This window comes from Protopterus annectens, chromosome 9.part0 (genome assembly GCF_019279795.1).
Source record: "Protopterus annectens isolate FY-2018-M chromosome 9.part0, PAN1.0, whole genome shotgun sequence".
Lineage (NCBI taxonomy): Eukaryota > Metazoa > Chordata > Ceratodontiformes > Protopteridae > Protopterus > Protopterus annectens.
Window position 1 is genome coordinate 1,175,309,259 of NC_056743.1, and position 72,089 is coordinate 1,175,381,347.

The window sequence follows — 72,089 nt, forward strand, 5'->3', positions numbered from 1 at the left end:
TAAAAGTGGGAGACAGTAGTGTGTGTGTGGAAAATGATTACTCATTATACACCAGGCAGAAGAGGAGTACATTTATTCTACTAATCAGGGAATGTTGAGAAGCAAGGTTGAGATTCAAACTGCAGTACCCAGCTATTTTCAGAATATTCTTTCCTGAAGGAATAAAATTATTTTTTATACAGAACATGCTAAGGAGGAAATACAAAACGTTGTCCAACAAAATCTATCTGTGAAACAGAAGGAAATTCTGCTTCTTGTTCTTCTAGCAATAAAGACCACAGAGAGAGATTGTGCCAGTGAAACCTTTTCCAGTGTTTCAATTGAAAATGCTTGAGAGACAGAAATAAGCTCAAAGGTTGACCAGAAGAACCAAGAGTACATTGGAAATGCAGCAGAGACTGGATTTGGGAGATAGAGATAAACAGGAATAAAACCAGCAACTTGGAAATTGGCAAATAAATATGGGATTACAGAGCATTAATTATATTTGTGAAACATAACAGAACAAGAAAACCTGGAAATATTGCACTTTTTTGACTCTCTAAACTTGTAGGGGACTCTAAAGTATATGCCCTGCTTCATGGCATTAATGTTTGGAAGAACAGTTAGTAGATGGGAAGAGGAGGTGGAGAGTTAAGATTAAGTAAAACAAAATGTTTTTAACAGAAGTATTTTTATAATGCATGACATCTGCATGGTATAAAGTAATGTTTTCTTAGTTATTTTCAAGTGTAATGGGGATATTAAAGTAAACAGATACCCCTGTTTTTTCCCTTCTCTCTTTCTTCTTGTTCGGTTTTAAGAAATATAGACACTGGAGCTTAAAAAAGAAGAAAAGTTTGGTCAAAAAAGCAGGATACAAAAAAAAATGCTGCACTGTTTTCATTCGTATAGAGGAGTGATGGATTAAGGCCCTTGGCTTGATCTAGTAAATTTTAATAGAAAACAAATAAACAAAAGAGAACATTGACTATAATAAAGATTTCCTCTAGCAAGTAAACGTGTGTTTGTAGAAGCAACTGTTTAGCTGGTTTTCAAGTCTCCATTCAGATAATCTAATAAAGAGCAATAGAAATAGAATACTTCTACTTTCAGTGGCTTTCTTTCAATTGCTAGGAGATAATGCTTTCTGAAAGCATTCAAGTATTTCCCCAGTCTGGGGAAGCAATAAAGATAAGACAAAAGCAGACAGTATTTGGTAGAAGTACAGGCTGTACTATGGTTCTTAGCATGGATAGTATTCCTTTTAGGGTAACCCAAGTCTGTGAATGGGCTGTCAATTCAGTTTGGGACAGTTGCTCCTATTAAGAGGGTAAAACTTCAATATTTGAAGATGTATGTAGTTCTGTATATTAGTATTAAGTTAAGTTGTATTTTTTTTTTGAGGGCTTTCAATAAAACAAAAAGTTTTGTAAGATGTGACATAGGCTCAAATGGAAATAACAAGAAACAACTGTGTATAAAAGATCAACCTGCCAAACAGTATATGCATGTAACACAAAAGCTGGAACTAGATACTTAACAAAAAAAGCTGTTGCACATAAAATGTGTGAATAATAACTTTTTAACATAATGACTCTGTTGTTCTTCTTCTTTCGGCTTTTCCCAGTTAGGGGTCGCCACAGCAGAACTCAGGTCCGCTAATGATTGGCAGTAGACCCCTCCGCGGTTGAGTGGCGTTCGAAAGACATGCGTGAATGGGCATGCCTTCGTTGAAGGTTGAGTGTTGAGCTGGCAACTCGGCGCCATGAAAATCTACTGCCAATCATTAGCGGACCGGAGTTCTGCTGTGGCGACCACTAACCGGGAAAAGCCGAAGGAACAACATAACAGTGTTGCCTTGGTGAGATTTTGTAAAAACAGGGTCCACCTTGTGAAAGTACTCACTGAGGCTTGAGAATTAATTCAAGTCCCGCATTAGTACTCTCCTTTGCTTCCTGATTTTATAATCTCTCCATTCAGACCCCCGAATCATGGCAGTAGAACAAAAGGGTAACAAAAGAAAGTCATATGGAACAAAGGATCATTTGTTAAATAAAGTCATAATGGAGAATTGTGAGAAGATAAAGAATCTAAGTATGGCATTGATTACAAAAAAAGCATTTAACAGCTTCCCCCATTCACGGATAAAGGAGTGCTTACACATGTATAAGATACATCCTACATTGATCAGTGACATTAACCATGAAACAGTGGCACACCAGTTTGTAGCTAAGCCATGATAAATGAAAAATTATTATCCCAGGGATAAAAATTCACAGGGGGATATTCCAGGGTGACTGTCACCACTGCTCTTTTGTCTTTCCCTTAACCCATTAAACTGTCTACGTAACACATTAGGTCATGGTTAAAGTTTAGCTTCCAAACAACTAGGTGTAAAGACGTATTGTGGATTATTTAAAACTGTATAGTTACTCAGATGAAGAGCTGAAAGCACAACTGGAAATGGTCAAAACTTCATCAGATGATATAAGAATGTTATTTGGCCTTGATAAATGTGCAAAAGCAACATTTAAAGCAGGAAAGCTGCATCACCAAGAAACTATCAGTACAGGAATGTGATAAAAAGGAATTTGAAACAGGAGGAAGTGTATAAATAGTTGAGAGTTGATGAAGTATCACTGATAAAACATGAACAAATATGAACAAAAAGCAGTAAGGAATATATTAGAAGACAAATTAATACTGAAAACAGTCCTGACATCTAGGAACAAAGTCCAAGCAATAAACCAGTTTGCTTTTCCTGTTGTAACTTACAGTTTCGGGGTGACTAATTGCCCCTTAAAGTGTTGGATCAGTTGGACAGGAAAACAAGAAAAATGCTTCTTGCTTATCAAGTGATATATATATATATATATATCAGTATATATCACGATTATATAATCCTTGTTCTGAAGAAGGTATGGACCTTCTCAGAAATTATTACATGTATAGATCTGCAATCATAGGACGGCATAAACATCTCCTGACCTCACCAGATCAAATGTAGTACACGTTTTGAAACATGAAGAGTACAAATCTAAGATGACCTCCCTGCCTAGTTTAGTAGAAGCATCTTAGTGTCAAGCAGGAATGGAAACCAAACCAGAGGTAGACAAAAATGAGGCAGCAACTGAATGTGCCAAAAAAACAAAAGAAAGAATTTAAGGAGAGGTGAATTTAAACCAAAAGAAGAAAGGTTAATATTAGCATCCCAGGACAGTGAACTACAAACACGTTGCTTTACTAAGTCCATTGAACATGTGGAAGAAACAGACAAATGCAGATTCTGTAAAACAGAACTTAAAACAGTTGCACTTCTTGTTGTTGGGTGTGATATAGTAATGACAGAGGGCCTGTATACTGAAAGGCATAATAATAATGTAGCAAGACTGTTGCTTTGTGGATTTTGCAAACATAATATTGAAGTAGCTGAGAAGCATTAGAAACATGAGACAAAGCATTACAATGACGAAGTTTCTATCGCATGGGATCACCCATTAAACAGTTCAAAAAATAGGTACAAGAAAAACAGATATAGCAATCCATGAAAAGGAGACAAAAATAGCATTGATCATTGAAATTTCTACACCCATTGATTACAGTGTCTTATGTACTGAGAGAGACAAAGTCATAAATACCAGCATTCATAGGCAGAAACGAGAGTAATGTGGAAGAAGGATACCCAGACATTTCCAACAGTAGTAGGTGCAATGGGTCTCATAAAAAAGAATTTACAGTCATATTTAGATATGCTAGGGTCTATTTTAGTTCGCTGAAAGTTATTTTCAGTGAACACCTCTTTGTCAACACATATTCAGCAAAAATCACTTTTGCAGTTCACTGAATTTTCCAAGGACAATGAAGTAGTTGGCCAAATACACAACTTTGCCCTTTTCCCCTCTGTAGTGCAATCAAAGAGTTGGTATATACAGTTGGGGGTGTGTGGGCGCAAAGCCCACCCACTTGGGTGGGTTTGATTTAGTTAGTTGTGGGTTGTGTTGTGCTGTAGAGCAATTGTTTCATTGTCCTCAGTGAATTGCGAAAGTGATTTTCGCTGAATATTTGCTGGCGAAGAGGTGTTCACTGAAAGTAACTTTTGGCAAACTAATATAGACCTGATCAATAAGAGTCAGTTGTGGGCACACTGTGGGTGCTGCAAAGAGCATTTTTGTCTAACATCAAAGACTGAAACAATACTACTTTCATGAACTTTAGTCATACTTTGACTTAGTAATGGGGTCCATTCCCATCATGGTATTAGAAACCCAAAAGACATGGAGAATTTAAAAAGCATGAATAAACTAGCTGTCAACCTTTCCTTTTGGCATTAGATTATTTCAGACTCCCGCGTACTAATACTGGTTGTGGAGGGTTACATTTGACACTGGATACACATACCTCCCTTCAAGGGAATTCCTCCCTACAGTCCGGACCAAACATTTTTTTCCCCTCAGATTGTACAATACATGCTTACCCTTGGAGTGCTATTACCAGTGCCTTTAGACCAAAAGTGGAAGAGTTTTACTCCAGAATGTTTTGGGTTTCAAAGAATGAGCTTTTCTGGAGACCACTTGTGGCTCTTTCCTTTCTCAACTGTTTTCTAAACGTACCAAGATTCAAAATGTTGTCCCTTCAGAATCTGTTACAAGTAATTCCTCTTCTGAGTTTTATGGGAAAGTTAGATCTAAAATATGCTCATCTTCACATTTTCCTTTTATAGATGATTTATTGATCTTTGCAGAGTTTTTTGACATATGTCAGGAGTCCTCAACATGGTTTTCTTCCCACTAAATCAGTCTGAAATGAATATTCGAAAATCCTCCTTGACTCCATCCAACAGGTTTGTACTTTTAGACTGCCTTCCAGGTACATCTCTTCAAAGGAATTTCTAACAAAGTAAAAGGCAAATTTGTATCTGGAAACTTTCCCGTTCTTATCCAATCAATCTGAAACTTCAGCCAGAGAATATCAGATTTCTGTAGTTCATGGCTTCTATGATTCTCATGGTTCCTTTTGCCAGCCAGGCAGGGCCGGTGCTAGGATTTTGGGGGTCCCCAGCAAGTTTCAAGTTGGGGGCCCTACCCAGAAGAATATAAAGTGTGACCAAATTGCTGTCACACCCCCTTCCCTGACAAGCTCATCCAGCACCATTTAAAGATCACTATAGAAGTGATCATTAAAGGCCTTTAAGTGTTTGTCTGCTTAATTCCCATGATTGCCTTCTTTTCCCTTTACCATAGTTAAAATCCTTACTTCTTTCATACCCTTGTTCCAAGCTTCCCCTAAGTGTTCTACTCCATCTATGGCACCAAGCTTATCAGTCATTATGCTCTAAAGCCATCGCTGGAATGTACCCTGCTACATGAGTAGGGAAGTGCCAATGTGGTTCAGTAAATTTATTGTTTCATTTTATCATCAACATCAACCCTCGTTTTCACATTTTCTACATGGGGTAAGGGTGTCATGTTAACCTTTGCCATTTCTCTCGATTCAATGTCACACTCCTGCTCTCTTCGACACTCATGCCAGACTGTCATAGATCTTCAGTCACACAATCCATTCACCTCTTTGCTGGATGCCCTCATTTCTTCTTAACTTCTTCCTGTCTGTCCCAAATCTTTTTCACCACATTGTCTACTGTGGTGCCGGCACATGTGCAGAAAAGCAGAAATCTGTTCTCTCTGATATTTTCTGGAATTGGAGCTACTTTGGCTTCTGATCTGACGTTCGCATTTCTTAATCTGTCCCACAGTGTGCATCCTACCACCCATCTACTTAGGGTGCTAGAGCCCTGAGTAATTCCTTGAAATGTTGTACTTTCTCTCTAGTCAACTTCCAGGTCTTCAGCCTGGTCTCTGTTGACCTTAGAGCCTTCTCTGACCACTGCTTGCAGCTGATTGTGGCAACCAGTGCTTTATGCTGTGGGCTGACTGTTTCACTGGGGATGACTTTGCAATTACTGATTCTACCCCAGTGCCTTTTTCTTATTAGGAGACTTCTACCTGAGTTGCATGTTGGTCACTCTTGTATATGATCTTGTGACTGTTCCTCTTTCTGAACCATTTGTTGGCTACTATCAAGCCATTTTCCAGACAGAATTCCTCCGGAGTAGTAGTCTCTGGATGCCAAGCCAAATGGCTTTGCTTCACTGCCCCTCCATACATAGAATGTCCAGCCTCCTTCATACCATTATGTCATCTGCTTCTAAGCTTCATCCTGTCAGTGAACCTACACTGAGTGTAGCAATTCTTAGTTCATGTTTGGCAGGTTGATTGGTTTTATGTCCAGCTTTTTCTCAACAGCGGTATCCCAGGTAACCCAGGCTGGTTAACTGGACACAGGCCAGCCAGTGGCTTATTGACTCAGGGCTACTAGACTTTATGGCAGGCACACACTGGTCAACAGAGGCATGTACACCCCTCCCTCCATTAGCATGGGTCCCTGGTGCAGGTTGGACTAGTCCGGGTTCTCAGCCCATTTATCGCCAGCAAATACCCATGTCCATTTGGTGACATTAGTTAACATGACTGAATCACCTATAGCCATATTTTACACTGTCGGATGGCTAGCCCTGCCTCAGCATGCATCCTGTCATTCATGTTCTATCTTGAGGATACTGTGCAGCATATACTCTCATGAGAATCATGGAGTTTGTACCATTATGTGGGATATTACTCACCAGTGGCATTTAAAAAGAACTATGGATGCATTTTATCACAGGATTACTGTTAAAGCAGGACTAATAAACACTCAGCAAATGAAATGAGGATAACCACAGTACATTCGCTAGGTAGTTTTCCAGTAGAGTCAGTTATGCACAAAAGTTATTGCATGGCTGAAAGGGGGAATAACTGTAAAATACAAATATCACGATAGTTTCAGATACACATGTCTATATCTACTGTCTGTTCCTACAGCATTTCTTGTTATATAGTTTAACTTTCCATAATATTTTTATCTAGAAAATGATTATGACCTTTTTGAATTGAAAGTCTAACATATCCTTATAAGCTGTTTAGATATAAGGTGGGGAAATAAAGAAAGCATACATCAAAATGTTTATTAAAGAAACCAGAACTTTTAACTTCAAGGCTCTCTACATGAAACTTTTTTTCCCACAACCATGTTAACCCTCCCATACAGCCTTCAGCATACCAGGCTGCTGGCTAATGACAGGGATGGGAGCTTGTAGAGGGCGTTTGACTCCTGTCATCTCTCACAACTCCACACTGGCTAATGACAGGGATGGGGGCTTGTAGCAGGTGCTTGACTCCTGTCATCTCTCACAACTCCCCTGACAGAAGACTTTCAAGAGTTAGTGAATTTACATCACTGGGGGGATTTGGAACATGGTTAAAAATCTGCACAGATAACTTCTTTACATGAAGGTAATGGCAGAAAAAAAATAACACCGGCTATGCTAAGTAGGATCGAGTGTCACAGGAGACAGGAATAACTGTCAGCATGACAGAGATACATGGAACTCTAAGGCAAATAGCAATGATGGATACCCATTCAAACTCATTGCTAGATCAAAGTCCAGTGCCACCTCCCAGAAAGCTCCTCCGAAGATGAGGACCAAAAAGCTCATCTGAAGTTAGCTGTACTGCTCTTGCACCCAACTCAGTTGCACTGCTCCTCACGCCCCATAACAGCTTGCACCTAGGGCAATCATACCATTTGCACCACCTTAGCTACAGCACTGGTTTCAGTGACATGTCACCATTATGGCGCTTTCCCCATTATGTCTTCACTCTGTAGATTCACCCGATGAGCAAGAGAAAAACTGAATGACCCAGGCACATTAATTGTCACCTTCTTCTGTTGCAACCTATGAGAGGGGGTATGACTTGTTCACTGCACAGGGGTGAAGACTACCTGTTATGTGGATGCTGATATCCCATTACCTGTTAACCAAACACTGAGGCTGCTGTTTTGGACAATGCATTCAAAGTGTCTTGTCAAGATAGAGAACCTTGTATGCTTAACTGCAGATTCACTGGAGTGGCACCCCCTTAACTTTGGGCCACAGAGGGTCAGTCACCATCTGGAAATGTTGATCATCCAACACTGGTCTTGTATAGGTTACCATCTTAGCCACCCTGACATCCCCAGTGTTCAACACCCTAACTGGTGTGACTTCCTTTATATGTATCTTGCCCCACATTTTACATATGGTAAAACCTCCCCATCGCCATCCCCCATGTATTTGTCCAACAATTTTCAACCTATTCTTCTCTGTGCAGAACCACCCATCTGTTTCTACTCTTTTGCGTTTGTTTTTTTTTTCCAAAACATAGTCCTACATCTGCTTTTATTTTTTCAGCCTTTCCTTGCATACAATACCTCCCCATAGCTCTCTCTACCTCTTGTCATCATTTAAATTGAGTGGATCTCTCCCCAAAAAGGTACCCTACCGTCCTACCTTTTCCATATCACTGTATTTTTTGCTCTCCCTTGTGTGCTTCTGTTTTCTTGCTTTCCTCCTTTCATACTCTTTTATACACTCCTTTATTTTCACTGTAACAAGGACAGAAGTGGGCATGTGATTTCAGCCACCTCTTGAGTGATATTCACATACTGCAGTTTGCAAGAAGGTTGCTCTTTGCAGTGTTTTCTGGTGTGAAATACCATGTCTTGGAACAGTCACTGTATTGTGCATGACCTAGTCTTGCACCTTTGTGACACTTTAGTTAGCAAGGTCACTACAAATACATGGATTTACTCTGCATGTTGTCGTTACCCTGTTCTGCTCCACATCACTACAGCAATAAACCAAAGATGCTCCGTTCTATTGATCCTGGTTATCATACCACAACTGTGTAGGACTGAGTACACTAAAACACTAGGGTTCTGTGGTTCAATTCTTGGTTGGGGTGCCTTCTGTGCAGACTCTGCATGTACTCCTTGTGTTAGTGTGGGTTTCCTCCCACATTCCAGAGACATGCAGTAGGTGGATTGGACACTCTGAGCTGACACATGAGGGAGTGTGCCCCCCAAACCAACTGCTAATTAAATGTACCAATTCTGAGATCGCACTACAGCAAAGTAAACAGTGAATATACCATTACGCTCTGTACATGAGATTCATTTAAACAGTTCAAAGTTTCAAAACTTCGTGAAAGTATGAAATTTAGAAGTAGACCCATATATATATATATATATATATATATATATATATGTGTGTGTGTGTGTGTGTCTTATAGATTTCTTTTTGGGATCTACATCTGGCCTTTTAAGCCATGAAAAATCCAACCATATTTGACCTTTTATTTCTTCACAAAATAAATGGAGCAATAAATACCAGGTTAAAGGAACTAAATCTCAACAACAAATAAGCCACATTGGTGTTATAGATATATTTTATACATTTTACAGTGTATCCCCACCTCTTGAACAAACTTCCACACTGTCAAGCAGAGTATCACCGTTAGTACTTTTAAGATAAACTTTGGTAATTGGATAGCCAGCCTCAAAATGTCCCTTGGTCTGATTTGTACTGCCCTGCTTGAATTGGGCAGGGATCTTGATAATGGGTTATTGGCTAGGTTTGTAATGGTCTGCTGACTTATTCCCTAATACTTACCTATGAGCCCAATATACCACAAGCTAACATTTGGTATTGACCAATGGTTATTATTTATTGCTGTAAAACCACTACAACCTTCCTCATTACATCCTTTAAATCATTGCTGTTTTTTTCCCAGAGTTCCCTTTACAGACTACATACTGCTAAACTATAATAGAAATCTGACATACACTGCCTACTCCACATTTCTGAAGCCAAGCACAAACTGTACCACAAAACTTTAACAATGCAAGAGTCAAGATCTAAGGAAGTCTTCAGACCAAAATGTTGTAGTAAAAGGCAGAAAAGTCCCAGAACTGCCCCAGTTTAAAAAAAAAAAAAAAGATAACTTACTTCCTTGTCTGTTGCAGCCACTCAGGTCCCTTGCTTCATTGAAGTGGACCTGATTGAGGGCAGCTTACAGACAAGTTAAAATTAAAAAAAAAAAAAAGAAACGGAAAAAAGTTTGCGATCATACGGTGACATCATGTAGCTGTGCGGACATCTACAAGATGTGGAGGAATGAATGACGGAGAAGGAGAAACCCCGCGGCTGCTGCATGGAGGCCCTCTTTTAGGCAGATGATCGGAGGCTCCCCGCGGCCGCAGGTTCCACGGGTGCCTAACGCCAGCTATGCAGCCAGGTTGTGCATGACAAGATGTCAGTGTTAAAATAATGTAGACCTAACATTTTCATTCTCTTGGATTTTCAGATTCTGTTTTTGAACTTTATTAAGAAAGAACTTCATCGGAGGAGGCAAAAAGATGACCCATTTTTACTTTGGGAGCAGTTTCTATTGGTGTAAAGGTATGATGCCTGCTGGACAGTTCAGATAGACCAAACCATATGAATGTCAAAAGAGATGTTAGCTGTGATCCATGATATAGAATATCTTGGGACCATTATAGCTGATTACAGGAAATGTCACAGCGATGTAGTACATAAACAATTGAGAACACCAGGTCTTAACCCCTGTGGAAGCTGGCTATGATTGCTTAGGAGTTAGCTCTACAACACTGTATATAACCCTGCAAGCATCTTACATTCTGTTGGAACAAATTTTAGTGCCAGACAAGCTGAGCAGGACCAGGGCATAACCTCTTGAATGGAAATTGAATGAAGAGGGATTCCAGAACTAGATTCAATTGAGGGGAGCACCAAATAGATCGTTTTGCCTTCTTTTAAAATAGATAAATAAATTGTGTACCAGGTTTCCTTGTAAGCAGGCCTGGAAGACAGATGCGTTTTCATTCCTGTGGTAATGTTCCTGTGTACATTTCCACCCTTTCCACTGATACCCAGGGTCATTCTTAAAATTTAGTAGGACTCTCCAAAAATAGGGTGACCATCTGACCCAGCTATCATTGGTTCTTCCTTCTTGTGGAACAGGCCAGGGGCAATTATTGTTTGTTTCCTCACAGATTGGATGTACTCACACAGCACTTGGGTTGTTTATTACACCTCAATCTCAAACAAATTGAACTGAATACCTGGATAATTCAAGTTTAATACCTTTCATACCAATATCGGTTAAGAGGTTTTATTCTCCCTAGCTTACGAGCACGCTTAAACAAAGTAGCAAAGAGTTACAGTGTATGGAACTAGTCCACAATAATACTGCACACACTGACTCAAAAGGAAAAAGGTAATATCCTAACAAATTTAGTGCATATTTTACTCCCCCTACATATATAGCTATTCCACGGGTTCTACAACCCCAGCCACTCTCTTTAATTACTACAGAACAAGTTATCTCAACCTTTTCAAACACACTAAACTTTCCCAGCAAAAAGTAAAGATCTCAATTATTTCTGGATATGTTTGAACTAGCTGATGTTCATCGTGTTACCCTGCTGCAGTCATCACACTTGGGTTATCCTGTCATCAGGCGGTCCCGCAGTCGGCCTGAATTCCAAAGTCTTGGTCCGGCGTCAGTTGCTGTCGCTTCTTCCCTGACGTCAGTGCGCCAGGGGTATATATGAGGCATCCGACGCCATTTTCTTCAGTCTTTCTTGTCGCACGGTGCCTGAAGCAGAAGCAGTTCGCAAGTGCCGGTCGGCCGACACCTGAGATTTTCAAATCGAGTTTCAGTCCGAAGTCTTCAAAGCTAAGTACCCTGTTGGGGAACCTTTTCTTGCCTCAGTCCGATGTCAGAAAAAGTTAACAATTGCATTTCTTGTGGGAAGCAAATACCTCATAAGGACTTTCATTCTTTTTGTATACCTTGCCTAGACCCAGACCACGACGTCACTGGTTGTCGGTTTTGTGCTAGGTTCAATAAGCGAACTATAAAGCGACGCTTTGATTTCGCACAACACTACTTCGGTAGGAAATTTAATTACACTATGCCGTCGGAGTAACCGACTACCGGCGTGCATAAAAAACGCAAAGATAAAGACAGGCAGCCTAGATCCAAGCCAGACTCCGAGGCCTCGGCTGGGCCGGTCGCCGGTTCTCCGGTTTTCAGTAAGGTGTCTACACAGCCCTTGGCTACCGCTGAATTGGATCCCCAGACCGCTTCGTATTCTCCAGCAGAGAGTTCTAGGCCAACGCAGTCATTTTCTTTAGGCCCTACCGACGACATTGCAGAAGGAGAAGCCGGTGCTGTAGAAACACCTTCGGTTTCTGAAGGTGTCTTCAGACCGACTACTCTCACCATAAAATCTTATGCTAAGCTTAAGACTCCTCTAAAACCAACAAAGACTACACTTCAGTCTCCAGTTCAAGGCCCCATGCCTAAGAAACAGATGCTTAAAATGGCTGAAGATTTGATTTCTTTAATCAGGGGTTCCCAACCCCCGCCCGACAAAAGGCCTAGACAAGAGGAGGATTATGCCTCCTCTGATCAAGTGTCTGTTTCCTCAGGCTCCTCTGAGGAACAGGATTACTCCTTTCCCCCTTATGAAGATTCTGATGCTGAAGACTCCATTCCCTCAGCTTCTCTCCCTGAAGACTATTCCTTTGGGGAAACCTTACATACCATGAGGGAACATTTCCACTGGGAAGGTCAGGACTACTCCGACTCAAAGAAAAGGCTCCGAGAGTTTCTTTTACTTCCCCAGCACAGACCACTTGCTATCCCCCCAGTTTTAGACATTGTGGATGATGTTTTCTTAGAATCTAGTCTAAATCCAGATTCTCTGCCTCCTGCTCCAGCCAAACCAGATAGATACTATAGAGTGCCTGACTCACACAAATTCCTATACAAAAGCCCTGTTGCTGATCCAGAGACAATCTCCCAGGGTCCCAAAGGGGCTAAGGCTTCTATGGCTAGAAATCCTGTACCCTCTGAAAGGGACTCCAGAACACTAGATAGGTGGGAGAAGAAGGTTTATATCTCAGCTACTCTAGCTATGAGAGCACTAAATTGTCAATTTCACATGCTTAAATACCAGCAATTCCTAATGTCTCAAATAAAACAAAAGATGGGCACGCACTCTTAACAGTCTGAATTCAAGGAAATGCAGGATCTGTTGCATGCAGCTGAACAGGTGGGCAAACATACTTTACAATGTGGTTTTGATGCCTTGGAAGCTTCCTCTAGAGCAGCTGTTACTGGGTCTGTTATACCTAGGCATGCTTGGTTAAAGGAACAATCTCTGCCTGATCATGTTAAAGCAAAGTTACTAGATGCACCCTTACGGCAGGATGTTTTATTTGGGGTTAAAACAGAGGAGGTTTTAAAGAAAATGGAGGATAAGGCAAAATCTATGCAAATGGTCAAAGATTTCTTACAGGTACAGCCCCCCACGCTTCAGCAGAAATTGGCCAACAAAAAATTGGTCCTTTCCAGCTTCTGACAGACCACAGAGGGGTAAATACAGGCACCCAAGGGGCAGAGGACAAGCGCAAATCCCTTACAAACCTCACCAATGGGGCACTGCAACACAGAAGGGAGGAGAAGACAGGTCCCAAACTACTAAAAGGCAAACACAATGACTTAAACCTCAAACTGCCAAGCAAAACTCTCTTGGCAGCTCCCTTGGGAGGAAAATTAGCACTTTTTGCAGACAAATGGCGCATTGTCACAAAGGACAAATGGGTCCTAGACATTATCTCACAAGGATACAGATTCCATTTCCACACCTTGCCAAAGATAAAAGGAATGCCAAACCTGCCACAAAATCAATGGGCAGTGGCACAAAAACAAATTACAGCTCTCATAGACATGAGAGCCATTCAACTAGTACCTACACAGGAGCAAGGCCAAGGATTTTACTCAAGGCTCTTTCTAGTCCCCAGAAAGGACAATGCTTGAAGACCCATTCTGGACCTTTCAATTCAAAACACCTTCTTGCAAGTACCCAAATTCAAGATGCTAACACTACAGCAGCTTCTTCCCATGTTGGGCAAGAAAGCTTGGCTGGTAACGTTGGACCTCAAGGAGGCATACCTGCATGTCCCTATCAGACAAAATTGCAGAAGATACCTCCGTTTCATTGCAGGTTCAACCCATTACCAATGCTGCACTGCCCTTTGGCTTATCTACTGCGCCCAGGGTCTTCACAAAATGCCTGGCACCAGTAATTGCATACTGCAGACAAAGAGGAATTCAAATATACCCATACCTGGATGACTGCCTCATCCAAGCAGAAAGCAAGGACATTCTCTTACAACACCTGGCTTTTGTAAAACATCTTCTAAGTTGCCTAGGGTACACAGTAAACGAAAAGAAATCAAAACTAGTGCCCTCACAAAATATGACATTCCTGGGTGCCAGCTTGAATACAATGGCCCAGATGGCTTATCTGACGCCAGACAAACAACTACAATTAACTCAAAACTTCAGAACAATGGCAACAAAGACCCAACTCCCTGCAAGAAAAATTCTGCAGGCCTTGGGCTTCATGGCATCTTGCATACTACTAATACCATTTGCAAAACTGCATATGAGGACATTACAATGGTACCTAAAAAGCGTATGGACTCAACACAGCCACAGCTTGGAAACAATGATACCTCTCATTCCCTGCCTTCAACAGGAGTTTCTGTGGTGGTCACAGGCATGTCACCTCAACAAGGGTCAGTCTTTCACCTTATCCCCAGCCAGGCAAACTATGACAACAGATGCATCGGACTATGCCTGGGGGGCACACATGTTAGGACGGTGCGTTCAAGGCATATGGACTGCAGATCAAAGGAATCTGCACATCAATCAAAAAGAAATGCTAGCTGTACAAAATGCTCTGACAGCCTTCAAGGACCTCTTACATCCAGGACAGCTTATCATAAGGACAGACAACGCCATAGTAATGTGGTACATAAACAAACAAGGGGGTACACACTCCTACCCCCTATGCAGGCAAGCAATGACCTTGTGGAACACAGCACTGGCTTACCAAGTTCAATTACAAGCTCAATTCCTGCCAGGAAAAAAGAACACATTGGCAGATGACCTAAGCAGAAACATCATGGATCCCCACGAGTGGAAACTGGATCCACAAGTATTTGCAATGATAACTCAAAAATGGGGCTCTCAGACATAGACCTGTTTGCCAGCCCCCAAAACTGTCAGCTAACAAAATTTTGCACAAGGACTTTTCACCATCAAGCTTGGAAAGTGGACGCACTCTCATTCAGTTGGAAAATGCTGACAGTATATGCCTTCCCTCCATTACCCCTTCTCACAAAGGAGCTGCTGAAAGTCAGGATGGAGAGACCCCAAATGATGCTCATTGCCCCAGATTGGCCACGCCAGCACTGGTACTCACTAGTAAGGAATATGGCCCAGGGCCCACTATGGATTATACCACAAATTACTCATCTGCTCACACAGCAAGACAGTCAGATTCTACACAGCCAGCTTAAAACCTTAAACTTGGCTGCATGGCAAATCACCTAAGCAACCAGCCAGCTCCTCTTTCACAAGCTGTTATGGATGTTATTCTGGAGGCCAGGAGGCCCAGCACCAGGAAAGTTTACTCAGACAAATGGAAAAGGTTTTGCACCTGGAACCAAGCTAAAGGCCAAAATACCCTTCAGCCGGACATACCTCAGATTCTGCAATATTTAACTGAGATGTTACACAAAGGGCTTTCTTTTTCATCTATTAAAATCCACGCCTCAGCTATTTCAGCTCACTACAGCACGGATCCTCCCTTATTTTCACATCCACTCCTAAGGAAATTTCTCAGAGGGGCCAAAAACATTAGGCCTCCCAGGAGAGCACCAACACCTACTTGGGACCTCAATTTTGTTCTGGAAAAACTTATGCTAACTCCTTTTGAGCCAGCTTTCTCAGCTGACTTAAAGTTTATATCATGGAAGACTACCCTGCTTCTAGCAATTACCTTAGCGAGAAGAGTCTCAGAGCTTCAGGCACTAATGGCAATAGAGCCTTTCCTCATTTTTCATCAAGACAGGGTTTCTCTACGAACTAACCCCTCCTTTATGCCTAAGGTGGTATCCAGTGTGGCTCTAAATCAAACCATCCATTTACCCACCTTCTTTCCAAATCCACAGAACAAAGGAGAAAGACTCCTGCATTCCTTGGACATTCACAGGCAGCTACGTTACTACTTGGATAAAACTAAGGTTTTCAGAAAATCTGACCAGCTTTTTGTATCCTATGCTACAGCATCACAAGGAAAGGCTATCTCAAAACAGACCATTTCCAAATGGATAGGACATTGCATACGTTTTTGCTACACCCACCATGGAAAACCAGTTCCTGCTAGCATAAGACCCCACTCTACCAGGGCAGCAGCTACATCTACAGCCTTCCTCAGGGGGGTTCCAACCAAGGATATTCTGGAAGCTGCAACTTGGAGTTCAGTACACACCTTCACCAAACATTATCACTTACCACTTTACTCTAGGACTAGAGCTGGCTTCGCCACTGCAGTTTTGCAGGGCCTTCTAGCCTCCTTTAACCGTGTTTGACTCCACCTCCCATCCTTAGCTTTGGGATTCTACCCAAGTGTGATGACTGCAGCAAGGTAACACGATGTACATAGTACAGTTTTGTACCTACCATAAATGTAGATGTTCGAGTGTATATCCTGCTGCAGTCCAGGTTGCCCTCCCTCCATCCCCTCTGACCTAACTAAAACCTTTCAATACCTTAAAATCTGTTACAACCTTTGTGGTGTATTTGCTTATAGCTGGAGGGATATTTTGTTTGGGCTAAACCTTTTATTATTGGTACTATCTACTGACCACCTTTTGGGGGGGGGGGGCACCTGACATCTGGGGCAAGAAAAACTGAAGAAAATGGCGTTGGATGCCTCTTATATACCCCTGGAGCACTGACGTCAAGGAAGAAGCGACAGCAACCGACGCCGGACCAAGACTTTGGAATTCAGGCCGACTGCGGGACCGCCTGTCGACAGGATAACCCAAGTGTGATGACTGCAGCAGGGTATACACTTGAACATCTACATTTATGGTAGGTACAAAACTGTACTTTCTGACTACTTTGGATTAATCTTTTTGGTAGACTAAACTGGTTTATTGCTCTGACATCTCCCAGAGAATATCTGGGTTGCATGTGTTCATTATGGGTTAACCCTTTTGCTTTTCCATGCTAATAGGGTTATCTGTAAAAACAAAAAATTATGCCCTTAACTACTTTGAGTGTACCTTGCATCTAGCTGTCTGTCATGCTCATTTCTTTCAGAATTTGAATGACAGGGAGAATAGATTCTGTATTTTCTGGTTATGTTTTTGCTACTCAGTACCAAGTCCTTTAGGAAAACTTTACAGATGTAAAATTCCTAGTATGGAACTAGAAAATAACAGCCTGTGTCAATTCAGACAGTTCCAGCTGGTCATTCCTTACCATATCTTTTCTTGTTTTTCCCATTATGGTAAAACATTTCCAGGCAGAATTAAGACACATTCTAATAAAACCTTATTTTCTTTGATTGCTTATAAGAAAGAGGTGAACTCTACAAGCATTGTAGAGGCAACTACATGGTCCTCTCTGAATATTTTTACAAAGCATTACAAATTGGATTCCTTTTCTAAGTCCAGGACAGTTTTTGAGATGACCATTTTCCAGGGAGTCCTGGATCCACATACTTCCTCCACCCAGGTTGGAAAAGTCTTGGTAATCAACCCAGATATCTAAAGGCTGCTACTGCAGCAGTGGATGATGAACATAGTACATTTGTGCAAGCTGCTCTTACCATAACAGTGGATGTTCATATTTCTCACTGTTGCAGTAGCCACATCCACTCTGCATCTCCTTTTCTATGTTTATAGTTATTTGGTTGGGATATAAACGTTTTGTTTCTATTATATGTTGTTTTTTCAGGATCAGAAGAAAGTCCTGAAGAACGTCTGAAATAATCTTCACTCAGAATGATGATTTTTCCTCCACATATGAGCTGCCCAATCAGCACTCAGAGTGAAAGTGTGGGAGGGAGCCATAGGTTTGTGATGCTGGCCAGTTGTAGCCTGGGCAGCTTGCGCCCTAAATAGGCAAAAGCTACTACAGCAGTGAGGAATACAAACACCTGCTGAACTGGTAAGTGCATCTTGCACAACTGTTCTTTTCAGTAAAATTGTGAGATATAGTCACTTAGCAGTAGGTTATTGTTTATTATACCATGACCCCGCATTAATATTCCAAAACGTGCACGCTGATTGGTCAGCGTGCACGTTGTAAATCGACTTATACTAATGGAAAAAGGTCCAGTCACCCGGACTTTTTCCATTAGTATAAGTCTTTTTTAAAACACTGTCTCGCTATGTTAAACTCCTTTAACATAGCGAGACAGTGTGTAAAAAGCAACGGAGATCTTTCTTTCTCCGTTGCTTTTTTTTAAACCTGTCTCGCTATGTTAAATGGGTTTAACATAGCGAGACAGCTTTAAAATACGCAACGGAGATCTCCGTTGCTTATTTTAAAGCTGTCTCGCTATGTTTAACCCATTTAACATAGCGAAACAGTTTGTAAAAAGCAATGGAGATCTTGCTTTCTCCGTTGCTTTTTTCAAAACTGTCTCGCTATGTTAAATGGGTTTAACATAGCGAGACAGCTTTAAAATAAGCAACGGAGATTCTCCGTTGCTTTTTTTAAAGCTGTCTCACTATGTTAAACCCATTTAACATAGCGAAACAGTAAAAAGCAACGGAGATCTTGCTTTCTCCGTTGCTTTTGTCCACAGCTCTGATGTACTGCGTAGACATACGCATGCGCAGTACATCAGAACTGCCGCAGAATATCTGCTGCGGAAGGGCAGCAAGGAGGCATTATACAATACCATTATTTAAGAAAAGTAATTTTTTTTTCTTAAATAATGTCATTGTATAATAGCAATAACGCACTTCTGGTGGGTAATGCTGATTTACCACAGTTGGCTTTGTTTGGCCACTCGGGCTTCGCCCTCGTGACCAAACCACGCCAACCGTGGGTAAATCCAGCATTACTCACACCCAGGCGTGGGTTATTGCTATATTCTTGTCCTCAGAATGACTCTACAAGTTTCTCGTTTCATTGTATTAAATGTATGGTATTGGGAATTTTTCTTTTTGTTAGTCTTTTAGTATATTTAATGATTTAGAATTCTGGTATTTTTGATGATAGCATCCCTGCTCAGCCAGTTATTCAGACAGACAGACATAATGTTTTTTCCATAATATTTGCATCTTTACATACTGGCAAAGGTTGTAGTTACCTGCATGACAGTGTAGTGGTTTTCTCTAAGGAAGGCATCTTCTCCGGTTTGTCATACTCTTGTCATACTCTTGCTGAATGGAATAACAGGATCTAACCTAGGTGATTTAGTTGCATATGTGCAAAGTGTGAGATTTCACATGTATGATTATAGGCTTACTAGAAAGATTAGACTTGAAAGTTTACTTCTTTGAGAATGGCCGTGAGATCTAAGAATGTGAAACCACTGGTGGTTGGGTTGTGCTAAGGTGCAGTGACCACTGAAGCCCTGCTTCACAAAGCAGCTCACTGTAGATTACTGCTGCATTAAAAAAGTTGAGCCAGTGCTGAGCTCATTGGTCTGGAATAACCCATGTGGATTTATGTGGATGATGGTGAATCATTTAGCTGCTGCTCTGTTACTTAACATAAAATACTTTTTTTTTCTGATGTGGCTTAAATTACTTAATTTCCTTTTAGGAAGGTTTGGTCGTCTTATCATCAGAGAGGCATAGCACCATAAGAGCACTGGACGTTTAATAATTGCTGTTCTGCATGTTATATTTGTTGCTACAAACATGAATCTCCTTAATTTTGTTTTGCTGTAGATGTATCCATTTTTCTGAGGTTTGCCTTTAACTGCTAATATGGCTGTCTTCTGTTTACTGTCATAAAATGCCATAAATGCTTTTTTTTCACTTGAATGGGTGTTGAGCCAAAGTATCATGTTTATAATACCAGCCCTAGGGGTACTAGTTGTATCCACTGGAGATAGCATAAGTTGAGTGAATAGCCATTTTGAGCTCTCTTCATGATGTTGTAGTATCATCATCAGCTATAAGCATAGTAAAGAGTTTTGTTCATTGATATTACTGAGAATCCTGTTCAAAACAAATGACATCTTAAGGTCTTGATGCTGAATTTCCTGTTTAGTGATTTTTGATTACTGTTTTTGCTTCTAAGTAAACTAAACCTTCATAAGTTTAATATGGGAATGATCTCTATTTTTTATGGCCCATGTGATATGGACAGTCTTATAATCATAAGCTGTAACTGTGGTGTCAAGGTTGTTTCAGAACTTAGATCAAGGATGCCTCCAGATGCTAATGTACTTGGTGCTGTACCTGAAAAATAGGGTCTGTGGTGCCATTTCTACATTCTGCACACTTTTATTTTGGAATATGTACTGATGCATATTGTTTGCTAAGTATTTCTGAATTTAAAATGGTACTGACCCAACAGTACAGATGGGGAGCTTAATAAGCTGGTTAGCGAGCTTTCTGTTTGACAGAATATTTAGTGTGGGTACTTGTTTTCATCAGGCTTTCCTTTTCCATGTGAACTTTGCACTCTTTTCTGTCAGTTATCATCTGGACTTGTCTCATTTAAGATAGCACTTTCATTGCTACGTCTTTTACAAGATACTCAGTTGTGGAAACATCTTGTTTTATTAATGGTTTGTCTCATAATACCAATTATGCTTGACAGTGACACTGTTTCATGTTATAATAATCATGTGTCTTGTCTTGACAGTGGAAAGAGTGGTCCCATGATTCATCTAGAAGGTGAGATATCCTATGTGTGGGTCACTAGTTGTCGCTGTTGACTAAGGAGGTGAGCATAGGGGATACCAAAATAAACTACCAAGTCGCAGTTGCAACTGTCACACTTCATCCTGTTTGTTTTGTGCCATCAATAAGAATATAGTCTATATGCAAATTCTTGGCTACAGAGTATAGAGTTATTGTTCTTTTTAATATTAGTTTGTCAGTATAGGCCTTGGAACAGTTAAATGATGAGACTGCCCCCCAACCAATAGAAGCTTACACATTCTTTTAATGTGGGGAAGGGGATGAATCAACATCAAACATAAACACTGACAACCTGGAAATCAGAAGTTGAGTAGCAAGGAATGCCAGAGACACCTATGAATCCCTATTTTTATAAATATTGGGAAAATATCTTCTGCTTAATACATGACTGCATCCTTTGGAGATTGATAACTGTTAGCCTACAGCCCACTCATTCTTGCACAAGAAGTCATATTAGCCCATCTGTTTCCCCAGTGGTGAGATTTGGGTGGTAAGGGCACTTTAGTTTGCTGAACCTTCATTGCAGCCTACCCATAGGCTACCTGCCAACTTGCCATAGCTACCTTTGTCAGAAGAGAGTGTGTGCTTGCTCCTACACACCTCTTATTTCATGGCTCAACAGAAGAGTCCCTGCTTAATGCATTGTGAGCCCACATGGTTACTGCAGGTGGGTGATACACCCAGCCATTGCTAGATGTTAACAGTGTTGTGGGCCTAGCAGCCTCTGTTATTCCCCTAGAAAAGGTGAACTGGTGCTCGGCCACTCATACTTTTTCCCTGCTCCATCTCTCAAGACACCTGTGCTGCTAATTGGATACTGCTTTTGGGCTGTTGTCAAGGTTTCATCACTCTACACCATAGCACTAGAGTGAAGAATATAATTCTTTGTGTGTGTTTGTGTATGTATACTTGGTACCATGGCATGCATGTGATGGCAACTGCTCTAAATCAGCATTAATGGACCTCTAGCATGTAGAAAAATGTAAATATATATTCCTTTTAATTTGTAGTGGATATGTTGTTACGGCATTTGCTTGCAGAAGTATTTTTTCTCACAGTAGTAGTATATCCTACAATGGGGCATTTCCCACAAGCAGCAAAGCTTATACAACTGATGCCCTGCAAGCTTTATTATGAATGTTAATTGACCAGTCAGAACTTACAAAAAGTTTACAGTTGCTGACAGTTAACATATTGCAGTTAATATTTTGTGAATCTTAAAAATATAGTAATCCTGTAAATTGAATTTTAACATTTGGGACATCTGTATATACATATTCCACTAGTACTAGAAACATACAGTAATGACTTCCAGTTTTTGTCAGTTTGTTATTATGGTCTTCATGTATGTTTCCCATATATCCCCTAAAACCTACATCCTCCTTGATCAGATGGGTATTCATAGTAATGGCATGAAAACATTCTGGAATGTACTTGCATTCAGAATTTAGTTCACATGTCATGTGTCTGAGGGTGTAATACTTTGTATTTCTAATGTTAGCAGTGAAAAGTTTACACCACCTAATCTGCTAGCTGCACAAGAAGAACACAGATTAAGTATTTATTTTTTACCATTGTTCCCCTTCTGTGGTATACTTGTTTCTTTCCCCCTCCATACACCTACCATTGTGCACTCATAGCACCTATGCTGCCTTGAACCTGCAAGATGAGCTAATGCTTTAGTTTTCTCTTTATCAGCTTTCTCCCTTGCTGTTTGTGTACTAGGTTTGCTCTTGCACTCTGTAGCATTAAACATTGACTAAAATCTCATTCTCTCTTGTTTTCAATTCTGATGATTTTCATTTTTTTATTATGGAATATTGTGTGTGTATACTGTATACTGTGTTTGTGTGTGTGTGTGTGTGTGTGTGTGTGTGTGTGTGTATATATATATATATATATATATATTTATGTTGCTACATCAAAACTACGTTAAATCGAAACGTACTACAGCAAACTCACTTTCGCACAAAGAAAAACAAAACAAAACAACAAAAAACCTACGAAAATAAAACACTACTCACGTTTATGCAGGGGGGCAAGCCGCCCTGCAACCCCCCATTTGGGGAGCTGTGCCCCCACTTTTTAATATTCTCACTCTGAGATTGCACTACAGTGGGGAAAAGGGAATATTCCCTTACCCTGCTGTACCGTGATCTAAGCAACAGTTTGCTTAGTTGTACAATCAACAGTACATGTTGCCTTTTTTTTTTTTTTTTTTGTGAAAGTGAGTTTGCTGTAGTACATTTTGATTTAACATACTTTTGATGTACAGACTAGGACCCATATATATATATATATATATATATATATATATATATATATATACATACACATATAAACAGACACACACACGCATATATATATTTGTGTTTCTGCGTACATATAAAATTTATGTTATTGTTTGTATATTTTTACTGTTAGCCCCTATTTAGTCGGTACTTTATGTGATTTATTTATTTTTTATTTTACATTTGGTGACCGGGATAGTCCGACTGGATACATGTCCATTTTCAGCAGAGGGCCGGGGAGAAAAGCTCCAAAGGTATACATATACAATCATTACAATGTTATATCGAACAGGAGTAATCATAACATAATACAAATATAACACATTTTACAGTCTAGTTAAATTTATGGAAATATACCACTTATTCTAGTACATTTAAATTTGTACAGTCTAACAATCTTCTAAACTGGCTTAACAAAGATATTTGAGTAGCACTTACAGACATTGGATAGATACACCAGTATGCATAAAGATTTAGTCAGGCTTGGAGCAGGGACTTATCCATTGAGACTTGAAATACGCCTTGAGAGCTATTTTGAATTGAGATAGAGTGGTATCCATGGTAATGTTAGCAGGAAGGGAATTCCAAATTTTGCCAGCAGAGTTGGCGAACAGGGAGTCACCAGCTGAGTTGTTGGATTTGATGATTTGCACTAATAGTCTGTTAGATAGATGACTGGAGTGAACTGGAGTTGGAGTGGGGGTAGATGATGTTTTTCAAGGCAGGTATATTATCTGGTTGGTTAAGTGCTTTGTGAGCAACAATGAGCTGATTATACTGAATCTGCCTGGGTCGCTCTAGCCATCCGAGATAATTTCGATTTTTACAATGATGGGTTCTATAGGGTAGACCAATTGCAAATCTAGCTATATTATTATAGCAGCTTGAGAGTTTAGTAAGATCAGATTTATTTAGGTTGGCCAGTAAAGGGGAAGCATAGTAGAGTGTAGAGAGTAGATGGGAGCGGGAAATGGAGGTCCTAGCATATGGGGTAAGGAATGGCTTTATCCTATAAAGTGAGCCCAGTTTTCTGTTAATGGTTTTGATTGTTGTCTATAATAACTCCTAGTAGTTTTGTATGGGCATCTGGAGAGATAATGGTACCGTTATTAACCTTAATGGAGAGAGATAATGCCGTGGATCTTTGAGTGGGGGTGAAAAGTAGGAGCTTTGTTTTATTAGGGTTGATAATCAGACAGCGAGCAGCCAGCCAGTTCTCTACTAGGTTGAAAGTACTCTGAGTTATTGATAGCAGTTCTATTTGCGAGGTGGCAGTGCAGATCAACGTTGAGTCGTCTGCATATTGAATGCAGATGGCTTCAGGAATTACAGTGTGGAGGCCATTGATTAAAATGGGAAACAGAAGTGGCCCCAAAACAGACCCCTGTGGGACACCTAGAATGTTGGGTAGGAGGTTTGAGAGTTTGTTCTGCCATAAGACGGATTATTGTCTATTGTGCAGGTAGGATTCAAACCATCGAAGAGGGTGATTACCTAGGGACATTGTTGCCAGGGTGTTGATGAGAAGATGGTGGTTAATGTCAAAAGCCTTTGACAGGTCCAAGAAAAGGGCTGAAGATAGCTTGTTGTTGTTCCTGTTATAGTTTATTGCATCATAGAAGGTGAGGAGAGCTGTGGTGGTACTATGATATGGTCTGAAGCCATGCTGGGAGTTAGCCAGTAGGTTGTTTTGGGTTAGAAAGTTCAGGAGTTGTTTATGGATGCATTTTTCCATTATTTTTCCAGAGGTGATAAGATGGCTATGGGCCTATAATTGGATAACTCAGTAGAGTTACCACCTTTATGGCAGGGTATGACATGAGATATTTTCCAGATAGAGGGGACTGAGGCTTCTGATATGGACCGATTAATTAGAATGGAAACAGGGTACGCTATGGTATCAGAAGCTTTTAGCAAATATTCGGCTGGAAGAAGGTCTGCGGCTAGGGTAGTAGGTTTTAATTTTTGGAGTAGTGAACGAATGAAAGATGTAGAGACTGGTTGGAAGCTAAAGGAGGGCTGGGAGCGCTATCCAGTGGGTTAGAGAAGTTAAGGGGTATTTGGCTTGCAAGGACTTGGATGGTTTCAGTAAAGAAATTATTAAAAGTGTTAGCAATATCCTCTGGTAGTTTATCGGTATAGGCTGAGGGAGGTGGAGTGGTGGTTTGACCTAGGTGCAGTAATTTATTTATCCCTGCCTAGAATTTTTGGGGGTTATTTTGGTTCCCTTGTTGAAGATGGACATAGTAGTTTTATTTTATCTAATAGAATAGCTCATTTTGTCTCATTTCTTAGTTGTCTAAATTTGGTTTCATTTATGGGATCTTTTGTTAGCACCACGTCATGTTGTCCATGCCTTATTTCTGACTATGATTTTTGCTTTAGTTTCTTTAGATAGCCATGGGACAGCTTTTGTTTTTACCCTCGTGGAACGAGCGGGAGCATGAGCATCGAGGATGGTGAGGAATTTATTGTTAAAGTGAGAGACTGCTTCATCTAGGGGCAGGTGCTTTAGGGCAGTTCAGTTGCATCCCTTAAGTTCATCCTGACACTTGCTAGGATTGAAGTTTTTACTATTTCTTACTGTTCTGTAGATGGGCTGCTGGGAGTAATTAGATTTGTGTTTGCAGATAAAGGTAAGAAAGTAGTCGCTGAGGTCATCAGGGATGGCCCTCGAAGAATACATTTGGGGGTGGGTGGCTATTGATTATAGTATCCAATCTAGTATACTATCTTTTTGGTTATGTTTTCCTATCCTGGGTGAGGTGGATATAACCTGTGTGAATCCATACAGGTTTACATGGGTGGTAGGAGACTGAGGGGAACAAGTGTTCCAGTCGATGTTAAGGTCTCCTAGTACTATGGTTTCTTGTGGCTAGTTACTAGCTAACCATTGGAAGATGTCTTCTAGGGAACCGGTATTATTCCCTGGTGGAATATACACACAGACTATATTTATTTTTTGTTAATTTGGAGCTTGGTAGCAAATATTTCTGCCTTATTGACCTGAGGTGGTTGACTGGGGTTTAAGGTGACATTTAGTGTAGATTTGAAGAGTACAGCTACCCCTCCTCCCTTCCTGCTGGAGCGATCAAGTCCAAGTATATTATACCCATTATCTGAGTTTGATGGTTTCAGCCAAGTTTCAGTTAAGCATAGAATATCAGGGAAATGGACTTGTAGGAGAGCATGCAGATTGTGTACATTGTTATTTATGCTACGTATATTTAGTTGGCAGTTGGAGAAGTACAGAGAAGGTCAGAAGGAGTTGCATTGTGTCTTTGTGGACTTCGAGAAAGCATATGACAGGGTGCCTAGAGAGGAGTTGTGGTATTGTATGAGGAAGTCGGGAGTGTCAGAGAAGTATGTAAGAGTGATACAGGATATGTACGTGGGTAGTGTGACAGCGGTGAGGTCTGTGGTGGGATTGACAGATACATTTAAGGTGGAGGTGGGATTACATCAAGGCTCAGCTCTGAGCCCTTTCTTATTTGCAATGGTGATGGACAGGTTGACAGGCGAGATCAGACAGGAGTCCCCGTGGACTATGATGTTTGCAGATGACTTTGTGATCTGTAGTGAGAGTAGGGAACAGGTGGAGGAGACCCTGGAAAGGTGGAGATGTGTTCTAGAGAGAAGAGGAATGAAGGTCAGCAGAACTAAGTCAGAATATGCGTGTGTGAATGAGAGGGAGGATAGAGGAATGGTGAGGATGCAGGGGGTAGAGGTGGCGAAGGTGGATGAGTTTAAATACTTGGGATCAACAGTTCAGAGTAATGGTGAGTGTGGAAGAGAGGTGAAGAGGAGAGTACAGGCAGGATGGAGTAGGTGGAGAAGAGTGTCAGGAGTGTTTTGTGACAGACGAGTACCAGTAAGAGTGAAAGGGAAGGTCTACAAGAGGCTATTGAGAACAGCTATGTTATATGGGTTGGAGACAGTGGCATTGACAAAAAGGCAGGAGTCAGAGCTGGACGTGGCAGAGTTAAAGATGATAAGATTTGCACTGGGTGTGACAAGAGTGGACAGGATTAGGAACAAGTATATTACAGGGTCAGCCCAGGTTGGAAGGTTTGGAGACAAAGCTAGAGAGGCAAGATTACGTTGGTTTGGACATGTGCTGAGAAGGGATGCAGAGTATATTGGGAAAAAGGATGAAACTGCCAGGTAACAGGAAAAGAGGAAGGCCTAAGATAAGGTTTATGGATGTGGTGAGAGAGAACATGCAGGTGGTTGGTGTGACAGAGCAAGATGCAGAGGACAGGAAGAAATGGAAACAGATGATCCGCTGTGGCGACCCCTAACGGGAGCAGCCGAAAGAAGAAGATATTTAGTTGGCAGATCAGGAGGGAGTTGGGGGGGTCTTATTATTTGATAGGTGATATAACTGGGTTAGTTGTAGTGGAAGTTCCAGTATTTAAGGTGGCAGGACCAGGGTTTGGATGAACGTCTCCATACATTGCTAGGTTATTGCATATAATTGCTATAACTTTCAAGATTTTGTTTATAGATTTTTGATAACATTTAGATTTTGAGCTGATGTACCTGGGTCTAATAGGCAGTGTTTTATGGTTAAGGATTTGGTAATAGTTGTAACTAGTGGGTAGCCTGTCTTATTAGATACATCAGGCCTAGTTTGAGATTTTGGGTGGTGAAATCCTAGGTACGACTGATTTTCATAAATGGAGAGGAAATATGGAAATAGCACATACATCTCAACCTTTTATATCAAGAAATCTGGACAAAGCCATCAATAATTGGGGGACAAAGGCCCAAAAATAGGGACATGTTTTAAATATTGCTCTTACAAACTTAGAAAATTGATAGAATAGCAGGTTTTGCATTGGAATTAATTTTCTGAATGATATGAAGTCTGGAACCCAAATGTCTGTCATTATTTTCTGACTTTAACCCTCAATGATTTGACAGCGACTTGCCAGGAAACCACAGTTTTATGCAAAATGGACCAAAAATATGAGGCAAAAATCTGGACGTTCTGCGAAAATTTGTACAGTTGACAGGTATGAAATAGCATGAGGGATAGCAGAGAGAGTAGTGACCTTGTTTTGTATGGTGTCATGGTTGGAGGCTATATTGGTGTTATAGGACTAGGACCCTCAGGATCTTGATGCTGGATATTTGCTACTGGGGGAGGGGTGGTTGTTGGAGTAGTGTACACAGTGCAGTACTGATTGGTCTGGATAGGAAAAGGTACAGTACTAAATGGTCTGGATAGGAAAAGGAGGGGTGGAAATGGGATGAGTTAGGCTGAGTAGGGGATTATTGATTGGTTCAGCTGGAGCGGGAGTGGAATAGTGGCTGTAAAGCTAGACACTGTGGGGGCAGGTGAAAATTGGGGGCAGGGAGGGGTTCGGATCAAGCCCGAGCGGAGCAGGCCTTAACCTCACACAAGAAACCTGCAAGTAAGTAATTAATTCTGCTTAGGTTTAGCAGGATAGGTTCAGAATGAATAAAAGTACTGTATAAATTGTAAGTTAGGGGGGTTTCTTTTAACCTTGTTTTACTTACAAATTTTTTATTTAATTTTGGGTAAATCTCTGTAATTTTCTTCCAATTTTGTAGATAAAATATGGGGAGAGTATAGTTTTAGGGGTTGGTACTATAGATGAGGCTAGGGAATAGTGCTATAGACCCGACCCAGGTCAGTAAATGTAAAATGCACAGATAGTTTCAGATGAATAATAACCTTAGCAGGGCTTTTAGCCGGTGGGCAGCTTAGAGCAGGTTTTCTGAGTAATTCAGTAGGTCAGCGTCCTTCTGTTGTAAGCCTTGTAGGACTGCTTGTTTAGGGGGATGGTTCCTGGTGGGAAAGATAATTTAAATTTAATTAGCACAGGTTTAGGGCTCAAACAGTAACACTATGTGCAAAGAAACAAAGCATTTACATCCACAATACAACTGTTTTCCTTGTATTATTCTGTTTAGATATAAAATATCGGCTTTCCTGATGTACCTACGGTAATTACATAACAGATGCAGGTACTAGAGTCCTTATGCATATTTAAGGAGGAGAGCCTATAGTCTGTTAATTTTAATGTGTGTTTTTACTGTTATAAGTTAATTAAGTCCCTCCGAGCAACAAGACTCACAATCAGTATGCTGTAGCTTCTAAAATGCACAGACCACAGCTTTTGGCCGTCCGTAGCATTTGAAACATACTCAGCAGGTTCTCTATGTAATAACATAACACTTAGTGATTTTACTAGTTTAAAAGTCACTACAACATTATAATATAGCTTCTAAATCACAGACCAATGTGTTTGGCCGTCCGTAGCTTAAGGAATGTAATCCACAAGTTCAGTAAGGTTTAAACATTCAAAGTTCATTTTAACAGTGACTGTACTCTCACATCCCAGAAGTTGATGTCCTTTTGGTATAAATAACCATTTTGTTTAGCAAGGCTCCTTCTCATCACTTACATTAAGCCCTTCAAACATTTGCAAACACATGAGGTTGACACTGCCAGCCACTTGATCTGATGAAGCCCGGCATCTTAATAAAAGCATAGAGCCTTCGCCATTTTTACCAGTCCACATAATTTTTTTTTTCCTTTCCACATTCAGTTGCCAGAATCAGATCACATGACCTATGCGATTTCTTACTTATCTTCCACATCTACTCTGTACATCAAGTTGACTCTGATACCCCCTCACCCCACCATTACCTGACTGACAACTATGTCATACGCTTTGGGGTGGTATATTTTGTTCATACTACTGGAATGTAACTTGAGTTTATAATTGTTCAGTAAAGAAATGTAGTTAAGAAACTCTGTTACTCTTAACTTTGACCTAAAGAAATCTACATTCCTTGAAAATAGTTTCATTTTAGTTCATCCAAACTGTTTTTATTTTTGTTTGACTAAGCAAAAGAAATCAATGACAATTTCAGCTAAATGTCTTACATGGTTCCAGCAAAAAAAAGTATTATATATTTATACTTCCTTAATGCAGAGAAGATTGTAGAACAGGCCAGTATTTTCCAAAGAGGTACAGCTTTGTGCATTCAAGCCAAAGGGACTAAAAAAATATATTAGGGGGCACCCGGATTTGAACCAGGGACCTCTTGATCTGCAGTCAAATGCTCTACCACTGAGCTATACCCCCTTATATATTTTTAAGTCCATTACTGTAGCTGAAGTTACACTTGTAATAAGGCTTATCTGCAGTTGAGAGCTGGGCAGAAATACTGAAAGCACTGGATAAGGTTGGGCCATCACGGCTAATGTATTTCTGTATTATTGCCTGAAATCTGGGAACAGTAGCTATGGGACTCTAGGTAGTGGTTGCCATCTTTAAGACAGAGGACCAAAGGTATTGTGATGATTGTAGGGACCCACAGTCCTTGGCAGATCATATTAAAAAGCCTTTGCTAATATGCTGTGTATGAGAGTTTTTGCCAGTTAAACCTCATACTGATGAAAAACAATATGGACTAGGCTATGGGACAAACTACCATATCTTTAGCCTTTTCAGTGTTGTGTAAGGGATTTTGGATGTGTATTCTGATCTGTATTTGTTTTATGAACTTGGGGAGGCTTGATAAAAGTATGCCTTGTTTTGTTCTGTTGGTAGTCCTGCAAGAGTGTGGATCTTAGGGGCCACCGTTTGCTATGCACTTCTCCTTTATGACTTCTTTGATAGTTATCACATTTTTTGCATTAGGTTAAATTTGTTCAGGATAGATGCTGGGGCTTTACTGGGCTTGCATCTCATTTGCACTCCTTTTGATGGCTTTCATGAACATGATATTAAGGCACAGCCTATGTTAGGAGCATTTCTAGTTCAAGGACCTAGAGCCGACATGGCTGTTGTTTGCAGCTGTTCCTTTATCATCTGATATGGTGTTCAACATGCACTGAGTTTCTGCTTAATGTTAATCAGCTAAGCTCAACACCTGCAAATGTGAGACCATTGTACTCCAACCTCCATGAGGTTTAACTGGCAAAAACTCTCATAACTCTCACTTCAGAAATTGGGTGCACAACATCTGCATTTACTAGAGAAATTTAAGTGTTGCTGTTAATTAGTGATGGCAAGAAGAGTGCAAGACTTAAGAGATGGGCTGAGTCAGTGAACAAACTCTTTTGAGTACTAAACCAATTTGATCAGTGAAGAAGAAATTATATTCTTTGGCAAAGTTATTTCTACATGGCAGTTTATAAAATCGTCATCCTCCCCAAGGTATGTAAATGAGGCTCCTCCTGTGTTCATTGGGCTTAACTTCTGAGTCATGATGAAGAGTTCAGTAATGTAAGAGAGTAAGTACACTGCGTGGAACCTCTATTACTTTTAGCAACTAACTGAGGTAGTTCAGATATCTTAGGGCATGCCCCCTGGGATGTTCCTTTCAGATTTTATTTTAGGTATGACTTGGTTGTCCTGGACAGATTTGGGGCATGCTGGTTGGATTTATTCTTTCAGCTGGCCTGGGGATACTTAGTGATTCCCTGGAGCCTGTGGCAATGGAAAAGAAAGTTTGTTGTAGCTTGCATATTCTTCTTCCTGGATCTCCTATGTTTTTTCAGAACCCAAAATCTGTAAATGTTTTTATTTGGCTAATATTGCACAAAATAACAGTACTTGAGTACACAAATGATTGAGCATATTTACTCGAATATTAATACGCATCCAAACAGCTAGGTATTAATTCCCGGTAATACAGTGCTTCAGAATTATCTTAAGAAGAAAACTCAGCACGATTGTGGGGGGGGGAGTAAGTATACTAAAGAAGGAAAACTGCATTGAGCTACCATGCTGTGAAAAAGGTTCCACCGAGATTTGAACTCGGATCGCTGGATTCAAAGTCCAGAGTGCTAACCATTACACCATGGAACCAGTTAATATGGTGGCCTTTGTGAGAGTTTCTCAACTTCATGGTCTCAAGAAGCATCATACACTGTTCATAGGTTCATAGGTAGGTACTAGGCTATCGGTCCAAGGGCCTAAGTAAGCCTAGCCAACAAGGTTCCCTGGCTTATGCCACCCAAGAAAGTTAATTTTCTGTGTCCCTGTCAAGCAGAGCCACAGAAGTGATCCCCAGGGTGTATTTCCTATTTCCCATCCACTCATCAAGATTTTTCTTGAAGAGTGCTAATGAGGAATTTTGGTTGACATAGATGGGTAGCTTGTTCCAGAGTATAGGAAGTCTCTGGGACAGGAATCTATCCCTCCAGCATATCCTGTTTATTGTGGTGACAAGGTTTAGGTCCCTAGAGCGTGTAGCTCGGAGGGATTGGGATTTATTTAGGTGTAGCATGTCCAGCAGTCTGGGTTTAACATAGCTTTATATGTTAGGCAGAGATTTCCTCGGAGTAGGCGATATGCTACAGAATAAAGCTGGAGTTTTTTTGAGATGGTCAGTGTAGGGCATCTGTTTAAGGCCAGTAATTTTCTTTGTGAGGTACTTCTGTGGCCTTTCCAGCTGCTGCAGATGTCTTGTGAGGTACATTCCAAAAGGGGCGTTGTACTCTGTAATGGGTCCGAGTGTCGAGTAGAGGGGAACAATGACCTCTTTTTTCCTGGATGAGAACCCTTTTGTGATGAGGTGTGCCACATAGAAGGATTTCCTGACTACTGTGGCGATGTGATTATCAAAGGAGTGACTACTGTCCGCCTGGGTCCCAAGGTCTCTTATCACACATTCGGCATTAAGTAGACAGCCGTTATGTGGTAGTTCATGGGTACAGAGTTTTTACCAAAGGGGATGACAGTGCACTTTTTGGCATTGAGCTTAAGGCCATGCTTCTGATACCAGACATCTGTCTCAGTGAGGCCCTTCTGTAGGATGTCCACATCATTTGGGGACTCGACTATGGCTCCTAGTTTGTAGTCATCTGCGAACGTCATTAGCCAGTGGCCTTCTGTGTTAGCCTGTACTTCAGAGAAGTAGATACCAAATAGGAGAGGTCCCAGGGCTGAACTCTGGTACTCCACATGTCACTGGTTTGAAGTCTGATTTGGAGTCTGCAACTTTTACAGTGTGGGTTCTGTCAGTGAGCCATTTGGCAACCCATCTTGTGACGTAGGGATTTATACCTAGTTTTATGAGTTTAGCTATAATTCCAGAATGGGGGATGGTGTCGAAAGCCTTGGCGAGGTCAAGATAGGCTGTGTTAACCACCTTACCCTCGTCTTCGGCCTTGGTGACTGCCTCAAAGAAGTCGATCAGGTTCAGAAGGCATGATCTGCCTTTCACAAACCCGAACTGAGTGGGGTCCAGAGTTTGGAGGTTATCAATGTCTTTGTTTATGAGTTCCATGATGATACGTTCCATGGCCTTGCAGACCAGGCTCGTCAGTAGGGCGATAGTTCCCAGGATCAGTGGTGGCTCCCCCTTTGTGAAGTGGGATAACTGTTGTTGTGCACCAATCAGTGGGCACAAAGCCTGAAGTGAGATTATGATTGAACATGGTGCTTAGGTGGGGAGCCAGTTCATTCTGAAGTTCATGTAAAACGCAGCCTGGGATGTTGTCCGGTCCCATGGATGCTGTGTTTTTGGTTTTAGAGAGTGCAGCTTTTACCCACATAGATTTGATTATAGGAACTCTGCATTCTTCCTGTATAGATATGGGCCCTTTAGGGGGTGAGGGGGGGGTAAAGTTAGCACTGAACCTATCTGCCAGGATGTTGGCAATATCAGTTGGTTCTGTAATTTTCGTGCCGTTGTGCTGTAACTCAGAGCAGATCTGGGTGTTGTTCTTGGCATAGCTATAGAATGCTTTGTGGTTGCCCTTAGAATCAGTGGCAATTTTGTTTTCATAGCTAGCTTTGGAGGATCTTATAAGGGATCTCAGATTCTTACTGAGGCTGAACAGGGAGCTCCTCCACTCATGGGATTTTACTCACTTTTGCAACAGTTTCTTCCTTCTGTTGTAGAGTTTGTTTATGGCAGGAGACCACCAGATTGGCTTCCTTTTTTTGGAGTATAGCGTCTTGGTTCTGTTTGGGATAGCACGATACATTCACTCGTGTAAGTGCTTATAGAGTGCATTTGTGTAGGATTCAGCAGTTGTAAATGTATTGTCCATCTGCATGGGTGTCATGAAGTTCGCAACTTCAGTCTTAAGAAGCATGAAGTTGGCTTTGGAGAAATTTTTTACCATGGTTTCCTTAATGATGAGTTGGGGCGGGATGCGGATATCTAGGATGATTCGCTTATGGTTGGATCTGAACAATGTGGAGTTAACTTCAGGTGTGGAATAGCGGTCACTCATGTTGGTAATGACTAGGCCTAGGATATTGTTGCCCCTAGTGGGGGTGTGGATAAGTTGATCCTGGGCATTGGAATTTATGAATTCCAGAAAGCGTTGGAGCGAAGGAGTTGGCACATGAGTAGTTTTCCCAGTTAATGGTGGGGTAGTTGAAATCGTCCATTATTAGGGTGTTTGCTTGAACCCTAATATATTTTCCAGTATATCAAGAAAAGAGGAGTGGGAATCCTGGGGCATGGTGGGGGACCTGTAGCAAGCTATAATTTGCATTACAGTTTTGCCCAGAGTTAGTTGCACTTGGATAACCTCAGATGGATTATGCTGTGCAACTACCCTGGAAGTGTGGATATCCTTAATGAATATGGACACACCTCCGCCTTTGGTGTTCTGGTCCAGATTAGATGGCCGAAAAGTGTGGTATGAGTTAGAACCTGGTAATGCACGGGTGCTCTCTAGAGCCTTGAACCAGGTCTCAGTCACTGCACAGATATCGATGTTCTCTATTTTAAGGAGTGCCTCTAATGAGTACATTTTGAGATTTAGACTTCTAGCATTGAGTAGCATTACCCTCAGTTTTTGCTTGCCTGTTCCTGTTACGATGGTGAATTTGTCATTTGAACCTTGCCTAAAAAAGGCACTATAGGGGCGGCAAGACCCTTAGCCAGTAACCTGAATCCCAGGGGCGACAGGTGCAGGCCATCTCTGGCAAAGCATTGTGGTCTGTCGACCATGTCATCCCAGGCAGACAGATACTGTATCCCCTTACAATGACACCAGAAGCTTAGCCAATTGTTGAAATCAATCATTTTGTCCTTGTACTGCGGTATCATTCTGGGCGATGGCAGAATGCTACTCAGGGCCTGGGTCATACCTGCCTGGGCTACAAGATCACAGAGCTCTTCCATGTCTCTTTTCATGTCCAAGTTGAATATGTAGTATATTGAGTAGTACAAGGAATGTCTTGGAATAAAATTCCTAGAGGAGGCAGAGATTTTCACCTTTTTATTGGATAGGCAACTAATTATTGTGTCTGTGACTACTAAACATCTGTTTAGATTCTTCTTTTGGTATGTGATGCATAGTACCCTTTGATGCACACAAAAGTTCATAAGGTTCATAAGTACGTATTTGGGTAGCTGCCCTTGTGAGCCATTTTAAGCCTAACCAGTTTCCCTTCCAGAAGTGAGAATCACACCCAGTACCTTGGGTCTGTGAGGAAAACACCTTAACCATTATACCAACCCCCAACCTTTAAGGAATGAGGATGTCCTTTTTTTCCATCAGCAACTTATTAGTGATACAGATCTCATTATATCTTGTAAAGATATGCATAAATATTAGACATACATATTGTTTTCCATTCTTGTTCCTGTCAGTTTGCATGCATGCATGTATATAATGTATTGCTATAGTGTTTGGATGTGCATTAGGTATGTTTGCAACGTATGTTATAAACCAAGAAAATTTAATTTTCCTGAGTACTAGCTTTGACCCAATCAAGTGGAGGACAGCTACTGTCATCCCTTTGCTCAAAGGTGGAGCGTCCACCGATCCAGGAAATTATAGACCCATCAGCCTAACTAGCCTAATCTGCAAGGCCATGGAGTGGATTATCATGGACCTCATTAACAAGGACATTGGCAACCTCCAGACACTTGATCCCACACAGTTCAGTTTTGTCAAAGGGAGGTCATGCCTGTTAAATTTGGTCGACTTCTTTGTGACATTCACCATGGCCATAGATGAGGGAAAGGCAGTACACTCCACCTACCTTGACCTGGCCAAAGCCTTCGATACTATTTCCCACTCAGGTATAATAGATAAACTCTCTGAACTAGGCATCAATCCATATGTTACCAGATGGGTAGCAAACTGATAGAACCCACCTATTCAAAATAGGGGAAGCCACCTCAAGTAGTAGACCCGTAACGAGCATTGTACCCCAGGGATCGGTCTTGGGGCCTCTGCTGTTTGGGATATACTTCTTGGAGGTGCAGGCCAATCTAGTGGGTTATAGCTGACCATGTTTGCAGATAACTGCAAGCTGGGTGCTGTCATCAGTTCCCCTAGTGATGTGGACATCCTGCAAGAGTGTCTCACCCAAACAAATGACTGGTGCCAGAAACATCGCCACAAACTGAATACCAAAAAATGCATCATCATCCCGTTTGGGGAGAGTGACGTCCCCTCAGATTATCACATTGATAATAAGGTCCTAAGCACGTAATCAGTTGTGAGGGATTTGGGCACCCAGGTTGATAGTAAACTGACTTTTGACCACCATATTGCCTCCGTTGTACAGAAAGCTTTCTGCATGGCCCACCTCATTAGTAAGGGTATCTCATCCAGGGACAAGGTGGTCATAACATCCCTGTAGTCTTCCCTTATAAGACCCATTATTGAGTACAATGCCCCTTTCGGCATGTACCTCATAAAGCACATGCCAGCAGCTGGAGAGACCACAGAGGTTCCTCACTCAGAGAATCCAGGGCCTCAAACATCTACCCTACACATATAAGCTAAAAGCTCTGTCCGTCTACACAATCTCCTACAGACTCCTCAGAGGTGACCTGTGTCTGGCATACAAAGCAATCTCAGACCCTGCCCTGATAGAGCTGCTGTATATCCGCAAGTCAAGCTCCACTCGAGTAACCCACATGCACAACCTCAACCTGGTCTGTGACATCAATAGGACTTGTTGGCAGGACAGATTTGTGTCTCAGAGACTTCCTCTTTTGTGGAATAGACTCCCTCTCCACATAAAGGAGAGTACCTTATTAACTCTTTTTAAGCACAACCTGGATAACTGGATGGGAAATGGAAAATACACCCTGGGTTCCACCTGTATCCCTTCTGGACAGTGGCATAGGGTGCTGACTTGTTGGAACATGGGCATAATTCTTGACCAGGCTTGTAAGGGCTTCAGTGCCAATAGCCTAGTATTTTCCTCTGATCCTAATTCCAAAGTAATAGGCTTCAGTATGCAGAGCAATAACTATTTCTCATAGTGCACCATATTTCTGTATTGCTTAGCCATCTCTTTTATGTGTGCTATTTCAGTAGCTATGCACAGTGCTTTTATATTTTTGATTTTGTATTACCAGACTTTCCACTACTCCTGAACACAGTTAGTCATATGCAGAGAAGCTGTACTATGCATTTTGAACCAAATGAACGTAATATAGTGTTTTGTAGCTTGTCATACATGAGTTCTTTGTGACTTGTATGTGAGTAACATACTGTATTGCAAATCTGCAATGTGTGCATCTCAGATGATGTCTTGACAACATCAAAATGCTGACAATATTTTCTGTGTGGAAGACTTCCTTTGTGGGAGACATAACAGAAATGAAGGCTTTAGCTAGTTGCTGCTGCTCTGAAGCCTTAGAGTTGCTTTCCTTTGAGGCGGCAAGAAAGTACTGAAGTTGTCTACACACTAGATGCTGATTTCCTTCCAAAAGGCAAGTCAGTCAGCAGTCAGACTGTAGGTGTGGGAGGAAGCCATTACTTTTTGAGGACTGGCCGGTTGTATCTGGACAGGATACAGCCCTGATAGCCTAAGCTTACTGCAGCATTGAAGAAGTTGAGCCTGTGCTGTTATGGTTAGTGCAATTTTACAACTATACTTTATAGGTTCATAGGTGTGTACTAGGCCAACAGCCCTGAAGCCTTTACAAGCCTAGCCCATACAAGTGCTCGGGCATCATGCCACCATTAGCTCCCGGTGCGTCTATCAAGTAGAGCCACTGGAGTGATCCCGGGGGTGAAATTTCTATTTCCCATCCAGTCATCAAGATTTCTCTTGAAAAGGGCCAGTGAGGTGCTCTGCTTGACATGTATGGGAAGTCTATTCCAGAGCATGGGCAGTCTTTGAGTTATGAACCTGCCCCTCCAGCATATTCTGTTGATTGTAGTAATGAGGTTGAGGTCCCTGGAGTGTGTGGTGCAGAGGGATTGGGATTTCTTTAGGTGTAACATTTCTAACAGGGCTGGGTCAGACATGGCTTTGTAAGTCAAGCAAAGATCACCTCTAAGTAGACGATATGAGACAGAGAATAGCTGGAGTTTTTTGAGTCTGTCCGTGTAGGGCATGTGTTTAATGCCTAGGACCCTCTTCGTGAGGTATTTCTGTGGCCTCCCCAGCTGTTACAGGTGTCTGGTGAGGTACATGCCAAATGGGGCATTATACTCAATGACTGGTCTAATGAGGGAAGAGTAGAGAGAGATGATGACCTCTTTCTTCCTGGATGCAAAACCCTTGGTAATGAGATGTGCCACATAGAAGGACTTTCTGACCACAGTGGGGAATGTGGTGTTCGAAGGAGAGGTTGTTGTCAACCTGTGTCCCCAGATCTCTTATAACACCTTCAGTGTTCAGTGGACTCCCACCGATGTGGTAATTAGTAGGAACTGAGTGTTTACCAAAGGGGATGACGACGCATTTTTTTGGATTACGCTTAAGGCCGTGCTTTCAACACCAGTCATTGGTCTCAGTGAGGCCTTTCTGTAGGATACCTGCATCACTTGGGGAGTTAATAATGGCATCCAGCTTGCAGTTGTTTGCGAACTTGGTCAGCCAGAGTCCCTTTGTGTTGGTCTGGACTTCTGAAAAGTAGATGCCGAACAGGAGAGAACCCAGGACCGATCCCAGTGGAACTCCACTTGTGACTGGTCGGCAGTCTGACTTGGAGTCTACGGCTTTCACACTGTGTGTTCTATCTGTGAGCCAATTTGCAACCCACCTAGTGATACAGGAGTTGATGCCTAGTTTGGTGAGTTTACCAATACTTCCCGAATGAGAAATGGTATCAAATGCGTTGGCCAGATCGAGGTTGGCTGTATGCACTGCCTTACCTTCATCTTGGGGTTGTGATTGTGTTGTAACTGGAGGTTTGAGTAGTAGGTTTCCTTACATTTGTCCACTAGTTTGTTAACTTTGTTGCATAGTGTTTTAAAGGCTTGGAGATTTTGCTGTGTTCTGTTGTGTTTCCATTTATCCCATGCTTTGTCTCTTTGTTTCATAAGGTCAATGCAGTTAGCGGTTAACCGTGGGGATTTTTTGCTTTCTGTATTCTTTTTGTTTGCACAGGGGCAAGGCTATCAATTTTTTTCAGGAATGTGGAATTAAAGTATTGTATTGCATCATTGAGTGGTAGGATTTTTAAGGGTGTCCAGTTAATATTTAATATTAAATTGTTTAGTGTTTGTTGGTTGTCTAGTAATATTTCTAACTGTTTTTAAGGTGTCGGAAAAACAAATAACGCAGGAGTCCAAACCAAAGGAAACCAGTCGAGGAAGTAGAGCTTAACGCAAATTTTTAATCCAGACAGAATCAAACTACAGCGTTTTCGCTACTGAAGCTTCAGTAGCTTCTTCAGAGTAAAAACAATTGGCGCCAATTTCCTGTTTTTTAAAAAAACTTTAGGATGACATCACATATGAAAACACAGGAACTAACGCAATTTCCTTTACAAAAGCAGCTTGTAATCACAGCGCAAGTTTGCATAAAGTGCCAAACTAAGGGAAAAATTAAAATAGTTAAAAACATCTGCCAAAAGAATTTTGTGTATAAACACATTATCTTAAAGCATAACTTATTATGCCTACTCCTATTAGAACCTATATTTTACATCTACAACGCTAGCAGTATTCACATTCAAGTTTCAAAAGTCCAATTGAAAAAGCTAAATAAAAACTAAACACAATTCCATGCCTACATCAGTTGATAAAAACTGCATTATTCTCTTTACATGAAGATTGTCACTAAAGAAATAATACACTGTAAGAAATTAAAGAAACATATACTGTAGGAATTTTAATTTAGTGGAAGTGTGTAAGAAGTGAAAATCTAAAAAGGACTAAAGTTTTAGTCCTGAAGATTTTATAAGTGACAAGCCTAATCCAGTGCATTATTTGCAAATTGGAAGCTTTTAATAGTCCTGGCCTCAATGAACACTGTAACATCTCTTGCATTCTTAAACTTAAAAGTTACATGAGATAATAAACTTTTGACACCAGGACTTTACTATTTGTCACTTTAAGAATCATTTAATAGTTCAAAACAGGAGGATGGAAACAAATAGCTCTGATTGGTATCCATGAATATAGTGGAGTTTGACTATGGCCCTTATAGTTCAGTGATTAAGATATTTATTTTGGTTTTATAACTGGGGTATAATGCACTGGATTAGGCTTGTCACTTATAAAATCTTCAGGACTAAAACTTTAGTCCTTTTTAGATTTTCACTTCTTACACACTTCCACTAAATTAAAATTCCTACAGTATATGTTTCTTTAATTTCTTACAGTGTATTATTTCTTTAGTGACAATCTTCATGTATGGACAATTTTTTTAGAGAGAATAATGCAGTTTTTATCAACTGATGTAGGCATGGAATTGTGTTTAGTTTTTATTTAGCTTTTTCAATTGGACTTTTGAAACTTGAATGTGAATACTGCTAGCGTTGTAGATGTAAAATATAGGTTCTAATAGGAGTAGGCATAATAAGTTATGCTTTAAGATAATGTGTTTATACACAAAATTCTTTTGGCAGATGTTTTTAACTATTTTAATTTTTTCCTTAGTTTGGCACTTTATGCAAACTTGCGCTGTGATTACAAGCTGCTTTTGTAAAGGAAATTGCGTTAGTTCCTGTGTTTTCATATATGATGTCATCCTAAAGTTTTTTTAAAAAACAGGAAATTGGCGCCAATTGTTTTTACTCTGAAGAAGCTACTGAAGCTTCAGTAGCGAAAACGCTGTAGTTTGATTCTGTCTGGATTAAAAATTTGCATTAAGCTCTACTTCCTCGACTGGTTTCCTTTGGTTTGGACTCCTGCGTTATTTGTTTTTCCGATAGTTTGTTCAAGTTACCTAGTTTGTTTTTAAGGTGTGTTTATTAGGAAGATGGGTGGTAGCTATGATGGCAAAAGCTGGAATATAGTTGCTTAATGAAAATGAGAGTGTACCCGAGGAGGGGAAATTGGTAGGGTGTGAAACAGGGATCTGGTCTAGGATGGAGTGGCTAGTAAAGTCTTTGTTGAATTTTGTTGCATTGGTGATTAGTTGATCTAATGTCAATCTTTCATTCATTTTTAACTGTTGGTTTCGTTTCCGCACCTTCAGAACCGACTCAGCCAATATATCAAGCTCGCACCATCCAAACACTCTCAAGCTAATGCTACCCATACTGCCTCTCATCCTTTTACCTCAGATCTTGTTTTCTGCATAGAAAATTGTACACATCAGCTGTTGCTTTCAACTAAGTGCTCATATTTTTTTGATATTTAGCTATCTTCCATCTTTTTCTGTAGTATTTTTCTACTGTAAAGTTTTTTTTGGGTGTGCGTGACTCTATTGGTAATTCTTGATACAATCGTTGGTATTCTTTCACCCTACCCCTCCCTTCTTTCTTCTTTTTTACTGTTTTTGGGTAGTCTTGATATCTGTCTTGTGAGTGACTGTGTGTGTGTGTGTGTGTGTGTGTGTGTGTGTGTGTGTGTGTGTGTGTGTGTGGTGCTTTTTACTGGCTTTGACAAATGGCAGAAAAGCAAAAAGGAACCTCCGGGTTCAAGCAGTGTAAGGACTGTGGCAGAAAGATGCCCAGTTTGGATGGGCATTTTTCATGCGTTTATTGTCTGGGTGTCTCTCATCTGGAAATTCAAACTCCATGTGAACTCTGCAAAGGTATCAGTGCTCAAACTCTTCCAAAAAGGCAGAATAAGTCTATTCTTAAAGACTTACTGAAATGTCCCTTTGGTGAAGCTCTCTCTGAGGTGGAGACTTCAAAATCTCCAAAGACTGAATTAAAAAAATGGAGCCATTCAAAACCATCTTCCTCCAAGGAGCACGAATCTAAGACTCCAAAATCTCAGGTTCCAACTCCTTCTTCAGAACTGAAACCAAAAGTTCCAAATAACTGTGCCGACTTCTGCTCCGGCACCAGAACCGATAATATCTCTAATGCAAAAAGATTAAATGGACTAGCTACCGACATAGGAGTTGGCTTGTAGAACAAAGTATCTCTCTTCACAAGTTCTTTGTACTGTCTAGCCATAAACCCTTGCAAAGAGTACTGTCAAAGGCCTAAATATCATCTAGTAAAAACCGCTTCAGCTATATATTACTCATTTGGAGAACTGCTCTCATTCAGTACGACAGCATCTGTATTATGATATTTACTACTACTTCTTTTCCCGGTTTGGGGTCGCCACAGCAGATCATCTGTCTGCTCATGATTGGCATTGGAGATTTAGGGTGTTGAGTTGCCAGCCCGGCACCCAACCTTCCACAGAATGCACACACACACACACACTCACACCTAGGGCCAATTTAGAGTGTCCAATCCACCTACAGCATGTCTTTGGGAGGAAACCAGAGCACCCAGAGGAAACCCACACAACCACAGGGAGGACATGCAGACTCTGCACGGAAGACACCCCATCCACGAATTGAACCAGAGAACCTCTTGCTGTGAGGCGGCAACACTAACTGCTGCACCACCGTGGCCGCCCTGTATTATGATATTTACAGAGAAGTATAAATTAAGTGCTAACCTAGAAGTAAAAATAAATATCCAAATCAGACCTTTCATTATTCCACTCTGTACTCCTTAAGTAGCAGTGCTTTGGATTCTGTTTTTGATACACTGTTGCAGGTGTCTTCCTTAAAGAAAGATGCTATGCTTTAGGAGTGTGCATAATGTAACAGTCATCACGGGAATGACTGCTACAGAGAAATATACATCTGGTTCTGTTTATATGTGGCAAATTTACTGCATATGATTATTAACTGCAGTTTTCTTGGCGAGGAGCAGATTTTGTGTGCAAACATCTCTCAAAGCAGTTTCTAACTCTCCTTTCTTCAAAACCTTTCATCGAAGTGGCTTTTTCATTGACAGTAAAAAATAGCCGGTGCATTTGACTGAAAATCAGCTGACTGAAAGGCTTTCTCACCATGAGATCATAGTACAGTGGGGATCATGGCATATGCCCTTTCCCCACTGTAGTGTAATCTTGGAATCGGTATATATAATTAGCAGGGAGATTCCCCCTACAAAGAACTTCCTGTGTGTTTTTTCTATTTTTTTTATCCTTTGCAGATCAGTGTTTTCATTTTTGAAGAGAAGCATTCAGTCATTGTAGGACTGACTACTTTCCATTTCAATTGAAGGTCATTCTTCATTTTATATATATATATATATATATATATATATATATATATATATATATATATATGGGTCTACTTCTAAAATTCAGACTTTCACAAGTTCAATTTTTTTATGGTCAAAACCGTAAGATCGAACTTGTGAAAGTCAGAACCGTTTAAATGGAGATCGCCATACAGCGCAGAAAGGCGCATTTACCATTTTCCTTACCATAGTGTGATCTCGGAGTTAGTATATTTAATTAGCAGGGGTGTTGAGGGATGCAGGGGGGCTTACCCCCCTGCAAAACATTAAAAAATATATATATATATATATATATATATATATATATATACATATATATATATATACATATATATATACATACATATATATATATATATATATATACATATATATATATATATATATATATATACATACATATATTTATATATATATATATATATATATATATATACATACATATATTTATATATATAGATATATATATATATATATATTTTTTTTTTTTTTTTAAATTTCGAACTTTCACAAGTTTGGTCTTACGATCTCAACCATAAGAAATTCGAACTTGTGAAAAGTCGAAATTTTGAAGTAGACCCATATATATATATATATATATATATATATATATATATATATATATATGCACACACACACATCTATATATATATATATATATATATATATATATGTGTGTGTATATGTATATATAGATGCTGTATGTATGTATGTGTATTTTTTCATGTGTTTTTTCATCAGAATTTTCCTTTTTTATTACTATACTCTTGTTAATTTTTTTTTCTGTCGCCTGATTACTTCTGGTTTAATTTATTTATGGTATGCCTGGTGAGGGAAAGGCAAGTGTGAATTAGGCAGAACAACATGATCTACAAATGGTTGCTTAACTTGTTGCAATATCATCAGATTTTAATTGAAAGCTAGCAAATCCATTCTGCAGTATACAGCTTTCTGTGAATTGTCTACAGGGTGATATTGTGCCGTCAGAAATGTAAACTGAGCAAACATTTCAGAATTCTTAAAGTTATAATTGAAAATGTAAGTATATCGCTTCCTGTATAGCTGCAGTGCTAAAAATAGAATATGGTGAAGTACAATAGATCTGTAAGATGATAAACGATGTTGGCTCATGTAAATGGCAACATATGCAAACGAGAACTAGTTGCATACCTCATATGTAAACCTATTTAACCTTCACATTAATGTGTACATAGTGAGAACAAGTACACTGAGTCAGAAAACTAATCCTAGGCGGTGAGGAAGGCCCTGAAGCATCCATTTGCTCTGTAAGGCAATGTACTCAGTAAGGAATGCTAGCTTAAATGGGATAAATGGAAAAGCCCTGTATATGACTCATGCTACCTCCCAACCTCAGTAGAAGAGGAATGATGAAACAGTTGCCTGCTCACTTCTTCCACGGAGGAGAGCCCCAGTGGTGATACTGGGGAGATGACGAGAGGCAGTTGCTTCAGTAAATAGATGGGCAAAAGAAGGAGGTATCATTGCATGCCCATCTTTGTGATGTCACCCAGTATGTCATTCAGGAGGCAATGCTTAAAAAAGAAACAAAAAACAGCTTGGCCACAGTATGACAGATTACCACTCTCCAGCTATATATATATATATATATATATATATATATATATATTTATTTCTGTGTGTGTGCATGCACACACATATATCACCTTACTTTCTGATTAAACTTTAAAAACATTATGCCATAGTTCCTTTAGATTATGATTGTAAAAATAATGTATCATATACACTAAGATAGTAAAGTCAGAGTACACATACTGCTAACTTTACACCATGTTGATCGATAAGCAGTTGCAACCACTGAACTGTAGTGTGTAGCACTGAGAAAAATAATAATAATAATAGGAATAGTAATAAAATTGCTAAGGATGTTGGCTATAGAGTATCTAAAGACTGACTACAGCAGCAGTATAATGTATTCTAAAAACCTTTCCCCACATACTGCAGTATCCACAACATCCTGCCATGTGTCTGTAGATCCCATTTTTGTTATCACAGCTGTGATGATTTCAAGTCCTGTTTAGCCTTTATTTGAAATTGCATTTTCACTGGGTTTTTATGAGCACATCAACTTTCAGTTACTCTCGCAGTAGTGTACTGTATGTGCTATGATAGAAAACATTTATAACCAGCGCCATTGTTCTTAAGGTGTTTTCTAATAAATACGTATTGCTTTGGTTATAAATAATAACCTAGGCATAAACAGGCTAAGTAGGAACTTGCAAATGATTTCATTATACTCTTTATCAGTGATAACAGAGATTTTAGTCAAGTCATTACAGCTTTTCACGAATTAGGATAAAAAGAGTTAGTGGTGTACTGCTGTAGTCATACAAAATCAGATTTCAGAACCATTTTCTTTAACTAATTTTCATTGCAGGAGACTTTGCTTGTGTCTAAATAAATGAATGTTTAGACAGCCAGTTGCATCACGAAGGGGATGTAGCTCAGTGGTAGAGCGCATGCTTTGCATGTATGAGGCCCCGGGTTCAATCCCCGGCATCTCCATTTTTATTTTATTGCTATATAATTCATCTAGACCTAAATACTGATAGTAGTCCAATCCCCAAAATGTACTACCATATGATCTTGGTGATCTGTAGAAATCACATTAAAGGAAACACGTCAAGCTTCAGCCTAATGCAGATCCTTTAGAAGATAACATGACAGTGTTATTTGCAGCTGTTTTTCTCAGTGACATTCAGAGCATGTTCCAAGTCTTTTAGCTGGCCTCATTGGGGGATGGGTACACAGAGAAATGAAATTACAGACCGCTTCCGTGAGAGTGCTTGCATTTTTTGTTCCTTAGCCAGAGGTAATTTTAGCAGTAAGTAGTTACTCATTCTCAACGACAAGTCATTCATGTTCCTTAGGTTTATTCACATTCACAGACTTCAGTCTGCACTACTGGATAGATAGTATCTATGTAGTGATACATTTTTTTGTTTTACGCATTCTATTAATGATCTCTTAGTAGTTCTTTTGAGTTAGTGATGGTACAGACATGACAGTAACAGGAAAATAATTTAACTTTGCAGCTCCTAACCAGAGCTGTTAGCTTTTCACATGTTCAGAGTGGGACATTTCATACTGAAACATGACATTTGTCAGGATCAAACACATCATTCATCAAGATAAATCACGTATGTGCCTTTATTACTGAAACATAAAGGGGCTTTATTGTAAAACAAAATAGTTCCTGTCATTTTATTACTTAGTTGAGATATAGGTCAGTGCATTGCATTTTATAATATTTAAAAGAAAGTTAGATTTATTATTTTTTTTTTACAAAATATTAGAACATTTGCCATGTGATTTAGTTTTCAACAAGTTTTAATACAGAGGCTTCCAGTCACAATTGGCACTTCTAGTTTTCAGGCAGATAAGTGGCAGTTTGGATGTAATACAATAAAATACAAATCTGAACCCTATTCTGTTATTGTTTTAGTACAAAAAGAAAAATCTAGGAAAGTTAGAACTTCCACTGTGTGATACATTAAACCTCTTGAATCAGAGGCAACATGGGATATATGTAAATTACCCTTTAAGGATATCAGGTGTTTCAGCTAAATGGCAATTCTGAATGTCCATGACTTTTTCTTTTAAGTCTTTTTATGGACAATTTCAGGTCAATAAAGCCAAACCCCTCTAGCTGTGGACATGCATGTTTGCCTTCTTATGACATCAGCATAAGAGGAATGTTTGACTTTTGGAAACACAGGGTAGTCATACCCAACTGATATCCATAAACCTAAGGGTGTCTACAAAATATCCCAACTAACTAAAACAGAAACATGCATGTCCACACCTAGAGGGGTTTGGCTTTATTGGCCTGAAATTGTCCATAAAAAATTGCACTTTATTCATCTGCTTTTACTGTATTTGTGTTTCTTCCTACTTTATTACTTTATTTTGCATTTGCTGCTTGTTCATAAAAGTACTTCTAGGTTCATAGGTTGGTACTAGGCTATCGGCCCTAGGGCCTATGCAAGCCTAGCCATAACAATTCCCTGGAAATTTTTTCCCACAATATTTACTTCTCTGGGCCCCTGTCTAGCAGGGCAACTGACATGATCCCCGGGGTGAATTTCCTATCTCCCATCCAATCATCAAGGTTCCTTTTGAAGAGGGCCAATGAGGTGCTCTGCTTGACATGTATGGGCAGTCTGTTCCAGAGTATGGGGAGTCTCTGGGTCAGGAACCTATCCCTCCAGCATGTTTTGTTCATTGTGATGATAAGGATTAGATCCCTGGAGCGTGTGGCTCTGAGGGATTGGGATTTCTTTAACTGGAGCATGTCCAACAGCTCAGGGTTTGACATGGCCTTGTATGTTAAGCAGAGATCGCCTCTGAGTAGACGATATACCACAGAGTATAACTGGAGTTTTTTTTAGACGTTAATTGCATTTATTCTGCTGCATTTATTACTGCTTGTTCGTAACCTGATTAAATTGTAAATGTTATTCTAAGCCTTTGTTTGAAGCACTTGGGCTTCAGACCAGTTGTTTTACATTACGAAAGTTTGTGGTCTGCACTGTTGAGGCAGGGCTGGTAGCTTACATCTTTCTAAGTTGGGAGTTGCTGATTGAAGGCTTAGTGTCCTGTTATTCTAAAAGTGTATTAGTTCTGGTTTAAGCACGTGGGCCTCGGGCCAGTTATTTTACATTAAGAAGGTGTGGTCTGCACTCTTGTGGGAGGAGAGGGTAGATTCTGCCCTTCTGAGCTGGGAGTTTCTTGTTAAAGGCTTATTGTGCCTGCTTATTTGAACTGTTTCTTTCTGAAATTGGTATGCCTTGTTTGCTGTAACATAGAGTAAATTCAGACCTGCTGAATCTAGCTTTGTTTGTATAACTTGAGCACTAATCCAGAGCATCTTTCTTTGGAGAAGGTGGCAGGAGTGTGCAGTTAGAACTTGTCTGATCGAAGACTGCTGGAACGAGGCTCAGTTTTTAGCTTTTCATTGGTTAATTTGTTTAAATCAGTTTAATCATTTGCTACTGTTGTATTAAAAAAAACACTTTATGCATCGCCGCTTAGCTAGGGTTAAACTATTCCTGGTACCATAAAGTCTGCTCTTCAAATTTTCCCTTAGAACTAGCCAGTTTTTTTAGGTTTAGCACTCAGATCTGTTTCTTTGAGCTCAGCACTTGTTCAGAACTCGTAAGCAAGCAACCTCCATCCCCCAACACAACCCAAATGACACATAGCCCACAAACTCAGTGTGCCACTCAACCACAGCCTATAAGGCATAACAACGTACCCAACACTCTAGTCATAGGTGACTCTATAGTCAGGCACACTGATGTTCCACTCACCATTCTAAATAAGGAGAAAGTTACTGTCAGCTGCCTATCGGGTGCCAGGATTCACCACATAACGTACGCACTCAGGTCACTCCACAACAAGTACAAATATGACTCTGTCATTGTCCATGTTGGTGTGAATGACGTGAGATGTACCACCCTTGTCTTCATGAAAAAGAGACATGGAGGAGCTCTCCTATCTTGTAGCCCAGGCAGGTATGACCCAAGCTCTGAGTAGCATCCTGCCATCACCCAGAATGATACCACAGTACAAGGACAAAATGATTGACTTCAACAATTGGCTAAGCTTCTGGTGTCATTCTAAGGGGATCCAGTATCTGTCTACCTGGGATGACATGATCGACAGACCACGATGCTTTGCCACAGATGGCCTGCACCTGTCGCCCTTGTGATTCCAGATACTGCCTAAGGCTCTTGCCACCCCTATTGTGCCTTTTTTAGGCAAGGTTCAAATGACAAGTTCACCCCCGTAACAGGTAAAAGCAAGCAAAATCTGAAGGTAATGCTACTCAGTGCTAGAAGTCTAAACTTCAAAATGCATTCACTCGAGGCACTCCTTAAAATGGAGAACATCGACATCTGTGCAGTGACAGAGAACTGGTTCAAGGCTCCAGAGAGCACCCCTGCATTACCAGGCTATAATTCATACCACACCTTTCAGCCACCTAACCTGGACCGAAACACTAAAGGCGGAGTCAATATTCATTAAGGATATCCACACCTCCAGGCTAGTTGCTCAGCATAATGCAGCCAAGATTATCCAAGTGCAGCTAACTCTGGGCGAGACCGCAATCCAAATTGTAACTTGCTACAGATCCCCCATCATGCCCCAGGATTCCCACTCCTCATTTCTTGATACACTGGAAAATATTAGGATACAACCCAACACCCTAATAATGGTCGATTTCAACTACCCCCACCATTAACTGGGAAAACTACTCATGTACCAACTCCTTCGGTCCAACGCTTTCTGGAATTTATAAATTCCAATGCCCTGGATCAACTTATCCACACCCCCACAAGGTGCTGCAATAACCTAGACCTGGTCATTACCAACATGGGCAACCGATGTTCCACACCAGAGGTCAATTCCTCGTTGGTCAGATCCGACCACAAGCTAATCACCCTAGACATCCACATCCCGCCCCCACCCCCCATTAGGGAAACCACCGTAAAGAATTTCTCCAAAGCAAACTTCACACTTCTTAAGACAGAAGTGGCAAACTTCACGACACCCATGCAGACGGACAATAGAGGTACGACTGCTGAATCCTACATAAATACACTTTATAAGCACTTACACGAGTGCATGGATTGTGCTATCCCTAACAGAACCAAGATGCTATCCTCCAAAAAAAGGAAGCCAATCTGGTGGTCCCCTTCCATTAACAAACTCTACAACAGAAGAAAGAAACTGTTGCAAAAAAGAGTAAAATCACATGATTGGAGGAACTCCCTGGTCAGCCTCAGTAAAAAGCTGAGATTCCTCATAAATGCTGGAGGATTCTGTTGACAGATGAGAATACAACTAGCTTTGTAGGGACACAGCCTATATTTATTTTTAAAAGAAATAAGAATTTAAAAGACATTTTATGTCATGAACCCATGCATACCAAGCTTAAAACCCCAAGGTATTAAGAGAAAGGGCACTTTTCCATGTCAGCATTGTAAAGCGTGCAGGCATATTATGGAAAGCAACTGTTTTGCCATCCTAAAACTAACAAGAGTTATTCTTTGAATATGTATGCTGACTGTAACACACAAAATGTTGTCTATATTGCAAATAGCCAACAGCGCACTGCATATTATGTAAGAAAAATAAAGTGCAGACTTAAAGATAGAATTTTTAAACATTTATCAGATATAAGGCTAGAAAAAGAACACATTGCACTTTATAAGCATATAGAACTGCATAATAATCATTTATTTGCATTTATGGTTATGTTGTTGTTGTGTCTTTCGGCTTTTCCCAGTTAGGGGTCGCCACAGCAGAACTCCGGTCCGCTAATGATTGGCAGTAGATTTTTACGTGCCAACTTGCCGGGCCTGACGCACAACCTTCAACGAAGGAACGCCCATTCACGCATGTCGCCACACAGAAGACACTCTAACTGAGAATCGAACTGGGCAACGTCTTACTGTGAGGCGACAACGCTACCGCAGCACCACCACCGCAGTGTATTTGCATTTAAGGTTGTATGTGTTGTAAATAGAAGTCAAAGGATGGGAGACTTAAAAAATTAAACTAATGAAACTGAATATAAGGAGATGCAATGGATTCTTAGACTGGGAGCTGATAAAGCCCCAGGATTAAATTATGTTGTCCCTTTAAAACCAGCTCTAGCAAAAAGGAGAGTAAATTATTGATTCTCATTGGCTGTTATGTATTATATTAGATACAATGTTTTTAGTAACTTTTTCATCTGATGAAGGGATTTACCCAAAAGCACTTATAATACTGTTTTATTTATTATTTTTTATTGTTTTAATAAAGTGAAGTTGCTTTATTTACAGCGTGGTAGTACTTGCCTTACAGTTTGGTTTATTCAACTTGGATTCTTTTGGCAGTACTTTTAGTGGAGGAGCCCATTATCTGTGTTTTCCAGTAACTGAAACTTGTGCCAGATTATTTTGAACCACATACACACACGTGTGCGCGCGCGCGCACACACACACACACACACTCTCAATGTTTTTTAAGAGGGATCCATGATATCTCTCCAGTAATAACATCCCTTTCTGTATCTCACCTTAACAGCCCACCACCAGCCAGAACAGTTTAGCATGCTTAAGAACACAATTACTTTTACCAGTAAAATACACCTGTCATTGAATAATTGTTTTGGTACCAATAACTTTAATCAGACACTCTACAAAAAGCAGAACTTAGCAGTTACTACACTTACCATTAACCTAAAAACATTCAGCCACAAGCATTTATATTGAATAATACAATTTATTAACGTGAAATAAATAAAATTAAGCAATGCACTCTCTAACATTAAATGTACAAGCAGCTGTATACTTGCCAGATGTAATAAAAAATAGATAGGTTTAAACATTCAAATGGAATGTGCAAGAACTAACCTCTTATCTGGAGCTTTCATTACTAGACTACTAATACCTGAAGTCTTAATGAATTCTAACTATCCCTGACTTCTAAGTCCAAACAACAGAAATACAGTCAAAACGGCAAATTAATCATAGACTTGAGCTTCTATATCAGAGCCACAGCCCTCTTTCAGTACTTTAAAAACAATGCAAAAATAAATAGGCAGAGAGAGCAAAAGCTGTTTTATTATTGTTTGAGTTACATGGTCTGTATTTCTTGATGTTCATATTGGTGACTGGTATATATAATAGCCGGCCAGCTTTCAAAGCTTCAGGCACCCTCCACTCACCCCAACTGTCAAAAACCTTGAGCTGTGAGATGAGCTGACAAAAGGACAAGTCTGTGCACAAAGCCCTTCAGAGCTTTACTGCAGCCAAACAGTATGCCCCTCTTTGACTTCTGAAGATTGACAATTGGCTTGTGCTTTTCTTTGCTGGGTGTAAGCTCCCTTTGTGGAAAAAGCTTCCATTTTCTTAAATTTTGTTGATATTTTATTACATTCCTCTTTATACTGAAGTTGTAATGTTCTGTGAAATGCACATATTTATTTCTGTCAGTTTAAAAGTAGTGTATACTAAATGAAAATATCTTTTCTGTGAAGAAATTGTGTTTATTATTTATTTTTGTGCTGCCATAGTGTTTTAAAGTGCTTTTTACAATGTTCTTTTTGTCAAAAGAGTAACTTTTGTGGACTGGTTGTTTTACTGGCATTTTTTGCTTGACTGCTCCAGGAAAGAAACATCATTTTCAACTTGATCATGTTGACCAAGGAACGGACTCCCGTTCCCATCCTCAGTCCTATTTCCAACCACAAAAAGAAAACATTAAGCAAACAGCCTTTCCCATCACAGCAGACTAGCAATTTGCATCATCCGCAGGTGGATGATTCTGCTGTGGCCATTTGCTGAACCTCAGACCACTCATCTTTTGCCCCAAATCCTTCTGGTGTAGCACCTACAGCCACTATGGACCAGAGGTTAGCCATGTCCTATGTGGCTGTTGAGTCTCCTCAGTGGGCAAGGGAAAGCCTGGCCATTGTTGTCAGTCCTGGGAGAGGGATTAGAAAAGGTTTCTCTGTTGTCTCAGAATGCTGTGCCCATCCCTGGGGAAGCTGCTGCTGCCATTAGTAACATGGTTGGCTGCTTTTTTCTTTAATTAGAAACATAAAACCAAGTTTGTATCTATTCTTTCTCAAATTCCTTTGGATAGGAATTGTTCACTGGGAATGTCTCAGGGTTTAATTCGGGATATTGATCTTTCTTGTAAAGTAGTTTCTAATAATAGAAATAGGGATTCTTCTTTTCCTGTAGAAATTCAAAAATTTGAATCTGAACAGGAAGATGCAGTGATGTATTCAGAGTTTTTTCCTCAGATTTCTGATGCAGACTCATTACATACATACGTACATACATATAAGTAAATGAAGATTTCTGATTCAGACTCAGAGCAGAGGAGAGCTCAGTCTCTGATTCTCTCTGTGGGGGAGGGGGGCCTCTCTTTGTCTAAGACTATTGTTAGAATGTGCTAACGTTTTCAGTGGGAGAAAACTGGGGTTTCTCAGTACCTCAGAAATTTTTTGAGCTGTTCCATTAATATTTTCTAAAACCTACACCCATTCCTTCTGTCCTGTTTGCCTGGCGAGGATGTATGTCTTACTGTCTGCAGTTTTCCTGATAGTCAGCCACCTGTTCCTTAAAAGGCATATAGTATTTTTAAAGTTCCTTAGCCTTTTAAATTTTTACATACCGTTTCCAAACCTAACCGACACCTATAGCCGTAGTTGATTCCCCTGCTGCTAAACACTTAGTTAATTCCAGTCCTACTCTTTCTAATAAGGTTGGGTAAAGTATTGATAGGTATGAATAAAAAGTGTATACTTCCGCAACTTTATAATTATGAGAATTTTGAGTTGTCAAGGTCATATGTTAAACTTTGTCCTGACAAATTGTGAAAGTATGAGGAATATTTTATCTACAGTTTCTTCTTGTGAAGAAAAAATGGTTTTAAATAACTTAGTTTCTTCTGTAGCACAGGTCACTAGTCATTGTTTGCAGTTTGTGTATGACTGTATTGATACTTCTTCCAGGGCTCTGGCCACTGGTACTGTTTTAAGGAGGTTTGCTTGGCAGCATTCTGAGAACCTCCCAGATGATGCAAAAATGAGATTTTAAATTCTCCCTTGGAAAGAGATTTAGTGTTTGGCCCCTCTGCTGAATAGGTAATCAGAAAGTGTAAGTGTGATGAAAGGGGTAAGCTGAACAAGGGAATCGCTTAAGATTTTTTAGCCATCCTTTTCCAAATTGTCCAAGGGATTTTCTTGCTCCTCACCCAGTTTTGGCAAAAAAAAAAGAATAAACAGTCTCAACGGAATTTGGCCAAACAGATGTCTAAGAAGAATTGGCAGGGGGGTTCCCAAACAAAGTTTCACAGCTCCAAAACAAAGGCCAGTTCAACAAATCTGAATGACTTTTCAAGAGACATTGTGACCCCCTCCTACCCCAGCCCCTTTTCTCTTCCAGTAAGTCAGAATTTCTGTTTTTCTCTTCTGCAACAGATTGTTTTAGACAAATGGGTTCTGAAAATCATTGATCAATGTTGTAGATGGCAGTGGGGGGAAATTCGCCCTTTCCAGGGTGTCATTCCTCATCCTACAGATCAGACTCTTTTGTTTCCACCTATTTATCCCATGCTGTTCCAAGGAGTGATAGAACCAGTTCCTTCTTCCCATGTGGGGAAGGAGTTTTATTCAAGGATATTCATAGTGTGAAAGGAAGAAAATGCTTGGAGACTAGCTCTGGATCTTTCTTTCCTAAACTGGTGTGATAGTACCCAAATTCAGAATGTTTTCACTTCACAATCTGTTATCTTTTCTTCCTCTTTCAAGTTTCCTGGTAACACTAGACTTAAAAGATGTTTATCATCATATACATATTCATCCAGACTTCATGCGTTTTAAAAGTTTTGTATGCCTGGGTCACATTGACAGTTCTCTGCCTTACCCTTTGAACTATCCGCTGCACCAAGAGTATTCACAAAATGTCTGGCTGCAATTATAGCTCATTACAGACTGTAGGTGTGGAAAAATACTGAAGTTCAACATATTTTGTATTCTGTATATAAAAGGTTAAGCAGAAAAATGTTCACACTCATGGCCGAGACACATCAGTCTTGGATTACCTGTCTACCTCTAGCCCTCCTTTCCATAAGGACAACTCCCACCTCAAAAGGAGTCACCCCATTTGAGTTATTGTATGGGAGACCTTATTACGTCCCGCAGTGGCAAAACTTGTTGCCTGCGGAACGTGAGGGGGGTGAGGAGATAGCAGAGTACATGAGGAAAATGCTGACCAATACTAACAGCTGTTTAACGAATGATTATTTTTCAGGTTCAAGAGACGACAAAATCACGGAAATCAGACTCGGCGACTGGATCTGGGTCAAGATCGTTAAGAAGAAGAATTGGGCATCCCCCAAATGGGAGGGCCCCTACCAGGTGTTGATCGCAACTCCAACGGCAGTTCGGATTAAAGAAAGGTCCTCATGGATCCACCAAACACATTGTAAAATTGTAAAATATTTTAAGTTAGATAAAAACTTGAATCCCCCTGGGGAATAAACAGCCAGCAGTAACCATGAAGGACAATAATGAGAATAAGAGAAAATGGTTCTATTGCAATATTTTATTGTTTATAACTATTGTGATTGTAATATTTCTGTTTTGGCCATTTTTGTTTTTTAATGAAGCTAGCCATTCAAAAAGAGACAAACACACCAGCTGGCATCCAAACTTTAATACATATCAAGCGATTAAATATGCATATGCATCCTCAATGAATATCTCAAATTGTTGGGTATGTACTGCAATACCTACTGTACATAGTGGCTTAATGTTAGGGGCAGCCCCTCTGGGAACAAATGATACTTGGAATAATTTGTTGTTTGAAACCACAGAAGTACCACTGAGAGACAAGGTGGTGCTGCCTCTTCTGGGGCGCCAAAATGGAACAGTGTGTTTTCAAAAGATTGGAAAAGTTAAGGTGGGGCTGAGCCAATGTAATTTGACAATAGTTCATAATTGTACCCTAGAAGGGCAGTGTGAGACCAAGTTTGGAGCTATAAAAAAAGACATCAATGTAAATGATACTAGTTTTGTTGAAAAAATGCTGCATGTATATGGCCTGTTATTTAAGGGGCTAAAGCCAAATGGGAGTTATGAATTTCCAACCAATATCACCATCAAAACGAATGATTGTTATTTTATTTGTGGTAGGAAAGCATATAAATGGTTACCATATGGCTGGTCAGGAAGTTGTTTTTTGGGATATCTCATACCAGCTATCAGACATGTTAATGCATTACCTCAAGGTAAAATACGAAATGCACGTTCTCTTAATAAACCTATTAATCCCGTAGGTAACATTGATGCGTCATGGATTTATCACCATGACTTGGCGCACGTCAGCAGCAAAGGACTCTCACATATGGACCTAGGTGATGATGTAATTGCTTGGGCTGGTATTTTGCCAGCGTATGGGACAGTAAAGTCCATCTGGGAACTGAGAAAACTGTCAAAGCTGTTAGAGACTCTGAGTAATGCGACATTTTCAGCGCTGGAATTGGTGACGGACGAATTAACGGCGATGAGAACAGTAGTGTTGCAGAACCGTATGGTGCTCGATTTCACCCTAGCGGCGAAAGGAGGTACTTGCGCTCTCATACACGAGGAGTGCTGCTCGTTCATTCCTGATAACGAGCATGAAATTCAGAGTCATCTTGAAATAATTCAACAAGTTTCTGAACTGACTAAACCTGGTCCAAACCCCTTGACTGACTTTTTCCAAAACCTGTTTGGAAACTGGGGTTCTGTGTTGATGAACATTTTAATTGCTGTATGTGTTGGTGCAGTCATATTTTTGCTGCTTGGCTGCTGTTGCATACCATGTATCAAAATGATAATATCGAAGGTTATCTCTGCCAATGCTACAAAAGCATATTTTTCTGATTATGAGAAGGTATAAAATGTATCTGGGATTGTGTAAAATAAACAGTATACAAAATGTTGTAAGGGGGGAAATGTGGAAAAATGCTGAAGTTCAACATATTTTGTATTCTGTATATAAAGGGTTAAGCAGAAAAATGTTCACTGCGTGCAAACTGAAATGTTCTGGAAAATGTTGATCACTGAGGAATGCAGAAGTTAATCTTAAACTACTGATAAGAAAGTTAATGGTGCAAGAATAACTGTGGTACTGGCTGGTAAAAACAAGTAATCAAACTATCACTTCTAATTTATGTTCTGTGTGCTACGTGTATGTACGTGCAGGAGGGTCTATAAAAGTAGAACTCAAAGTACAAGTAGCCAGACTGCTGGCATACTACTATCATGTAGCAGGTCTCCATGCATGTAAAATAAAGCTGTTTTACTTGCTTACAAGAACTTGGTGTGATTCTTCCAGAATATGTTAGAAGAGTAAAATCTTTCGACAGTAGGCTATGCACATTTTTTCATGTTTAGACAACTTAATTATCTTTACAGAGTTTTTTTTTTTTTCAAGATGTCAGAAATCTCTCTAGGGTGAGATCTCTTGCACAAACTGGGATTCCAAGAGAACATTCAAAAGTCTTTCTTGACTCCTACACAAAGGATTGTGTTCCTTGGGCATCAGCTAGACACCACAGTTCAAAGAGCTTTTCTTCTGCAGGAAAAAGAGATCTTTATCTAGATCAGTTGCTAAGGATTTCCACTCAGACTATGGTCACCATTAGGGAATACCTTAGGATTTTGGGTCTCATGGCATCTATGATTTTCATGATATCCTGGCAAGACTCCACATGAGAAAGATGTAGTGGTATCTGAAAACTCTTTGGTCCCCACATCATCATTTTTTATGTTTTTAGATCCCAGTGCTGGAGTTTGTCAGAAGAGAAATCTTTTTTTTTTTTTTTTTTTTTTTTTTTTTGTTAAGCAAAAAAAATCTTTATTAAATGATCACATATGACATAGGCAAGCTTATGTTTATATAAATGAAAACAAACCATACTGACATAATTCCAGTTGGAAACATTATACATTACAAACCACGTTCCACATTGACACAGTTGTAGTTGCAAACATTATACATCACTTATAATCTATCCAATCATTATCATTCAGACATTACATAGCTCATTCAAATCATGTCTTTAAACCTCGTTCCTCCTCTGTGTATATTGTTTCTACAATTCCCACTTTTTTCCGATGTAATTTGCTCCTACCCTTTTCAAAAGATCCCAGTTCCAGTTGTTTTATATCTGTTACTATATTCGCTACTTCTAATAAAGTTGGTTTAGACTTTGATTCCCATTTTTTAGTAATTGCTTTTTTGGCAGCCACCACATTTAGACTCAGCAATGGCTTACTATGTCTAGGCAATTCCGTCCATCCATCCTCAACCCCTTTTCCCATTTTGCACATGGGGTCGGGGTGTCACTTCACAGTAGTGACAATCATCTCCAGCCAAGGTTTACATCAATTTAAAGTCTGCCAACTCATTATACTCCTAGAAAATAAGTTGTCAGTTACCTCTTTTTTCCCCGTCACACCTCCATTTGCTGTTCACTTGAGGAAAATTTCTTTGGAGTCTACTTGGGGTATAAAAATACCTGTGTAAACACTTACAAGCAAAGATCCTAAGTCTTCCAGACTTTGTTGCATATTTGGGAGACATAGATATATGCCACATTGTTTTTTTGTGAATTAATTATCCAGTCTCTCTTCCCAATCCTTTCTAACCTCCTCTAATTGATTCTTTTAGTTATCTTGCAATATTTTATATGCTGTATTATTTCTTTTTTAATGACATCTTCTTTTCTAGATTCTACCAAAAACTGTACCAGTGCTGGTCTTAATTTAGGAACCCCCCCTGTTTCTATTTGCCTATACTCTATCAGTCTTTGGTAGGGAAGTCAGTCTGTAACTTGAAATTCAAATACATTTTTGGTGCCTTCGCCTTCTGTTATCTTTACCTGTCTAGTTATTTGCTCGTAGTACATTGGTTCCTTTGCCATTTTTCTCCAATAAATTCCAGCCCCCTCTTTCCTATTGTCTGTGTCTCTAATTGCAGTCATCTGTATCAGCAGAATCTTCTTTCTTCATTCCCATGTTGTTTAGTTCCTAGAATATTTTCTGCTTCTTTATGAATATAATATGGTTATTGTTTTTCTTCTTCAGGGTCGGCATCCAAAATCCCAGTCTCTTCTTGTTTCTTGAGCTACCCCCCCCCCGTTTCATCATCATGCCTTTCCACTTTGATTTATAGTTTTCTGCTTGTGCTATGTATATGAGCCTTAACTGTGTTGCTCTGAAATACCCCGTTAAATTGGGTAATCACAATCCGTCTTGTTCTTTTGGAAGAATCATCTTATTCCATTTGACTCTTGCTGTCTTCCCCTACCAGATAAAATCCTTCAGTTCTTTATTAATTGCTGTCCACAACTTCTTCTCTGGTTGATAAAAATATGCCTGACCTGTGTATAAGACTAAAGAGACTAAAAGCATTTTAACTGCTTGTATCTTACTATCACTATCCATATGACAGACCTTCCATTTTCTTAGTTTATGCAGTATCTTTTGTTTAGTCTCTTCCCACATATCCTTAGCTGCCACATCAGAATAATTTTTAATCTGTATTCCTAAATACTTCATTTTATCATGTCCGCATAAGTATGGATATTACTGAACCAATGTGTGTGTGGGTCCATAATTTACTGCTATTGTCTTTGTTAATTTTGTATCCTGAAAAGATTTGAAACTGTCTCAATGTCTTCCACAACACTGTAATGTCCCATTTTGGTTTTGTCAGGTATTAAATAATATCATCTTCAAATAGATCCAGCTTTTCTTGACTACCTTACCAATTATATCCTTGAATTTCTGGGTACCTTATTTTCTTTGCCAGTGGTTCTAAATATAATGCAGATAACAAAGGGGAGAGAGGACACCCCTGCCTGGTTCCACTGCTCAAGCAGAAATTATCTGAGAGGAGACCACACACTTTAATTTTCGCCTCCGATCCCTCATATATCCTCTAATCAGCCTTATAATATTATCTGGGAATGCAAATGTTTCCATTGCCCTGTTCATAAAGTCCCAGCTAACTCTGTCAAATGCTTTCTCTGTGTCAAGACCTACCAACAACAGTGCTTCCCTCTGTATCATCAGTGTTCTGTTAATATTGTCAAATATTTGCCTCCCATCCCCGGAACCACACTCATCCATATCTATCAATTTTGGCATCACATTTGCTATTCTTTTAGCCATTATAGACATAAACATTTTATAATAATCATGGTTTAATATTGAAATGGGCCTGTATGAAGCTGGATCTGATAGATCTTTACTGTCTTTCGGTATTACAGCTACCACCACTTGCTTCCAGGATATTGGTAATTATCCGCCTCTAAAAATACTGTTAAACAAAAACTTCCAGATCTTTATAATTTTTTACCTCCTAGCATCCAAACATCCACAGGAATAACATCTATTCCTGGGGACATTCCTGTAGATTGATTGTACAATTTTTATCTCATCTCCCCTTATCCTAACTGTTAGTAATTGGGCCTTATCTGTCTCTAACCCTGGCTTATTTAATTTTTCCATAAACATTAACATTTGTACTTTTTCTTGATTTGCATATTTCTTTGCTTTATACAGACTTTCATCAAATTTCCAAAATATTTCTAATACTTCTACAGGATCTCTTGTCTTCCTTGTTATAGGCTTCCTTAGCTTGGTGACAGCCTTTTCTATTTTCTGCTGCCTCAGTTGTTATGCTAAAAGTTTTTGTGTTCAAGAGTTATTATTAGAAAACAGTTGCCTAACAGCGGGCTTTCTAAATGCATGCATATTATCAAGGTGATCCCTTATTTTCTGTTTAACATATTGCATTTGCTCCTCTTCGTGTACTGTGATATCCCTCTTTTTTGCAGTACTTTAACATTTGTCAGTCACTCTAAATAATTCTTGTTACTTCATAACCGTAGCTCCCTTTCTTTTATTTTCACCCTGTTTTTAAAGTTCACTTTAATTTTATCCCACTCCCTTGCTGTATTTTCAGAAGAAATTTCTACCTTCTCCAGTAGCCCCTGATTAATTTCCACTGCACATTACTTAAATTCCTCTCTTTTCAACAGATAGGTGGGAAAGCGCCAGTGTCTCATTTTTATTTGTTTACCCTGTGTTTTTATTTTAGTTATTGGCGCATGATCTGAAATAGTTATTGGGTGCATATCAAGACCTTCAGTTAAATGCACATGCTTCTGTAGAATGTACATTCTCTCTGGCCTAGCTCATTTTTTTGTATCTTGGGGAATAATATGTAAATTCAGTCCGAACTCCTAGTACTGAATTCATGTCTTCCATGCCAAATATTTTCATAAATTTCTTAAAAAATCTACCGTCTTTTGTTATATTTCCCGTTCTGGGTCCCACAGACACATCTTCACTGTTGCAGAACAAATTCCAGTCCCCACCTGTAAGTAATATTCCTTACTGAAATCTGATTATTTCTCCCCAAATTTTCTTAAGCTCCATTATAGCAGTTTTCTGTGGAATAAAAGTACATGCCACTGTAATCCTTCTCCCTTGCCAGTAGCCCTTTAGCTCTACAAATCTACAGTTATTATCTTTTATTACCCTCTTCTGTCACTATTGGAGCTCCCCTTGCAGTCAATATAAGTACTTATCTTTTCCTTTGCCCAGGGTATTCTGCTGAATAACCACCCTGAAAATCTTTCATCAATTTCAAATGTTCAGTTCTTTCCAAGTGTGTCTCTTGTAGCACATCTATTTATACTCTTTTTTATAGTTTTTAATATAGTTCACTATTATTTCTTTTTTATATTTAGCTTTGAGACCATTGACATTTAAAGAAATTACAGAAAGAACCATATTCTTAAAAAAATATTATTCCTACCGTTTATGTATAACAGCTTTTTTGTTAAATGTCTAGTTCCAGCTTTTGTGTTGCATGAAAATACTGTTTGGCAGATTAATCTTTTATACAGTTGTTTCTTGTGTTTTTCATTTCAGTCTATGTCACAGCTCATAAAACTTTTTGTTTTATTGAAAGCCCTCACACAAAAATGCAAACACACCCCCAGTACCCCGTAAAACTATTAGCGTAATAATAATAATACACCAAACTATGTCATCTTTAAATATTGAAGTTTTACCCTCCTAATAGGAATACATATTCCAAACTGACAGGCACATATAGACTTGAGATAACCTAAAAGAAAGGTTATTCGTGCTAAGATGCATGGTACAGCCTGTGCTTCTACTAATTGCTGTCTGGCTTTTTCTTATCAATATTGCTCTCTCAGCTGGGAAAACACTTGAATGCCTTCAGAAAACATTTTCTCTATTTAATTTCTCGTTATCAGGTTGTTTCCTAGAGACATGAGGACCAGACACAAAACTACCAAGCATACATTTGTTTACTAAAAAAAACTTACACTGGTCAGTATTCTTTTTCATTTACTTGCTTTCTCTTAAAACATTACTAGATTAAGCTAAGGGTTTTAACCCAGTCATTCCCCTGTGCAAGAATGGGAAACAGCACTTTTTTGTACATTGCAGTGGCTGAACAAGGAGAAAGGGAGAAGAAGGGAGAATGAAAAAAAAAAATAACAGGAGCACCTATTTATATTAGTGTCCCTATTGCACTTAGAAATAACTGAGAAAACTTTATACCATGCAAAGAAAATCATGCACTATTAAAATAACTTTTCCCTCATCTTCCCCTGTCCTGAGTATTTTTCTGAACATTAATGACATGAAGTAGGCCATATGCTTTAGAGTCCCCTACAAGTTTAAGAAAGTCCAATATTTCCAGATTTTTTTGTTCTGTCATGTTTCACAAATATAATTATCGCTTTGTAATCCCACATTTGTCAGTTTCCAAGTCACTGTTTTTATTCTCTGAACTTTAATGACATAAAATAAGGCATATGCGTTAGAGTCCCCTACAAGTTTAACAAAGTCCAAGAAAGTCCAATATTTCCAGATTTTCTTGTTCTGTCATGTTTCACAAATATAATTTGTGACAGTCCCTATTCCAGGCCAGTAATTAAGGAGCCTCAATCCTCACCACTAACACTGGTGAAGAATGTCCAATAGGAACAAAAATGGATACACACAGTATTTTCAGATTCAGCTGTCTGTACCAAGAACAATTTCCATAAAGAGCACTCAGGGAGCACACTCCAGGCTGGACTCTGTCTCTTTTGCTCTCTCTCTCTTCAGGCCCCAAACAGGACTCCACACTGACCACTTTGGACGTCTGTGTCCCTGTTCCAAGTAGCTCACACACACACACACACACACACACACCTGGAAAGACTGGCACAGATTTACCAGCTGTGCTTCCTCTGCCCAGATTATAAGATAATTATGCTGCCACCAGTTAGCTACTCTAAGGCTCTTACAAGGGTACCCAATTATATTGAGCAAAATTAATACTAATACAAATGATAGAGTTTGGCCAATGCAGGAAAGGTTTTAGGAGTGACCACAGTGTCCCTAAAATAAGCATAAGATTTCTTAAGATGGTAAAAGTTTTCTCTGAAAGAACCAGCCACAATGAAAGATATAGAAATATTTAACAATAAATAATAACATACGGGAATACTGAATATCTATTTACAGTAAACACCAGAATTTCAATCACAGGAGATATAAAAAATAACGCAGTTGGATAGATTCACACAGATACAGAAAAACAATGCTTAACTAATCTCACTATATTTTCCTGACTGACTAAAGAATTACTGTTCCTTAGTTAAGTTACTACAGCAAGGCAAGATGGTGAGTGTTGAGCTGCTTACCGCAGCAAGGCAAGATGAGTTGTTGAGTTGCTTACTACAGCATACAAGATGAGGTGTGAGATTGTGAGATATCTGTGAGAGAGCTTTCCTGTCAGGTTCCAAAAAACAAAGTGCAGATGTGAGAGTTCTGTCATCACTCACTAATATCAAAAAATAATTTCAGTGCTGGGTAGAGAATGACATCACATCTGGTCACCTGACTCTGGTACAATGCACACCCAGAGCTTTGCTAAGATCTTATGCAGCATCTGAAACCTATAAAACAATTTCAAAAACTTCCACCCTTCCAGGGTGGAAATTAGTTCACCCCTAAGAACAATACAGTAAGATTCCTAATCCTGGTTTTCCCAGATATTTTTGTCTCTGGCTGCAGTCAGACATGTAAGATAAAATCTTTATGGCCTAAACCAACCCATTTAATTTTCAACCTATTTTTCAAAATTAATTGGAGTGAGATTACCCTCTTCCCTTACAGAATTATCTGCTAAAACATATACATTTAATCAGTTAAAATAATACTGTCTGACATACATGTATATTTATTTTCTGTCCAGCAGGCCCCACTGTTGATGCATTTTAACACAAGCAACTTTACAAATACATTTTTAATACAAGCATCTGTAAAAATTAGTGTGATTCAAATGACATAAAACTCTTTACAAAACTCCAGCTAGCTATGCTGGCATATGTTACACATGCACTGCCATATTCTCCCTGACAAAGATGGCACTACCTCATATCATCACATAATTATAGCTTTATAATCCCACATTTGTCAATGTCTAAGTTACTGTTTTTATTCTTGTTCATCTCCATTTCCCAAATGCTGTCTCTGCTTCATTTCCAATGTAGTCTTTTTCCTTCTCTCAAGCATTTTCTGTTGAAACATTGGAAATGTTTCACTGGACACTCTCTCTGTGGTCTTTATTACCAGAAGTGAAGTTAGCCACTTCTGTTTTTAGGAGCCCAAAGTTAGCTTTCGAGAGTTTTTCATGGCAGTTATTTGTGCGGGGGGGGGGTGGGAGGGATGTGGATTTCCAAGGTAATTAGTTTGTGGTCGGATCTAACCAGGGAGGGGTTGACTATTGGTCTACAGCAACGGTTGCCTATTTTATTAATGACCAGGTCAAGGATGTTGGTACCGCTAGTGGGGGTAAGAATGAGATAGTCCAGGGCATTGGAATTAATGAATTCCAGGAAACTTTGGGCAAGTGTATTGGTACATGAGTAGTTTTCCCAGTTAATGGAGGGGTAGTTAAAGTTGCCCAGTATGAGAGAGTTAGGTTGGACCCTATTATTCTCCAGGGTGTTTAGAAATGTGGACTGTGAGTCTTGGGACATAGTTGGGGACCTATAGCAGGCTACGACCTGAATCGCTGTCTTACCCAATGTTAGCTGCACCTGAAGTATCTCTAATACATTATGTTGGGCTACCAGTCTGGAGGTGTGTGCATCCTTTATGAATATGGAAACACCACCGCCTTTGGCGCTTCGGTTCAAGTCCTGGGGCCAAAAGGTATGGAATGCATTATAGCCTGGTAGTGCAGGGGTGGTTTCTGCTGCCTTGAACCAGATGTCTGTTACAGCCCAAATGCTGATGTTGTCCATTTTAAGGACTGCTTCGAGCGAGTGCATTTTGAGGTTTACACTTCTAACGTTGAGCAGCATGTCCCTCAGATTGCATTTGTCTGTAGCTGTTACAGTGGTAATTTGGTCTTTGGAACACCACCTATTTATTTATTTATTTATCTATCAGAGAACCCCAAAAGCAGCAAGCAACAAATCCAAACGATGCAGAGATCCAAGTAAGCAGAAGATAGGCACTGATGTAAAAACTAGAACAGTACTTTATTAAAAAATGTGAGCACTTTCACGGTGTGAATCACTGCTTCATCAGACATAAAACAATGAACAAAACTACCATTTATATAGTATTCATTCACTATAAATTAATTACATTTCCCCCAAAATCAATTAAGACTAAAAATTAAATTTAAAGCAACAATGTTGCGTCTTTCGGCTTTTCCCGGTTAGGGGTCACCATAGCGGAACTCCAGTCTGCTAATGATTGGTAGTTGATTTTTACGTGCCGAGTTACCAGCCATGACGCACAACCTTCAATGAAGGTACGCCCATTCACGCATGTCTCCACACAGAAGACGCTCTAGCTGAGAATCGAACCGGACAGCGTCTTACTGTGAGGAGACAACGCTAACGCAGCACCACCACCGCGAAATTTAAAGCAACGATACACATTTAAAAACGGTCCATATTTCATGCAACATTAGCAAAAAATTACTTAAGCCTTTTGCACGTTAAAACAGATTTAATGGGGACTGAGTCATTGAGCCCTAATTCTCTATGTGCTGCTAATCTTAATATCGCACCATGAAAGCGCTCACATTTTATAATAAAGTACTGTTCTAGTTTTTACATCAGCGTCTATCTTCTGCTTACTTGGGTCTCTGCATCATTATTTGTTTATTTATTTTTTGACAGGAATGTTCCTGTATGCTTTTTCTTCCTTTCCACTAATATCCAGGAAACTTCTGAAGATTCAGAAGGAATTCTCCAAGTCATTGTGTTGATGCTTTTCTGGCCAAGATAGCCATGGTTCTCCTTTCTTTTGGAAGTGGCCAGGGGCAATTAGCACAAGCTTTTTCACAGGGTGGATCTACTCACACAAGATTGCAGTGTTTGATACACTCTGCCATCGATCACCTTCAGTTGACTGCCTGGATGATAGGGTCTTAATTCCATTTAGGCACCTGTTTTCTCAAGACGTGCTGCAGGTACTAATGGAGGCAATAAAGCCTGCTACTAGAAAATCATATATTAGCAAATTGAGAAGGTTTTCTAATTGGTACCAATAACATAACCAGCACCCATTAAGGGCTAGTTGTTCTCTGGTTTTACACTATTTGTGTCAGTTAGTATTCTCTTATTTATCTATCAAGGTTCATTTATGGCCATTTCAGCATGTCTGCCCATGGATCCTCCTCTTTCAAAGCAGTCTCATGTCAAAATGTTCTTGAAAGGGGGTTTGCATTAAAGGCCTCCTGGAAAACCATTGTCCGCTCCTTGGGATGTCGATTTTAAGTTAGAGAAGGTAAAGACTTGCACCATTTGAACCAGCTAATCAGGCTGACTTGAGGTTCTTTATATAGAAAACAGCTTTATTGATTGCTCTGAACTCTGCAAGAAGGGTATCTGAGTTGCAAGCTCTTTTGGTGAGTCAACCCTGTCTTCTTTCCACAGAGACAGGGTTTTCTTTGAGAAATAATCCTTCTTTTATGCCTAAAGTGGTATCTGAGTTTACTTTAAGCCAAACTATCCATCTCTACACTTTCTTTCCTGAAGCTAAAATTGAGGGAGAAAGGATACTTTATAGATTGGATATCCGCAGACAATTTGGGTACTATATTGGCAGAACAAAATCTTTCAATAGTAAGTTCAACTTACACAACTGTACTTTGGATTTAATTTTTAATGTAATGTTTGCTTTTTCTACAAGCACATGACTTTTAGTTGTGGATGTAAATAGAGTCCAAATAAGATTACACGTACTTTGACCTGGAATAACGTTTCAAAGAGCTGTATGTTTTAAGCAGTACAAGTGTGTGCCTATTTGAGAAGCCAGTTTCAGCTTTTAAGAGCTTATCTATATTTCTACAAAATGCAGTTTGATATTCTGTATAGTTATTTTTTTTTTTTACATTCTGTACATTTTACATGCTGTAAAATTTACTCAAAGCAGTAACTACAATAGTTTAAAATGAAAAAATGAATTTAACTCGGTTCCATTCTAACCATATATTTTTATTCAAAGACCATTACTAGCATCACTGGCTGCCAGTGTTGTTATATAGATGATGTTTTGTTATGCTAGTACTGTTCAAGCTGTGCATATCTACCAAACCTATGAAGATGGTGCAGTAAGTACCATACATTTTGAAATGTGTGTATGCATGATATGAAAAAAGGGAGACATCACTGATGCACTGTTATTTTCCAGTTACACTTGGAGGGGTGTTGTTTAGAATGAGCCAGAAACGGGTAGAAGTGTATATTTGACAGAAAATACAAGGTGAATATTTCAGGCCATCCTGGAGTTACTGACATCCTTAGCTTGATGGTCTTTATCTTTAGTAGACCATTTATGTGTTTTACTTTATAATATGTTTGGTTTAGCTCATGATTTAAAACACTTAGTAAAACACTGTTTAGCTGTTATTTTTTTCTTTTAATTCTGCAGCTGCAAAACAGGTTTGCAAAGCTAGCATCCTGAGTGAGCTTCACAATGCACTTAATCCATCTAAAAGATATTCAGCAGAATGGTGGACTGTAAAGCAGCTCCATTTACTACCTTAACTCTGTGATCATTAAGACATCTGAGCAGCATTGCTCATAAACTTGATAAATTCTCATGTATAAAGTGTTTTTTGTTCATTTCTAATGTTGTGTTCTTAAGCATTCACCAAGAAAGACAATTGGACCAAAATATAGTATGTCTACATTAATTGCTGTGCAACTAGCTATTTTTTTACTCCTGATAGTGTCTTGGGGGTCTATTTTACTACAGCAAAAGACGTATTCAGCGAATACATCTTCATCGCTCACCAGCTGCCGAAATTAAGTTCAGTGAACCACAGAATTTTTCCCATAGTTTGGAAACACGGGGCCATCCTCTCAACTTTGCCCTTTTCTCCACTGTAGTGTTTTCGAACCATGGTAAAAATTCCGCTGTTCACTGAAGTTAATTTCAGAGGCTTGTGAGCGATGAAAACGTATTAATTGAATATATCTTTCACTGAAGTAATATAGACCCTATCTTTGGTAACAGTGTAACAGTTTTTTCCTTTGTGGAATGGTGCCAGTGTCAAGATTCTAATAAGTGCAACAAAGCTTCTTGTAACACCAGGGTATTTAATCATTAGCAAACATACATCATTCATCACAATGACAGGGTTATGTAGTGCAAGTAGAATTAGTGAATGGTTAGGACACATAACTACTTTTTGCGTAAGTTAACTGAAGGAAGAGCACTGAACCCCTAAAGCAGTTTTAGGGCAGGTATGAGCCAGTAGTTGACGGAATAAACTGAGAGAAATATGATATGCACACAACTTTGTGAGGTTGTTGGGCATAGTTCATGATGAGCTATTTGTGAGGAAACAACTGTTGCATTGACTGCCGTACTTACATAACTATACTATTTTTGCCCATAGTATCATACTGGACAGGACCATGGTCATCCTCTTCACTAAACTGCCCTTCACATTTGTGCAGAGTTTATTGGCATAAGCTGCAATATGGTTCATTCTGTATTCCACATTTTCATTCTTTTAGTCTTCAGATTCTTCCTGTTCTTAAAGGAAAAACTAGGGGTATTTCCTACAATCTCACTTAGCTTCTCGTCTGATGTCAGTATGGACCAATTCTTCCTTATTATATCACATATCACTGAATTATCACTACTGTAGGTGAAGCAAAAACCTCAGTTTGTTCTCTTTTTTTTCTTCTTTTGTCTTCATCCACTTTGGTGGCTTGGATGGAATAGTAAAGCCAGGACTGACTGAAATTGTTCCTATCAAACCGATTCTAAAAGGGAGAGCATTGAGAAAGTGAAGCTGCAAGCAAAAAAGAGAGGTGTGGCAAAATGGAAGCCTCTGATTGGTTGTCTGATTATGACTCACGGATTGACAAAAGGATTACTTAAACAGAAGGAAAGTGCTAGGTGTTATATCGAAAGCTCTTATCCCTTTAGAAGCTGGACTGTATCTTGTTTTAAAGCATATGCAGTTATAAAAGTTCTATTAAAGTTTTATCTAAGGTTTTAACTAAATTCCGGCTTTGGTGGCAGTTCACTTTTTTATACATTTAAGGGTAATGTACTGCTGTTTCTAGATGACTCAGTGACCTTTAACATAATATGGATGAGGACACAGAGGGGAAGTGTAGTTACTATCAACACTGTTTCTGTACTTACCCTGATCATCCATATACATACAAGGCATCAGTCATAAGTTGCAGAGATGTATCACTGACGCTCTTCTGTTGGAAGGGGTAGTGACATTTTTAAATATCACTTACTCCTCTTAGCTGATCACTTTGCTATACCTATTGCGTAATTGATCTTAATAATCATTCCTCAAATAATTTTTGTTGTACCTTTAAGAAGTTGTATGTTTCACATTCTAGAACTATGAATCAATAGTATAGATTCAAAAATGTTGAGCCTTATGACCATTTAGACTTTGTCAGTACCTTCTGTCAGGCCATGCCTCTTTACTCCATGTGATGATGTGAGGTGGTGCCAGCTGTGCCAGGGGAAGTAGGGCAGTGCATGTGTAACATATGCCAGCATAGCTAGTTAGACTTTTGTAAAGAATTATATGTCATTTGAATATCAAACTGATTTGTACAGATGATTGTGTTAAAAATGTATTTGTAAAGTTGCTTGTATTAAAAATGTATCAACAGTGGGTCCTGCTGAACAGAAAAGAAATATACATGATGTCAGACTGTATTGTTGAAACTGATGAAATATATATATTTTAACAGAGAATACTGGAAGGAAAGGGGTTAAGCTTAGCCCAGTTAACCTTAAGAAAAATAACCTGAAATTAAATGACTTGTATTAGGCCATAAAGATTTTATCTCACAGGTCTGAATGCAACCAGAGATGAAGTGTCTGTGAAAATGCTGGGCTGGGATCCTGCTCTTTTGTCCTTAGTGGTGAACTAATTGCTAGAGTGGCTTGCTAGTTTCTGCAGGAATCATGAAAGTGTTGGAATTGTTTTACTGTTTCCAGATGCTGTAATAAACCTTAGCTAAAGTTCTCTGTGTATTATGACACATCGGTGCTGGACCCTGGCTCAGTTTCTAATTAGGGGGTAGTGTGGAAACCACAGAGTCAGGTGACCAGATGTGATGTCATTCTGTAGCCATCACTTAAATTGTATTTCAATACTAGTGAGAGATGTGAGATTTGCACTCTGTTTTTTAACCTAACAAGATATTCATCCACATTCATCTTGCATTGCTTAGTAAGTAACTAGGGGACAGTAATTCTTCAGTCAGTTAGAAAAATATAGTGAGAGTAGCTAAATGCTGTGTTTTTTTTCGGTATCTGTCTGAATCCTTCCATCTGTGTTGTTTTTTATATTTCCTGTTCTGAAACTCTGATGTTTAATATAAATAGATATTCATTATTTTCATGTTTTTTTAATTATTTATTAGTACATATAAGTAAGCCGCGGTGGTGCAGTGGTAGCGTTGTTGCCTCACAGCAAGAGGATCCCCCGTTCAATTCTCGGCTGGAGCGCCTTCTGTGTGGAGTCTACATGTCCTCCCCACGATCGAGTGGTGTTCGAAAGACATGCATAGAATGGGCATGCCTTCGTTGACGGTTGGGAGTCGAGCTGGCACCTCGGCACCGTAAAACTCTACTGCCAATCATTAGTGGACCGGAGTTCCGCTGTGGCAACCCCTAACTGGGAAAAGCCGAAAAAAGAACATTAGTACATATATGTAATCTTTTCATTGTGGCTGATCGTTTAGAAAATATTTTACCTTTTTGAGAACTTGCATTTATTTAGTGGCACTGTGGTTTCACATTCCTGAAAGTCTTGCTGCTTTTGAGTATCTGGCAAGAGCTTTAAAGTAGCTGGCTTTGGGTGTTTTGGTGGCAGCAGATCTACACTGTAGTCTCAGTGGATGTGGCAGAGTGTGTAAGCTGTGCTAGCCTTTCCCAGGTGTGTGTGTGTGTGTGTGTGTGTGTGTGTGTGTGTGTGTGTGTGTATGCGGAAATCAAATCTTAAAGAGTGTGTGTGTTTGAGACAGCTACTTTGAATAAGCGAGACTGAGTGTACTAATTTCTTAGAGAGTGGGTAGTGGAAGACTTGACTTGGAACATCCGGCTAAGGACTCATCTCTGTAGTGGTCAGTGGGGAGTCTTATTTGGGGGCTAGAGAGAAAGTATAGCCCCAGGACTGGAGTGTGCATTCCCCTGTGTGCTCTTAAAGGAAATTGTATTTGGTGCAGAGAGCTTATTTATTTTATTTTTATTTTACATTTGTTGACCGGGCTAGTCCAACTGGATATATGTCCATTTTCAGTAGAGGCCTGGGGAGCAAAGCTCCAAAATGACATAGGTAAAGGATAATTCAATTTCCAATATGTTAAATTGAATCTAAATTAAGCTAAAAACAATATATTAGCAACAAATTGGAGAAAAACAGCTTTAATACATAGGTGTAGCCAGGTGAGAAAGAATACAAGACATTTCCATTGAG

At 39.6% G+C, this 72,089-nt stretch overlaps 3 non-coding genes across 3 annotated transcripts; 1 reads left to right on the plus strand and 2 right to left on the minus strand.

Annotated features, from left to right (window-relative positions):
* Window positions 1-30,086: 30,086 nt before the first annotated feature.
* On the minus strand, window positions 30,087-30,158 carry TRNAC-GCA. Its single transcript has one exon. It is a non-coding gene; the product is annotated as a tRNA-Cys (tRNA).
* A 1,659-nt stretch (window positions 30,159-31,817) lies between these two features.
* On the minus strand, window positions 31,818-31,889 carry TRNAQ-UUG. The gene has a single exon. It is a non-coding gene; the product is annotated as a tRNA-Gln (tRNA).
* Window positions 31,890-45,927: 14,038 nt separating this feature from the next.
* TRNAA-UGC lies at window positions 45,928-45,999 on the plus strand. The gene has a single exon. It is a non-coding gene; the product is annotated as a tRNA-Ala (tRNA).
* Window positions 46,000-72,089: the final 26,090 nt, after the last annotated feature.